At 41.7% G+C, this 72,089-nt stretch overlaps 1 protein-coding gene across 1 annotated transcript; it reads left to right on the forward strand.

The window, feature by feature from the left end:
- Positions 1-543: 543 nt before the first annotated feature.
- LOC114043614 (interleukin-9 receptor-like) lies at positions 544-32,871 on the forward strand. Its single transcript, XM_027862688.1, has 9 exons — positions 544-610; positions 11,102-11,197; positions 11,602-11,713; positions 12,812-12,990; positions 14,520-14,659; positions 15,101-15,317; positions 28,546-28,651; positions 29,475-29,559; positions 31,836-32,871. Exons 1-9 carry the CDS (start codon positions 583-585, stop codon positions 32,346-32,348), a joined length of 1,476 nt encoding a protein of 491 aa, XP_027718489.1. The 5' UTR covers positions 544-582; the 3' UTR covers positions 32,349-32,871.
- The last annotated feature ends 39,218 nt before the right edge of the window (positions 32,872-72,089 follow it).

Raw genomic sequence — 72,089 nt, forward strand, 5'->3', positions numbered from 1 at the left:
GGGTCACACAGCTAGTGTGAGGCCAGAATAGAATTCAACATGAGTCCTTCTGATTCCCAGACCAGGGCTCTATCTACTGCGCCACCTAGCTGCCCTCTAAACCTTCATAAACCTATGATCCCTAACACCCTTCCAGACTAAAAAACAAGAGCAAAAACAAAAACAAAGTCCTTTGTATAATTCCTCCTTTCTAAAGGATTATATTTACTCTGAGAGAGGACTTTGCCTTGTAAGCACCCCACAGTCAACCTTTCTGCAGATTTGCCTCATTTTCCACCATTGCCATGAGTACAGCTCACTTGTTTCTTGAAGAAGAATTAAAAGCCCTAGTCAACCAGTTTGCAATTAGGTTTGTTAACCCCTTGGTTCAAGCTCTGAGCCACACACACACATTTTCTTGTGGTTGCAGATGTGGGCGGCTCTCTTGCAGCCTACTCTGCTCGGCACCATGTCATTGGCCCCCAGGATTATCTTTGAAATTAGACAGGGGAAATCTACTGCTTTAATAAAAGTTTAATTATAAGTCCACCCCTGATCAGGAGGAACAATTCTCATCTGCTCCAAGAGCTGGGAGTCGAGGAGATGTGGCCAGGCAGTTGCCTTTGGATAGGTGAGTCTCCTTTCTATGAACTATTCTTTGAGTATCACTGCTAAACCTCAGGAGAAATCAGTTAGAGCTAACAAATGATTCATACCAAACCCCAGGGGTCTGCCCCACTCTTGAGTTCCAGAGGAAGTTTGGTTGTTTTGATGGCTAAGAAGGGTACACTGGTTTAAAAAAAAAAATGGCCCTAATACAGCCTCAGACCTTCCTCAAGCTCCCCAAAGGGCTACAACTTTTCCCCATCTCCAACCCCACCTTGAGCTTGAGGAGAGACAAATAGCTCTTCCCCATTTTGAGCATCTCACAGGGGGAGTGGGCAGAGATTCCTTATTATCATCATCCATAAGCATTTATTGAGCACCTACTATTTGCCAGGCACTGTGCTACACAACTATGTATATACATGATATGTTCTGTATCAATGGGAGGTGATCTCAGAGGAAGGCACTAACAGTAGATATGTGGGAGAGGGGACCCTGATTAATGACTGACTATGAGATTTCCAGTATTGCTAAGAAAAAATTTCCACTCAGAAAGCTTGGGGCACTAAGTCATCACCACACTAGCTACTCGAAAGCAAGCTGGCAGCAGGAAGAGGAGAAATTCAAGAGTGGGCCAGACTGTTAATAATCGGGTAGACGTTCTTTCCTTTATGACTCAGATCATTTTTCAGGGCTGTGGGGGCAGGGGGGCCTCTGAAGGCAGGATTTCACAGGCAGCCCCTACTGGGTGTAGGGTGAAGCCATTTCCATGGGTAAAGTCCTTTGGGACCTCTGATTCCTTTTGGGCAGTTTAGGATGGGCATGGCTGCTGGTCCAAAGCAACAAGAAGGAGAGTGGGCATGGGGAAAAGGAAAAGGTTCCGTCCAGGCTGCACTGGGAGCTGTTCCCCAGTTTCTGAGCACGCCTTAATGGACAACTAGTAATATTTTGGAATGTAAATATCTCATTTTCCTTCTCTTTCCTTTCCCCTTTTCACTCTCACTTTGATTCCTCTTCTTTTTTCTCCCATTTTCCTTTTCTACAGCCTAAGACTGGGACCCTCCAGTGGTGCTTAGACCCTTAGGGCCAAAGGTTACTGACTTCTATGAAGGAAAACATGGAGGAATATCAGTCGCCCACCCTCATCCTCAGTAGTTGAAAAGGCTGATTTGCTTCCCAAAGGCTACCAGGGCCATCTCAGGCACGTCACTTCCTTAACTAATATATTTGAAAAAGTTTTCATAATACTTTTTATTTATTTATTTTTTTTACATCACGGTCATTTCCAGATAGTCCCTTTATCTCTCCTCTCTCTCCCATGAGCCTTCCCTTGTAACTAAGAAAAAAAAGTTAAGCAAAATCAATTGATGTGTAGAGACAATGATTGTATACATACATTCTGCAATGGAGCAGCTAGGTGGTGCAGTGGCTAGAACACAGGGCCTAGAGTCAGGAAGACCTGAGTTCAAATCTAGCCTCAGTGACCCTGGGCATGTCACTTAACCAGGTTTGCCTCAGCCTCCTTATCTATAGAATGAGCTGGAGAAGGAAATGGCAAACCACTCCAGCACCTTTGCCAAGAAAACCCCAAAAGGGGTTATGAAGCGTAGGACAAAGCTGAACAACAACATTATTTTATACACATAGTCTTCCTCCTCGCCAGTAAAAGGACAGAGAAAATTTCCTCATCTATTTTCTGGAGCCATGTTTGAGGGGACCAATGTTATTCATCACAAAATGATGTTTTAAAATTTTGGGTCCCCAAACAAAATTTTGTAAAACGCTTTACAACTAAATGAAATGCTGTGGAAGTATAATAACCAAGCTTGACCCCCTCCCCCAAAGAAGAAATACGAGAAGGCACTTCCCCCTGCTTCTTCGTAGAGGTAGGGGGGCCACGGGTAGGGAACACTGGGCAGAATGTCAACTTTTTCAATATGTTGGTTTTGCTGAAGTGTCTTCTTCCTCTTTTTAATTTTTGATTAAAAGGGATGGCTCTGGGGGCCAGAGAAGAGACATGTTAGGAAAGGCAGGCAATGTAAAATGGGATCACAAAGTGGACATAACTGAAATGACTCAACAAGGACAATAATTTATTTCGAAAGAAACCACTCCCATGAAATATTCTCTTGGAGGGAGTCTTTGATGATAATGTCAATTACTAGCTAGCTACCCAGCCTGCCTATCTACCTTACCGGTTATTTGAGGATCAAATGATTGCAAAGTACTTTAGAACCACAAAGCATCTTTTATATACATAAGAAGTTATAATGGTGATTGGTCTTCATCACAAAAATAGCAGAGCTAAAAAAAGCAGTGCTCAAGACTGCTGGGTCCCTAAGCAGCAGTGACAACATAACCCTCACCCACAGTCACGGAGAAGTCAGCCCTGCATCTAAGGTCCCCAGCATGCTCCAGGCACCAAAGCAGATCAGTGAGCTGCGTGGCCTGAGGGGCTTTCTGCTTCTATTCTGGGCTGCTATATCAGGCTTGCCCTTCAGTTTGGCTGACTGAGGAACTCTCAGCAGAGCCCACATTTTAGCCTTGCAGTCAAAGATGGCCACCTGAAATTCTGGGCTGGGAACTGAGAGCCTTTGCCCCTTCCTTTCCCATGCAGCCACCTAGTGGAGGAAAACCTGTTTTGAGTGGGTGCACAGCTTGATGGTGCTATTCCTATCCCTGTAAGAAAAGCCACTTAGCTGTTCCTGAGCCTAGGCAGCCCCAATCTCCAGCAGGGTCCATGTAGCACTAAATTGTCCCTAGTTCCTGTAGCTCCTGGCTCCCTTGGATTGCAGTGACATTGGTAGGGAGACACCAACAAGGTATTTATTTCCTGGCAAAGGAAGCTGAAGCTCTGGCTTGATTTCAAGGACTAATTAGTGGTCAACAGGACAATTACCAAGGCTTATTAAATCTGGTATTGAAACTGAGTAAACATATAGGGACCAAGGGATGTGTCCCATAGGACTAAGGAAGTCAAGTTCTGGCACATCCTATCAGCCAATCAGTATCCAGGTACAGAGCAGCTCCAGTTCACCAAAGCGGAACCAGACTGGGGGAAGAAGAGAAACTGGAATCAGCTCTGGTCAATATTCCCTTTTTTCTTTTCTTTTCTTTCTTTTTTTTTTTTAATTAACTAGCACTTATTTTCTCTCCCTTCCACCCGTCCTCTCATTGGAAAGAAAAGAAAAGAAAAGCTCTTAGAACAAATATGCATAGTCAATACAGATTCCCATGTTGCCATGTCTAAAAAATATGCATGCCATTCTGCATCTTGAGTCCATCACCTCTCTGTCAAATGGGTAGCATACTTAGTCCCACGGAATTATGATTGACCATTGTGCTAATTGAAGTTCTTAAGTCTTTCAAAGTTGTTTGTCTTGTAAAGTTATTGTATATAAATAACTCTCCTGGTTTTATTTAATTCACTCAGCTTTAGCTCATAAAATTCTTCCAGTATTTCTCTGAATCCATCCCTTTTGCTATATCTGATGGCATACTGGTATTCCATTCTATCCTTATACCATAGTTTGTCCAACCATTCCTAAATTGATGGGTACCCTTTTATTTCCAGTTCTTTGTTGCTACAGAAAGAGCAACTATGAGTACTTTTGTACATATAGGATCTTTTCCTCTTTCTTGGATCTCTTTGGGGAATAGGCCCAAAAGTGATATCACTGGGTTAAAGCGTATGCAAGTTTAGTTACTTTTAGGCAGAGTTCTGAAGGAATTGAGTGAACTACGCTGACTCCATCTTGTGACTCAGTTCTGGATCTAGCTCAGTTCTCTTTCTGTTCAGTTATGGGTCCAGTCTAACTTCTGTCTTGTGAGAAAACTTTATTGCATCGTTTGAACCTAGCCATGCATGGCTGGGAAACTGGACCACCTTTCCCTGCTGCTGAGAGACCCTTAGGCAAAGACCTGGGTTATGCTGACCAGAAACTCAGTCAGATCCAAAGACTGATGCAAGAAGTTTTCTCACAATTTTACGTCTCGAGCAACCCATGTCTTATCCGAAAACTGGCCCTGTACTGACTAATCGCTGCAGTTAGGTGGCGTAGTGGATAAAGTGCCAGGCCTGGAGTCAGCAGAAACAAAGTTCAAATCTGACCTCAGACTCTTACTAGCTGTGTGACCCTGGGCAAGTCACTTAACCCTGTTTGCCTTAGTTCCTCATCCATAAAATGAACTGGAGAAGGATAATGGCAAACCACTCCAGCATCTTTGCCAAGAAAACCCCAAATGGGGTCATGGAGAGCTGGACATGATTGAAACAACTCAACAACAGCAACCACACTGATAAGTTACTGTTTTCTTGTTCCTTTCACTCAATACAGACACTTGGGGGATTGGGACACCCCTTTTTCTGATTTCAGGGAACTATACTTCATCCCTCTACCAATTGGGAAAGTCATTACTCTTTCCTCCAATTAGAAATCAGATTACCTAATTTTATATCCTGGTTAATTTTTTTTTGAGAGGCAATTGGGGTTATATGACTTGCCCAGGGTCACACAGCTTGTAAGTGTCAAGGTCAGATTTGAACTCAGTTCCTCCTGACTCCAGGGTTGGTGCTATATCCACTACACCACCTAGCTGTCCTAATTGTTTCTTTTTTTTTTTAATTAATTGGTCTTATTTGATTGTTTTTATGGCATAAAAATCTGTTTTCCCCTGTAATTGGAGTCCAGTGCCAAAGCTGAGGAGGCAGGGTCCCAATTTGTTATGCAATTGGCATACATTGCATAATAAATCACTATACTTGGAAGTTTGAACCTATGTTTCCTCAGTTATTTCATCTTTTGCCTACCACAGGGAATTTCTTTGAAAAGCAGAAGGTGTGATAGAAATGTGACCTCTTATTATTATTCTTGGTGTTTTTGGAGTCCCTTTTGGCCTTCTCACCACTGTCATCTCTAGGCCACCCTGGATGCCCTTCCCTAACCCCTCTTGTCAAGGTTGTGATCTACGCAGACCTGAGCACAGGAGCCTGAAAGGACCATGACCAAGCTTCTCTTCCCCCTGTCCACTTCCAGGCAGGACCATAGTGAAATTGAGTCAGACACTCTGAACCTAGCCCAGACTTACAGAACTGTAGGGAAAGGACTTTACTGGGGTCTCCTGGTCACTCTCGCCTATGTTTAACACCGCCCATGAGGGGAACGGTTTGCCTGATGTTTTTTAAAAAAATACTTTATGGCTTACAAAGCACTTTATTTTTTAAACAAATAAAATTTTACTGAAACCATGAAACTCTGTTAGACTTTGACTGTTTCTTTTTAAAGTATATATTAAATCTAACCTCATGGTAACAACGCTGTTCTGCTCATCTGAACTTCCTTCTGAATCCTCTTTTTTTTTTTGTTCTACTTTGTCAATGGAAATGTCCACGTTTGTTGATGTTTGTCAAGTTCATGATTTAAGGAAAAAAAAAAAAAACCTGGAAAGATGCTAAGCAGGATCCAACTCCTGTCTCCGCCCCCTCCTCATTTAATTGAATTGATGCCTTTTGTTATTATCATTTTTTAAATTGTATTTTTATTTTGAGCTTAATGAAGCTTTTTTGTTTGTATTCCACAGTCATTTCTAGATTCTCCTTCTCCCCCTGCCCCACCCTCCAAAAAAAACCCAACTCAGAACAAAACAACAAATAATACCTCTCTTGTAACAAAGGAAAATAGTTCTGCAAAACTACCTGACCTAGTGACCTCATCTGACAGTGCAGCAATCTTCTACACCCATAATGCCTCCAATTTTCTACTGAGAGGAAGGAGGTCCTTTGTCATCTCTCTTCTGGAGCCAGGATTGTTCGTTACAATTAGTTAGCATCTCTGTCTTAGGTCTAATGCAGTTTTACTGAGAGATTTTCAGAAGCTGCCAATCTTCCCTAATTTTTTTGTTGGTCCCCACTCAGTTACTATAATAATTTCTTTCCCTTTTTTCCTCTCCCCATTCCACTAGCTATTCATGCTGAGTGACACATGGACCTAAGTGGCCCTCACTTCTATTCTTCCTCCCTTTACTCAACAGCATAGCGGTTTACTTTCCCTTCCCACCCTGTCTTGCTCACCCACCTTCAGTCACCCAGCCCTCATACCAACTCAGAAATCAACCTTTCCCACCTGCCACATAGCCAAACCCTCAAACCCAGCTCTCATCACCTCTCACTTGGACTCTTACAATAGCCTTTTTTTTTTTTGGAGGCAATTGGGGTTAAGTGACTTGCCCAGGGTCACACAGGTAGCAATTGCCTGAGGTCAGAGTGGAACCCAGGTCCAACTGACTCCAGGGCCAGTGCTCTATCTACTGTACCACTTAGGTGCCCCACAATATCTTCTTAATGGATATCCCTGCACCTTCTCCAATCCGTCCTTCACACAGCTGCCAAGTTATGATTCCTAAAGCACAGGCAGGTCGAATCATGGCACTCTCCTGCTCAAAATGCTTCAGGGGCCTTCTATTGCTTCCAAGGTCAAATATAAACTCATCTGTTTGACATTTAATGCCTTTTCACAATCTGCCTGGCCCATATTAGGTGTTTAATGAATGCTGATTGACTCCTTCCATCTTTCCAGTAATGTGATTTCACAATATTCTCTCCAGTTACTCTGTGTTTCATCCAAATGGTATTCTTATTGTTCCTCACACTGGACATTACACCTTTCATCTCTACACCTTTGTATAGGCTGTCCCTCAAGCCTAGGCTGAGCTCCTTACCTCTGCCTCTTGGAATCCCTAGCTGCCTTTAAGGCTCAGCTCCAGTGCTACCCTGTACAATAGGCTTTTCTTGGTTTTCCTAGTTGTTAGTTCACCCCCTGAAACAGTTATGTTTTATTTGCTTATCAGGGGATGTCTTGTTTTTTTCCAGTGGAGTGTAAGGTCCTTGAAGGCTAGGACTAATTCATTTTTGCCTTTGCATCTTCAATGTTTAGCACATCTTGCCCATGCTAAGAATTTAATAAAAGCTTATTGGATTGATTGATTGATGAGTATGCTATCTTTAGACTAAGTCTATTAATTAGTCACAGTGTCAGAGTTGGGATGAAATGCAGAGCATTGAATGTTAGAGCTAGAAGGAATGTTAGAGATCATCTCTTCTGACCCCTTTGTTTTACAAAGAAAGAAACTGAGAAAGAGGCAAATTGACTTCTCTGCTTGTAAGGACAGAAACAAACTGTATAGGTGCCTGGGACTGTGTCATAGGTCCTGCATCTCGGGGCTTGGTGAATCTGCCTCTTGGTGTTTGTTTTTCTGTCACCCACACGCCCCTTATCACTGAGCAGCATCAAACTTATATAACAGGCAAATAAGTACAGTAGCACCCTAGGGCTATCATAGTAACATCTTGAACTGACTGATGAGCTGATAGCAGCTGTCGAATCCTCTCCCCCGCTAACCCTATCCCCTTGAGTACTTCCTGAACCAGTCCCCCACCCCAGCCACCCTTTCTGAGGAGCACCTCCTGGGTTCCCCTAACCTGGATGTATGTTGAGAGATTAGCCAGGATTCCTAGCACTCCAGAAGTCCTCTGAGTTTACGTTGAAGCATAGGGTAGCTCAATGATACTGACTAGAAGCCTTTCCTTCATGACTTCCTCTACCTTTTCTTCTAAAAACCAGACAGAAATGAGATCTCCCCCGTGCAAGAATGAACAGTGAAATATGACCTGAAGACCTTAGTTTGTCTTGGTTTTGCCAGGCAATTACAGTGCAACACCTTGGATGAGACAAGAGGAAGCTAAACCTCAATTTCTTTTTCTATAGAGTAAGAGAATTAGATTAGATGGTCTCTAACATCCCTTTCTGCTCTTTGGAACATTAAATATTTCAATGCTTCTATACTCAATAGTCTGTGCCCTATGTACTAAGATCTCTTCCAGGTCTGATAAACCATGTGCTATAATTCCAGCCCCTCTACACACACAAAATCACTAATCACGGTTGATGTGTGTGTGTGTGTGTGTGTGTGTGTGTGTGTGTTGGTGGTGGGGTGTTTCTGCAACAGCTACTGCTTCAGAAATGGGGATGTCCCCCATTGTGGGAATGAATAGGGGAGAAGTACAATACAGTAGGAAGTGCCATAGCTTGAGAATCAGTAGATTTGGGTTCTGGTCCTGGTTCTGTTGTAAACTTGGCAAGTTGAGTCCTTTCCTGGGGCCTCAGTTTCCCCTATATACAAAATAAAGGGGTTGGATTAGATCAGACCTATACAACTTGGAAGTAGGTAGGGGCCAAAATTAAATAGGCTAAACTTCTTCAGGCTGAAGATAGGTTAGACTAGAAACAGACTGATGATGGTGGGTTGCTGCGGGTCACGTGACAAACAGGAGAGAGTACACAGTGGTAACTCTACACTTTTCAGAGTCGCCTGAAATCCTTTAGCGGGCCTCAAGTAGACTGCAGGTTGTATGTTGTGCAGGCCTGGATTAGATGATCCCTAAGGTCCCTTCCTGCATGATGTAAGCTCTGTGACACTAGGGACTGTTGCTCTTTTGCCTAGCACTCAGCACAGTCCGTGTTTGATCAGTTTTGTTGCTTACACATTGAGGAGGGGAGGGGTGTGGTGCCTTCAATCTGGAAAATCCAACTGAATTGTTTTTGGCCCTCCCTTCATACCAGAGAAGTCTGAATTTTTTATTTTTCTTTTATGGGATGTTCACAGTACCTTATTGTAAAATTTGGGTTGAGTATTTGGTCATAAGCTCTGTGTCATCTGCCAGCCTTTGGGTGTTGTCTGCCACTTCCACAAAACTCCCCCCAAATTCCCATTTAATTTCTTATGCCAACCTGCTACATATTGAAACCTTGATGGGAAAGTTGTCATGTGGAAGGAAGACCTGTAATTGAATTGGAGAATTAGACTGGGAGGGAAAGCAGCTATCTTCTCCATCACTGGGAAGGAGATGGAAGAAGAGAACTTGCTGATGAATTTCAGTGGGTGCAGGATGGCTAACAATCCGTCCTTCAGAAATCTAATCATGGTAATGATGGTAGCTCACATTTATGTAGTGTTGTGCTGCCTACAATGCATTTTTACATATATTATCTCATCTAATTCATATAATACATCCTGTGAGGTAGACAGAGTAGAGATTATCATCCCTATTTTGTAGATGGGGAAATTGAGGTTTAGAAAGATGGAGAAATGGTACCTCCCAGGCTCGACAGCAGTCAAGCAGCAAAGTTGGAATTCTACCCTACAACTGCTGATTCTTTTTCTGGTGTGTGTCCTACTGCACCATTCTGCCTCTCTGCTGTTCCCTGACATGAGGTGGGGTACCATGTGGGAAAACTTGGGGGTTGGTTGCCTAGGAGTCCATTTTGACTAGAACATGAAGGGCATGAAAGGGAGTGGTGTGAGGAGAGGCTGGAATGGAAAGTTGGGGCCAGATTGTAAAGGGACTTGAATGCCAAGATGAGTGAAGAGTTTTCATTGACCCTAGAGGTGTAAGGAGCCAAGGAAGTTTTTTGACGGGGGGCCTGAAACATGATTAGAGCTGTACTTTAGGAAGACTATTTTGGCAGCTGTGTGAAAGATGGACTGGCAGCTTCCTCCTACTTTCCTCTATGTGTTGATAGCACTTCCATCCTTCCAGTCACCTAGGGTCAAAACCTCAGGCACATTTGATACTCCTATTCCCGTCCTCCCTCTCTACAATCTAATTGCATGCATACAAGGGGCTCAAAGAAGATGATCTCTAATGTTCCTCTCTGCTCTACCCATTTTACCTCCTTGTATATGTCTGCTCCTCTCAGGGCCATCACCAGCCGTCCTGACCTATGTCTTGTCACTGGACCTCGATGACTCTGGAGGAGAGAGTGAGGTTGATGACTTTGCACTGTTCTGCCTCACTTAAATCCAATTCACTTGCAAGTCAAGACATCCTCCCCCTGATGTCATTGGTCCTCTTCAAGATGGAAGGACAAACAACAACAGCAACAACAACAGTCTGCTCCTCTCCCCTCACGTTGCCACTACACTAATCCCAGTCTTCATCATCTCTCCCCTGGATTACTATAACCATCTCCCAGATGATCTCCCTGCCATCAATGTCTCCCTTCTCCAATCTCTTCTTTACCTCCTCTTCCTCCCTTGCCTACCTCTAGTCGAGCTGGACTACTAGCTGTTTCTTAGTCACGTGCTACTATAGGCTGACCCTCAGACATACCACATTCTCCTCATTTCTGCCAATTTTAATCCTTCTCTTCCTCCAAGACTCAGCTCAGGAGCCAACTCCTCCACGAAGCCTTCCTTCATCCTCCCAGCTCAACATATCTCTTCTCTACTTAAATTTTCCCAGGGCAGTTTGTTCAGCTATATCCTTTGTCCCATCACCTTCTATCTTTCATTACCTTTTCCCGTGTACATTTATTCCTCCTATTGGATTGTAAGCTTCTGAGGGCAATGGTTGTTTCCTTTTTCATCTTAATAGCCTTCAGAACCCAGGACAGTTCCTTGCACTAAAGGAAACACCTAATAAATGTTCTTTGAGTTGAAATAGTTGTTTCTGTTTCAGGGCCATGTTCCATGGGCATTTCTGGGAAGAGAGCCTGCAGTGTACAGCTTTTCACCTGGTTCTGTGTGGTGTCCCTCAGTGGAGGAGAAAGAGGAGGTGAGGAGCGGGGGTGGGGGTGGGAGGGTGAGGGTGAGAAGATCCAATTTGCACTCAGATGCTGCTGCCTCTGGAAGCTAAAGATCACCCCTTAGAGCCCTTCCTCCCATCTTCCTTTTATCTCATCCCCCATTCCATAGGAAACTGTGACATCTTCCAGAATCCTTCCTTCATGGTCTGGCTCTAACTGGATAGAGCCCTTGGTTGCCTGGGTACTCTTCAGGCTTTGAGGGTGGAGGGAGGAATTTCTTCCCCACCATATAGCTCCCTAGGGCTCCAATCTCCGAACTGAATCTCAAGCAAATAGGGCCCTCTCCTACCCCTGGAAGCCAATGTAGGAGTGTCAGGGAGAATAAGACACCAGGTAAAGACCAAGCACCCTCCCTTCTCCTTCTCTACTGCAGCTCAGCAACCTGGAGCCTTGACCTGCCTCAATAATTACATAACTACAATCCATTGTAGTTGGACTACCACCCTGCCAAGACGAGACAGAGTCCACCAGCTCCTCTTCACCAGGTAAGGCCTAGCCAGGCCCATAGAAGGGGCAGAATTCTAGCCTGGATTTTGGGGAATATTGACTTATTGGCCTGGGCACAAGTTTTAGGGAGAGTTTGGAAGGGGAGGATACTCTCTCCCTCCTAGGATCCTAATACGGATCCAGGGCCATTAAGGACAGCTCCTAACTTGGCCAGTGAGGGTGGTTAGTGAATGTTATCAGTCAGGCAGTCAGCAAGTCTTTACTGAGCACCTACTATATGCTTAGCGCTAGGTCATGATTTCTGGGAAAGACAAATGTGTCTATTTGTGTCAGACGTGTCAGGGGGGTGGCGAGGTCCAAGGAAGATGGGCTTGTATCCACTGCCTATGCTCCTTGCAGGAGCCACATACAGCCTCTTAGCCTTGATGTTTTATGTTCACATCCTCTGAGTTTAGGGAGACGCCATGGGGCTTTCTTATCCCCCAGGGCCTCTACCTGTCCTGCTTCATATATATATATATATGTATATGTATGTATGTATGTATGTATGTATGCATGTAAAACCCAACTCTAACGCTACGTTCTGCAGGCAGTGGAGTGGAATCAAATGTTCTACTTCCTCCTGCATGACCTTGGACAGGTCACTTCTTCTAGGCTTCAATTTTCTCATTTGCAAGATGGAATTGTACTGGATTGCATCTAAGCACCCTTCTGAATCAAATTCATTGATCTCTCCATCTCCTGCATTCTCACAGCACCTTTTCTTGTCTCTCTTTTATGACCCTTATTGTATGGTAACTTGTATCATGGTTCTTCAAGTCTATGTCACATTCCCTTCTTCTTTAAGACTTTAAACTTCTTGAGGGCAGGGACCATGTCTCATTTGTTTTTTATATCCCTTTTAATTAAAGGTCAGAGTTGGAGATCAGCATAGGCTGGAGTATCAGGGAACCTTTTCTGGAAGAAGTAGACCTTGAGGATTCATAGGTTTGGTGGAGGTGGAGAGGAGGGGGTTATAAGGGAAAGGCCTACATCCTAGAATCAAGGATGAAGAATCCAGGGGCATCTGTATTCTGTTAAGGGAGTATCCCTCTTACATCTAACTAGCCCACTCCCTCCATGCTTGTGCTTTGTAGCAACTTGGAACCACATGAAAACTACAGCTGCATCCTCCAGATGGACACCTGCACGCTAGAACTCCCACCAAACAAAATACTGACAGTATTTGATGAGTTCACCATAAATTTCCACAGCAGCATATCTGGAGTGGACCTGGTGTATCTGTTGGACCCCAACTATTTGCCCAGGCAGAACAGTGAGTGCTATCTTATCCCAGGATCAGAGGGATAGGAGTAGGAGTATTGGGTATTACAGGCAAGGAAATTTTCTAGCCTTCAGGAACAGTGACGTATTAGTTGCTGAGTGTGGTAGCACATGCCTATAATCTCCATTACTGGGGGAGGCTGAGAATGTGGATTGCCCGAGTTTGGGAGTTCTGAGGGTAGGGCTAAAGCTGATTGGGTGTTGACACCAAGTCTAACATTAAAAAGGTAAATCCCAGGGACAGCTAGATGGCACAGTGCATAGAGCACTGGCCCTGGAATCAGGAGGACCTGAGTTCAAAATAGGCCTCAGACACATAACACTTTTATCTGTGTGACCCTGGGCAAGTCACTTAACCCCATTGCCTAGCCAAAAAAAAAAAATAAAGGTAAATCCTTAGAAGTGGATGGCCAGGTTGTATGAGGAAATATGAACCAGCCCAAGATGGAAAAATGGAGCAGGTTAAAGCTTCCATAATTATCAGCTCTGGGATCAGGCCATAAGTAGCAACTGTGTTTACAACTTGGCTGAGATAAGAAGACCTGTTCTCAAACAAACAAAAAACCAAATCCAGTCCCAAAGAAACATAAAGCACTGATATGTCAGACGTGTCAGGGGGGTGGCGAGGTCCAAGGAAGATGGGCTTGTATCCACTACCTATGCTCCTTGCAGGAGCCACATACAGCCTCTTAGCCTTGATGTTTTATGTTCACATCCTCTGAGTTTAGGGAGACACCATGGGGCTTTCTTATCCCCCAAGGCCTCTACCTGTCCTGCTTCATTTTTCAAAGAAAGACTTAGAGTTAGGATCAAGTCTGGGGTATCTGTTCAGAATCAGACTGGAGGTCGAGTTTTGGAGGAAAGCCCTGGAGCCTAGAGCACACACAGTTATACGTACCTTGGGAATGGTGGGGAGTGATTAGCAACTTGTCAGTGGAATGAGGGAGCATGACCCTCTTCTAGGACCCTTCCATTATGGAAGTGACCTGGCTGGATGACCAGGAGCCACTATTCTCGGTGTCCACGGAAGATCAGACAAGAGAGAATCAGTATGATTGGCAACAGGAAGCACTTCAGTTAGACACAGGAAAATCAAAAACTTCCTACAATGAAGGGATCACATCACCAATGGAAGCCTTAGAGCCTCCTTTGTGCAGATTCTTAAGGAAAGGGGGAAGCAAGTTCTCTAGCCTTACCTGAAGGTAGATAGATGGAAGAGACGACCTCTCTTGGGTCCTCCCAGCCCCAGGACTCTAGGATTCTCTCAGGGAACCTGCCCTGACTAGCACTTTCTTGCTCAGTTCCTTCTCTACTCGCCTTCTCTTTGAACCCGTTCTCCTACTTGGCACCCTCTGTCACTGCAGGGCTTTTGGAAGGTGGGTCTGGGCAGAAGAGTACTCCTGATCTGAAAAGGGCCTACCTACCCCTGCTCAGTTTCCCCATCCCAACCAACCAGTCAGAAGCAGCACGGGCAGCCTTCAGATCCCAGGCCCAGATTCAGCTGGGTTCTTTCTGTTCCAGTCAAGCTCGATCCTCCCTCCAACCTGCAGAGCAGTGTCAGCTCTAGAGGCTGCTTCATTTCCTGGAACCCTCCAATCGAAGAGCTGTACAGGTCCCTCAGCTACGAACTGGCCTTGAGGCAGCCCGGGGAAGCCTGGGAGGTAAGGATGCTGACCTAGACGTGTCAGCATCCCCCAATTTCCCCAGCTTGGGAAGCCTTTTGGGTGGGGGTGTCTCTGACATAAGTCTTTCTTAGCCTCTCTAGCCTGCTAGACCAAGCCTAATATCAGCATCCCCATTCCCCCTTTCCCTTTCCCCTAAGTCTTTCTTTAGCACCCAAATTGCATGGTACCCGACCCAGAGAAGTGGGCATAGACCCCCCCGCTACTGTCTAAAGGCTGCTGACCTAAGACAGACATCCTGATACAAAGGTGCAGGAGGCCAAGACTATGATTGCTATAAGGCAGGAATGGTCTGAGAGATACTCACATCCATACAGAGTGGGCCTATGGGGGTTATGGGGCCCTGTGGAGGCCCAAGATCCAGGCTCTCTGCCTTGGGCTTCAGGCCTGCCCACTGACATGTGTATGAATTCCCCACAGCGGGCAAAACATAAAGATCACATTGTGGGGGTGACCTCAGCCACCATCGAAGCCTTCGAGTTTGGCCCTGGCTTGACCTATGAGGCCCGGCTGCGCTGTCGCCTGGGCTCCCAGGAAGTAGGTGAACCCCTGGGCGATGAGGAAGACATTTTCAGCTACAGGAGCCAATGGAGTGAGTGGAGTCCAGTCCTGCAGTTCCAGTCTCCCAGCTCTCTAGGTAAGGTGAGCTGCTATTGCTCCCCTGGGAGCTTTCCAGGTTTCCAGCTCTCTGGGGGAGCTGCCGAGTCTCCCTTCTAACCAGTGGGAACAGGGAGAGCTTCTGTTTTCTCATAACCTTCCTGGGGCAGGCCCTGCATTCCCTGGCACAACTGATGTCCAGAAAAGAATAGAACTCCTTTCACCCACTCAGAGGGGTACAGAGTCCTTGTGTCCAAGCTTCCCATCTTTTCCTAGCTGTAGAGGTAGGGGCACAGTCATGTTGAGGAAAGAGACTGAGAGTCAGGATCCAAAGTGACCCAAGAAGCACTTATTTTTTAAAGAATGTTTTTATTTGGGGAGTAGCTAGGTGGCACAGTGGTTAGAGCACCAGCCCTGAAGTCAGGAGGAGTCCAGGACTTGTGGTCTATCCACTGAGCCACCTAGCTGCTCTCTTAACATTTTTTTAAAAAATAATTTTTGAGTTCCAAATTCCCTCCTTCCTTCTCCTCCCTTCCCCCTCCTTGAGAAGGCAAGCACTTTGATATAGATAATACATGTATAATTACACAACACATATTTCCATATTAACCATTTTGCAAAAGAGAATATAGAACCCCCCTAAAAAAACCCAACCCAAAACCCAGAAAAAAAGTAAAAAAAAAGTATGCTTCCTTCAATTTGTATTCAGATTCTTTCTCTGGAGGTGGATAGCATTTTTCATCATAAGTCCTTTGGAACTGTCTTTTAACATCCACTTATTAAGTACCTACTATATGGAAGGTATTGTGCTAGGTGCTGCGCATAGAAAGACAAAATGGAAAAACAGTCCCTTCCTTCAAGGAGCTTACATTTTAATGGAGGGAGAAGGATACAACATGTAAACGGGTAAGTGTATACATGATAACTTGCTGAAGATTAATGAGAACAGGAAAGGCTTCTTGTCTAAGATGGCGCATGACCTTTGCCTTGATGGACACTAGGAAGAGCTGGATTACTTTCCAAGCCTTGCCACTGACTTTACCTTGGGCAAGTCACTTCCCTCAGAGCACCAATTTTCCAATCTGTAAAATGGGGTGATCTCAACTATAAGGTTGTGTGGTTTCTCCTCCCTCGTACTGATGCCTTGGAGTTTCAAGTTAGGAAACTTCCAGCAGCTCAAGTAGGACAGATCTTGGTATTCTGTTCAGAGACAGTTATAACAGGGTACCCAAAGCCATTCACTTCATTTTGTTTTACCAATTTTCAGCATCTTGAACGTGGCAAATTAGTGTCCAGCATACATGTAAGTCCTCAGCAAAAGCTTGCTGATTATGGAGGTCAGCTTTGTGTTCATGGAGGACAAATCAACAAAGCCCCCTCCCTCCCCACACACCTTACCTGTCCGTCTTTCTTGGGAAGGCCACAGACTGGGCCTCCTTACTGGAAGATGGTCTCATCTAAGGGTACACAGGGTGATCAGGGGAACCCCCTGCTCTATCAGCCTGGGGCTCTTTGCATGGTGGGCATGTGCACTCTGGGTCCATGGGGATAATAGACTCGGGCTCTGATTCAGCCGATTGGGGAAGAGGGTTTCCCCCTGCTACAATAAAGTCATAGGACTTAGAATTAGAAGGGACCATAAAGGTCATTCATAGTTTGACTTTCTCATTTTACAGAGTGAGATCCACAGATGTTAAGTGACTTGTCCAAGGTCACACAGCTAGCATTTTTATAATGCTTTTACATTGCAAAGTGCTTTACAAATATCATCTCATCCTCACAGCAACCCGGGAGGCAGGTGCTATTATCATCCTCGTTTTACAGATGAGGAGAATGACTCGGGCAGAGATTAAGAGACTTGCCTAGAGTCTCACAGCTGGTCCTTATTAGAGGCTGGTTGTGGACTCCAAGGTCCAACGCTCTTATCTTGATTTGTGCCAAACCAAGTCTCAGGGCTGAGATCTTGACTGAGAATAATGTTCTTTCCACTATACCTAGCTGCTTCTTACTGTTTGTGGTCTGGCCTTAGGGCACTGCCAGGCTTGCTCTTTCATCAAAACCAAGGCATGCACGGGCATCATTCCTTACAGCAGGCTGCACTAAAATAGACAGAACCACAAGGCTCATCCCTAGCACAATAATAACAACATCAGCACTTCTTAATGGTTTACAAAATATTTTGTCAGTCAGTCAACAAACATTTATTAAGTGCCTGTGCTAAGCACTGGGGTGTACAATGGAGGGCCACAACAGTCTCTGCCTTCAAGAAGCTCATATTCTAATGGAGGAGACAACACGTAAACCTACTAGGTGCAGATCAGCTAAATAGATGGATGGGGGAATCATCTGAGAGGTCATTAGCTAGGAGCTGGGGGAACCTCACCATAATCCTATGGGGTTGATGATAAAAGCACCATCCCCATTTTTCAGAGAAAGGAACTGAAACTAGGAAAGTAGAAGTGACAGGGTTAGAACTAGAAGGTAGCCTGGACATCACTTAATCCACCTCCTCTCCCCCTTACCCATTTTAGAGATGAAGAAACTGGGGCTCATGAAAGTGAAAGGACTTGCCTAAGGTGATCCAATTAATCAGTCAACCTGTCGATAGGATCAGAGCCAGAACTTATACTCAGATCTTTTTTAAAATTCAATTTTTTTTCTAATTAACAAGCATGTATTTTCTCTCCCTTCCACGTCCCCTCCCTGCCTTGAAAAAATTAATAAACTTTCGTAACAAGGGCAGCTAGATGGCACAGTAGATAGAGCGCCGGGCCTGGAGTCAGGGAAGATCTGAGTGCAAATCTGGCCTCAGACACTTACAAGCTGTGTGACCCTGGATAAGTCACTTAACTCCAATTGCCTCACCAAAAAAAAAAAAAAAAAAAAGAGGTGGGTAGCCTGCTTTATCATCAGTCCTTTGGAATCATGGGTAAACCCACCCAGGTCTCCTTTAGATCGCTCTTCCCTACACTCTCTAGATCCTGTTTCTACATGGAGTTGGGATTTTAAAATTTGGTGCTGGGATCATTTAGTTCAATCCTCTCATTTTACAGGGAGAGGAACTGAGGCACAGAGAGTAGAGTGGCTTGCTCAAGTCCCCATAGTTAACAGGGGAGCACAGCCACAATTCAAACCTGTGGTCTCTGACTCCAAATCTGGTGCTCTTTCCCCTAGACCGCAAGCCACAGGATTCAGATTATCAGTTTACGCTGCGGTATGTAACATCCACTGGACCCTCACCCGGCCAAGTTCTTTGGTTCTCCATGTGGGCTGCTAGTTGCTAGGCTCCCAGCCAGTACCTATGAGAAACTGTAGCTGTTCTCACTGCACCTTTTCTCTTTTCTTGTCCTTTTTTCTCCTTGTCCCTTTTCTTTTCTTTCTTTTTTGGCAATTGGAGTTAAGTGACTTGCCCAGGGTCACACAGCTAGTAAGTGCCAAGTGTTTGATCTGAGGTCAGATTTGAACTCAGGTCCTCCTGAATCCAGGGCCGGTGCTCTATCCACTGTACCACCCAGCCATCCCTGAAACTGTAGCTGTTGGTCCTGCCCACAAGTTGTAGAAGGGAGCATTCTTGTTATGATTCACTCTCATCTCTTCATGTTTCCCAACCTGAATTCTAAGAGGGCTTGGCTTTGGCTGGGCCTCAACTCTGCTGAGGGTGCTAGCTCCCCAGATATTCTGGGTGGGTCAGAGCTTAGGAATGGGTTTGTGCGCATTTCTGGCTGCAGGTGGTAGTAGAAGCAGCTGGAGCTCACTCTGCAGAGAGCCCTGAGAAGTGCCCGGTTCAGGGCTGACTCTGGGTCCAGGCTGCACCAGGCTGACAGTTGACTTGAGCACAGCAGCTGGCATTGACTGATAAGGACCGCTCTGGGCCCCTACACCCACCAGGTGTATGAGCCGGGGCATAAGCATGAGCCCTTGGCCAGGTGGTTGGTCACCCGTGGGGGAGGGCCTCTCTGTGGGGCATGTAGAGACAAAGAGTTGCTGTCTCTCATGAAATTCTTAGAGTTCAATCCTTAATAAAAGGATTTGTCCTGTGAAGTTTTGATTCAGTCAAAGGGCCGCAGTTGAGAACCTAGAGGGCCTCAAGGCTGCAGGTTCCGCACTCCTGCTTTAGACTGACGGAATGAATCTATGGCTCCATTTGACTGCCTCCACATATGGTTACTGAGAGCACCTTTACAGGCAATGGGAGACCGTGAGGAGCCCATGCCCATGATGTATTTTTGAGCTGATGTTTAAGTAACACAACTGCTTGATGCTAAAAGATCATGAGTGCTTTATTGTGTCAAAATGGAGCTTATTCAAGTCTTGGCCCAAGACAAAATCTTGCCAGAAGTTCATTAGCTCAGTTTGAAAAATTGAGAACCTTATGTGATATTTTACAACGTCATTTTACAGATGAGGAAACTGAGGCACAGAGCTGTTAAATAACTTGTCTAGTGTCTCACACCTAATAAGTATCTGAGGTGAGATTTGAACCCATGTCTTCTCAATTCCAAATCCAGTGCCCTAACACCCCATGTTGCCTCTCCTAGACTAGTTGTCAGAGACCTTGGTTAGATTCCCAAATCCAACACTTAGTAGTTCTATGACCTCGGACAAGTCCTTTAAGTTTTCTGAGTCTCAGTTTCCCCATCTGAAATATACAAACAATAATATTTGCATTACTTACCGAGCAGGTTGTTGTGAGGAAAATGCTTTGTAAAGTCCTATGTATGTGTGAGCTATTGTTATTATTATTATTATTCTCCTGTTTAAGAAAAGGGCAATTTAAGGAGACAGGGGAATTGGGTAAAGGGAGGAGGGAGATGCCAAGAATAGAAGATAATTGGAGGGAGGAGGATTTGCTCAGAAGCCCCTGAGAACTGCTCGTTATGCCATGGCATACAGCCAGGAGTAGGTGTCAGGGACTGACTTCAAGTTGGGGAGGTGGGGCCTTGGAACTCTCCAGGATACGAAGGCAAACGAAGCCTAAATGACTGGACAGACTGACAGATGAGGCCCATAGAGTAAAAGCCACAGAGCATCTCCATCAGCAGCCCTAACTCTAGGGGTGTTGGTCTCTCTCTCTAGGTACAGCTGAAGGCTAAAGCCTTGGCTTCTCACTTTTGCCTTCTGGGTGGGGAGAGCCTTCCAGGGGCAGGTGGAGGGGAGCAGGTTTTCTGAGGCCTGACGTGGAGAAAGCCTGGGCTGTGGCTGCATCATTCATAGTGGGTATTTGGGAAGGGAAGATCCAGTCATTCAGTCAGTCAATAAGCATTTATCAAGCACCTACTGTGTACCAGGCACTGCGCTAAAGGATACGGGGTATAAAGAAAGGTAAAAGACAGTCCCTGCCCTCAAGGAGCTCACTATCCAATGGAGGAGACAACAAAAAACCACTATGTACAAACAAGCTATAGATAGCACAAATTTGAAATAATCCAAAGAAGGAAGGCACTAAGAATTTCAATTAATAGGATCATGGACGACATTCCAATGGACCTTTAAGATCATTTAGTTCAGCCCTTTTATTTTATTAGAGAGGAGTAAACCAAGGCCCAGAAAGAATTAAGTGACTTGCTAAAGTCACACAGATAAATGGGGCAGCTAGGTGGCTCAGTGGATAGAGCACTGGACTGGGAATCAGGAAGACTCATCTTCCTGGGTTCAAATCCAGCCTCAGATACTTACTAGCTGTGTGACCCTGGGCAAATCACTCAACCCTGTCTGCCTCAGTTTCCTCATCTGTAAAACGATCTAGAAAAGGAAATGACAAACCACTCCAGTGTCTTTGCTGAGAAAACCCCAAATGGGGTCGTGAAGAGTTGGAAATGACTGAGCAACAACACAGCCAATAGCAGAGTTGGGATTTGAACCCGATTCCCCGGTTCCAAATCCAAAACCCTTTCAGGTCTCTGCATTCACTTGCTCTCCCATTCAGTTCAATTAAAATTATTTCCATTCAACTTGAGAAGTCTTTCCTGAGCACCAACAATGTCCAGCAATATGCTAGAGTGTGCTGGGGAGACAAGAATCAGAAGACATGTTCTATGTGTCCATGTAGCACCTCAAAGCCAAACCTCCCCATCTAAGGCTGGGGATCCATATGGTATAGTGGAAAGGTCATAGGACTTGGAGCCAGAGGTTCTGGGTTCGAGTCCTACTTTACTTTTTAGTCATATGGTTCTTCTTGTTACTATTGTTCAATTTTTTTCAGTCATGACCCCATTTGAGCTTTTCTTGGAAGAAATACTGGATTAGTTTGCCATTTCCTTCTCCAGCTTATTTTACAGGTGAAGAAACTAAGGCAAACAGGGTTAAGTGACTTGCCCAGGGTCACACAGTTAGTAAATGTCTGAGGCTGGATTTGAACTCATGAAGACCTATCTTCCTAATTCCAAGCCCAGTGCTCTATCCACTGCTCCATATGGTCCTTAGCAAGTCATTTAACTTCTCTGAATATCAGTTTCTTCATCTGTAAAATGGGGATCACAACCTCTGCCCAACTTTCCTCAAAGAGCTGTTGTGAGCATTGAATGAGATTATGAAATGAACGTGCTTTGGAAAATCACACAAATGCCTAGCATTAGCACTTTCTGATTTGTGAGACAAGGCAATCCATGAGGGATATCAGTCAAACATTCACAAAGTACTTTGTGATTCACATACATACATTCACATACATGATCTCATTTTATAACCACGGCAATCCTGAAACCCACACAGATCACTCCAATATTAAGTCATCTCCCTTTTACAGATGAAGAAACTGAGGCCCAGAGAAAGAGAGAGACAAAATGACTTACACAAGATCACAAATCGAATTAAGACGATGACATAAGACAGTAATTGGTTTGTGTTTAACTGTGTGGTACAGACATTGTGTTCTCCTCCCTCTGACAAGCTGACATAATGAGGGGAAAATCTTCAGCTCCTGAACTTCTATTCTCTCATCTCCATGGAGGTATGTCTTCCTCTCCCTTCCAAAAAAAAAAAGTCCGTTCTCACAGAGAACTCTAGAGATGAGCACAGACTCATGAGATTTTTACTGTCTTAATGCCTGTTCTTTACTAGATACTCTGATAATACTAATACTAATAATAATGACATTAACAGCTGGCATTTGTATAACACTTCAAGGTTTGCACTTTAAATGTGTGACCTCTTTTTATCGTCACAACTGTAGGAGGTAGGTGCTATTATTATCCCCATTTCAGAGATGAGGAAGCAGAGGCAGACAGAGGGAAAGAAGCTTATCCAGACACAGCTAAGAAGTATCTGAGGTCATATATGAACTCAGGTCTTCCTGACCCCAGGTTCAGTGTCATACCCAGTGAGCTGCCCAGCTGCCTGGGATAACACAGGCAAGCCTTGATCGTCAAACACCAGATTGCTTTTTCTCAATCCTCACCCACCTTGACTTTTCTTTCTGCAGTATTTAATGCCACTGACGACACCCTACTTCCGGGGAATCTTTCCTCTCTTGACTTCTCTGACCACAGGTGATCTCTTTTGCTGTTCCCCATCCTTCTCCTGCCTCTCTGCCCTCAGCCCTCTTCTCTCTCTACTCTTTTTTAACATAGTGACCTCAACCACTTCCATGGCTTCAATTACCACCTCCATGCAAATTCTCCCCAGAGCTCTAAATCCGATCTCTAATTGTCTGCTAGACATGTCCACCTAGATACCCCACTAACACCTCAAACTTATTATGTATATAATAACAAAACACAAGAAACAATAATAGAAAGGGAAATCTCATTCCAAATAACTACAAAATGCATAAAATATCTGGGGATCAAATTTTTTATGTCTCAAACGGATCTCAACATCTCCCCTTCCTCCTGACTCACCCATTTCTATTGGTGGTACCACCATCCCTCTAGTCACCTGGGTTTGAAACCTGAGTCATCTTTGACACTTCCTTCTCCCTCCCCGTCTCTTAGCAACTCCTTTCAAGCCTGTTTCCGTAACATCTCTTGCATTTGCATCCTCTCCACATACCCTTCCACCATCCCAGTTTAAGCCTGCATCACTTCTTGTCTTACTGTTACTATTGTAATGGCGCCCATCCCCTTCCCATTTTCTCCCCCCTCCAACCTATCCTCCACATAGCTGCCAAAATGATCTTCTTCCTGTAGAGGTATGACCGTATCGCTAGCCTGTTCAAAAATCTTCAGGAGTTCTCTATTTCCTAAAGCATAAAATATAAATTCCACAGCCTGGCACTTAAGGATTCCCACTGTCTTGTTACTTCTTGAATCTCATTTCACATCGGTACCTTTCAGGTGTTTTATGATACAGCTAAAGTAGACTTCTTATTTCTTACTAGCTGTTCTTCATCTCATCTCATCCTTTCCCACCTTCATTGCATTCCTGCAGATGGTCTCACATGCCTGATATACTCTCCCTTTTTGTCTCTGTCTGTTCAGATCCTTCCTTTCCTCCAGGTAGGCATTTTAGAAATATTTAGTGGGTTGAATTCACTGGAAGTCTCCAATTTATCAAGGGACTGTTCTCCAAAAGTTCACAGGTGAGTTGGTTCTTTAGCACTCAGAATACCTTTTGTCTTTTAAAAAGAGGTTTGCTTTTTTCGTCCTAGTCTTTCTCCCTCTCTTTCACTTTCATTTTACCCTCTCCAAATCTCCCTGTTTCCTCACGTACCTTTCCCCATAGAAAGAGTATTATCAATTCAATTCAACAATAACTACTTACTAAATGCTGGGGATACTTTGAGAGGCAGGACCCAGACTTTGCATTGAAGACATTAAAAATGTAATGGGAGAGACGAGAGGTACATAAATCATTATATATTAGATACACAGAATAAGTACATGATAACTTTAGTGGGGAAGGCACTAGTGGCTGTAGGCACCAGGAAAGGCCTCCTACAGAAGGTGGCATTTGAACTGAATCTTAATGCTAAGTGGTAGGTAGGAGAAGACAGAGCATTCCAGACACAGGGGATGGCCAGTGCAAAGGCCCCTTACCACCCACTGCCTATTGGACGTTCCTAACCAGATGTTCCAGATGCATCTCAAACTCAGTATGTCCAAAACAAAACTCATTATCTTTCCTTCCAAACCTGTCCCTCTTCCAACCATCTTTCCAATCTTCCAAGTTTGTAACCTGGGTATCGTCACTGTCCTCACTCTCCTTGACCCCACTTACATAATTGGTTGCCAAGTATTGCTGTTTCTACCTCCACAACACTTCTCCTAATCGACCCCTTCTCATTACTCACACAAGTTTCACCTTGGTTCATGTGTCCATCACCTCCTGCCTAGAAAATTGCAACAGCCTCCTCTTTCGTCTCTCTGCCATGTCTCTCCCCACTCTAGTCCAGTCTACAAGCTGCTGAAAAAGTAATTTTCCTTAAGCATACATCTGAACGTAATAATTTCCCTATTCTATCAACTCCAGAGATTTCTCATTACCTCTAGGTTAAAATACAAACTCTTCTATTCAGCTCCTGAAACCTATAGCAAATGGTCCCAACCTATCTTTTCAACCTCATTGGACTTTACTTTTTCCACACCCTACGATCGAGCCAGACCGGCCTTCTTTGTCCCTCACACATGACCCTCCATCTCCCATTTGTACTGCCTGTGCTACATGACTGGAGTATACTAGCTCCTTTCCTCTGTCTCATAGAGATCCTCTCTTTCTTTAAGACGCAACTCAAGCATCGTCTTTTCTATGAAGCCTTTCCTGATGCCCTCCATCTGTTAGTGTTCCCCTGCAAGGTTTATATTTATGCTATATATTTTTATATATACAACATACTACTGTCTCCCCCATGAGAATGTAATCTCTTTGCAAGTAGGAATTATTTCATTTATGTAATTGTAGCATCTAGTAGAGTACCCGTTACATAAAAGGTGCTTCAATAAACACTTGCTGATTGTTTGAAGTAGACCAGTAGCGTGAAAAGGGCTAGAAAGGTAGTTGTAACCAGATCATGGAGGGCTTTGATTAGGAGCGCTAGGTTAGGGGCGGCTAGGTGGAGAGTAGATAGAGTACCAGCCCCGGAGTCAGGAGGACATAAGTTCAAATCTGGTCTCAGACCAGAGACTTAACAGGTCTCAGACCAGAGACTTGACACTTACTAGCTGTGTGACCCTGGGCAAGTCACTTAACCTCAACTGCCTTGCAAAAAAACAAAAAACAAGTGAGAAGTGCTAGGATTGGGAATTTACCTTTTATTTGGTAGGGGTGGGAATGGGGGAATTAAAGGTTTTTCAGTTGAGTGACATGATTATAGCGACATATTAGCTTTGAAGATGTATGACAGATGGGTTTGATCAGGAAATAGACCAGAGGGCAGAGAAGCCACTTAGGAGATTAGTATGATAGTCTAGGGAAAAGGGAAGGAGGGACTGAACTGGGACAGTTGTGGTGGGAGTAGAAAGAAAGAGACTGATTCCAAAATGGGTTCATGATTTAGATATAAAGGCTGATACTAAAAGCAAATTGGGAGAGCAAGGAATAGTTCACGTCAGATTTATGGAGAACAGAAGAATTAATGCCAAACAGGAGACAGAGAACACTATGAAATGCAAAATGGATAACTTTGATTATATCAAATTGAAAAGTTTTTGCACAATGAAAGCCAATACAACCAAGATTAGGAAGGAAGCAGAAAACTGGGGAAAAATTTTTTACAACCAGTATCTCTGATAAGGGCCTCATTTCTGAGTCAAATCTATAAGAATATAAGTCATTCCCCAATTGATAAATGGTCAAAGGATATGAACAGGCAGTTTTCAGATGAAAAAATTAAAGCCATCTATAATCATATAAAAAAATGCTCTAAATCACTATTTAAAAAAATTTTTTTTTTTATTTTTTAGTGAGGCAATCGGGGCTAAGTGACTTGCCCAAGGTCACACAGCTAGTACATGTCAAGTGTTTGGTCTGAGATCAGATTTGAACTCAGGTCCTCCTGACTTCAGGGCCGGTGCTATATCCACTGTGCCACTTAACTGCCCCTCTAAATCACTATTGATTAGAGAAATACAAATCAAAATAACTCTGAGGTACCACATCACACCTATTAGATTGGCCAACATGACAAAACAGGAAAATGATAAATGTTGGAGAAGATGTGGGAAAATTGGAACACTAATGCATTGTTGGTGGAGTTGTGAAATGATCTAACCATTTTGGAGAGCAATTTGGAACTATACCCAAAGGGCTATAAAAATGTGCATACCTTTTGATCCAGCAATAGAACTTCTAGGTCTGTATCCCAAAGAGATCATAAAAATGGGAAAAGGACCCACATGTACAAAGATAATTATAGCAGCTCCTTCTGTGGTGGCAAAGAATTGGAAATTGAAGGGATGCCCATCAATTGGGGAATGGCTGAACAATTTGTGGTATCTGAATATAATGGAATACTATTGTGCTATAAGAAATGATGAGCAGGTGAACTTCAGAAAAACCTGGAAAGACTTGTATGGATTGATGCTGAGTGAAGTGAGCAGAACCAGGAGAACATTGTACACAGTAACAGTCAGATTATGTAATGACTAACATTGATAGACTTAGCCCTTCTCAGCAATGCAAGGATCTAAGACATCTCTAAAAGTCTCACGATGGAAAATGCTATCCACATCCAGAGGAAGAACTATGGAGTTTGAATGCAGATCAAAGCATACTATTTGCTCTTTTTTTCTCTTCTGTTTTATTTTGTTTCCTCTTTCTGGTGGTTCCTCCTATTGGTTCTAATTCTTCCTTACAACATGACTAATGTGAAAATATGTTTCATAGGAATGTATATGTAGAGCCTATATCAGATTGCATGCTGTCTTGGGAAGGGAGGCGAGGAAGGAGGGGGAGAAAAATGTAAAACTCAAAAGCGTATGGAAGTGATTATTGAAAACTAAAAATAAACTAATTAAAAAAAAAAGAAAGAGACTGATTCAAGAGTTACTGTGGGAGTAGAATAGACAGCTTTTGGCTGAGGATCGGCTATAGGGGTTAAGACAGAAGAGTCCAAGATAGATCTCTAATTTTAAGCCTGAGGGACTGTGAGCATGATGGTATCCTCGACACAAATAGAGACATTAAGGGATGGGTGATACTTTTGGGAAAAGGCAATAAGTTCATTTTTTGAGCACATTATTCATGGTGGGTGGGCTACCCTACAAAGACCTATTTAACCCTTAATAAAACTGAAACATTCTATATCCATTTGCAATGAAAAGTACAGTAATTGAAAATAATGCTGTTTCAAAGGAGGTAAGATATTCCTTCCCCAATCCCTCTACCAATCTAAGAGATGACAGCAAGTCAAATATTCATACATCAGGGATTTTCCTGTGCCAGTGCTAATTCTCTATGTGATACTTTCCAAAGCATTTTCCAAATATGCTATTTCACTTAATTCTGTAAGATAGATAGCAAAGGTAGACTAAAAACTTCTTGGGGCAGGGGGGAAAGACAAACTATATTATGTTTCATTGTTACCCAAAGTGCCTAGTATAAGATTGGAACTCCAAGAGGCTTAAAAGTTTAGTTGATTTGCCCAAAGTTGCAAAAATAACTCTACAATAATGATAGCTCGCATTTTATATATTACTTTACCATTACAAATCTCTTTGCATGTTATTTCATTGGATTTTCACAATACCCCTGTGAGGTTGGTATTGTAAGTATTATTATCCCCATTTTATAGATGAGAAAACTGAATCTAAAGGAAAATATAAGACACATGGCTAGTAAGTGGCAGACTCAGGGCTAGGTGGTGCACCAGTGCTGGGCCTGGAGTCAGAAAGACTCAAATTCAGCCTCAGACACTTGTTAGCTGTGTGACCCTGGGCATGTCATTTCACCTCCGTGTCTTCATCTGTAAAATGGGGATAATAACAACACCTACCTCCCAGGGTTGTTGTGAGAGTGAAATGAAGTAATATTTGTAAAGTGATTAGCATGGTATAATAAGTGCTATACAAATGTTAGCTGTTATTATTCATAAACTGCTGAAAATACTGTCAATGCTCTGAGGGAAAGCCTCAGTTCTCCTGCCCTACTTATACCTCTGCTTGAACCCAGGTCCCCAGATTTCAAGTCCAAGACCCTTTTCACAACATTCAATGCTGGTTGCTAAGGTGACTTTATTTATAATAAGACATCTGGCCATTGCCATCTGAGGCTTCAGTTCTTGTGAACAGCAGCATTTGGATTCATCTGTTCATTTTACTGGCAATGGGGGAAGGATCGTTTTCCCAGAAGATTACCTGACAGTGCTAATGGATTGGTGGTTTGCTGTCTTCCAGGTGTCTCCTCCCCACCCCAACAAGGCCCCATCAACACGATCATCATTTTCGCCATCTTCCTTTTCCTGATCAGCCTGCCTTACATCCTTTTCAAGTTATTTCCCAGGTAGAGGACTGCAGAGAAGACTGGGTCTAGCTTTCCCAATCATAGTCTATAAGAACGTCCAGGCCCCTCACTTGGGAGCCCATTGGGAGCAGAATGTCTACCTATCCCTCCCCAGACCTCCAGCCACAGACCTTTTTGGGGGAGGAGAATCTTGACATTCCATCAATTAGGAGATTGGAGTTCTGAGATGGAAGAAGCCCTTCGGACAGAGCCATAGCTGGGAATTCAGACAGTGAGGAGGAGTCTACGTTCTCCTCCCCACCAAACGAATCCCAGTTCTGTGCAATTGAGTAGGGACAATCTGTGGAAAGAGGCAGAGGAGGGGGAGTAAGTCTGCCACAGAGAGGAAGCATATCTCCCTGTTGTTGGAGACCCGCTGGCAAAGTCTCAAGAATTCTCCCCTAGTTAGGGCTCTGCTGTGCAGTGTAATAGAAATAATGCTGGTTTGGGAGACAAAGAACCTGGGTTCGAATCCTGCCTGTGATCCTTACTATCTATGTGACCCTGGTATCCCACACATATAAGTCCAAAAGTTCAATGGGTTGCCTGCCTTGAGAGGTAGTGAGTTTCCCATCACTAGAAGACTTCAAACAGAGGTTGGGTAATGATTTGTCAGGCTTGTGGTGGTGGGGATTCTTTGGATTAGATAACCTCTGAGCTCCTTTCTAACTCTCAGATTCTTCAAGGATTCCTTGCCTCTCCTTGTCCCTTTGGCCCCTCCCCCCACTTTGGTTTTTGCCTCATCCCACCCCGGCTCCCACTAGTACTCCCAGTACCCCTTGCCCTAGCTGATCTTTCTTGCCATTTCTCTGCCGCCCTCCAGAGTGAAGAATACCTTCTACCAGAATGTGCCCTCGCCTGCAGCTTTCTTCAGGCCCCTCTACACTGTACATAATGGAAACTTTCAGGTAATCTGGGAAACTCATGCCTTCTCCCATGCCCCAGGGTCTAGATAGACACTGTTCCTAGGGTTCTTGATGGGCCTCTAATGCTTCTCTTCCTTATTGGTGGCATTAGATAATGAAAAGATCATTGGGAGACCCAATGGACCCTTAAGACCATGAACTGGTCACTTCTCTGATCCTCAGTTTTCTCACCCATAAATGGGGATAATAATGCCAATAGTAATAATAGTTAGAATTCATATAGCACTTTAAAGTTTGCAAAGTACTTTATAAATATCTAATTTGATCCTCATAACAACCCTGGAAGAGTTATCATCCCCATTTTACAGACGAGGGAACTGCCAGAGGTTAAGTAACTTGCCCAGGGTCACACAGTTAGAAGGTGTCTGAAGCTGGATTTGAACTTGGGTCGTTCTGACTCCAGAATCGGTGCTCTATCCACTGCTCCACATAGCTGCCCCCTGGAAGGGACCTCTGAAAGTCATCTGGTCCAACTGGTACCTGAGCAGAAATACCCCGTATAATATCCCCAAGAGTGGTCATCCATCCTCTAATTGACAACTTCTGATGATGGGAAACTCACCACCTCATGATGTAGCCTATTACTTTTGGAAAGCCCTGTTAGCAGGGTTTTCCTTGTATTGACTTAAACTCTGCATCTGCAACTTAGTACCTCTAGATCTGCCCTCTGGGGCCAAACAGAGCAAGTCTGATTGTTTTTCCCACATGACAGCCCCCCAAATACTTGAAGACAGCCACCTGGATGCCCTGCAGAAGCTGAGAGTTGGAAAGGATCTCAGAGGTTATTTAGTTAGTCCAACCCAAGAATCACCTCCTCCTAACAACATTCCTAACAAGGCGTTATCCAGCCTCCGTTTGAAGACTTCTAGTGACAGGGAACTCACTACCTCTTAAGGCATCCCATTAGACTTGTGGGCTGAGACATGTGGGACCCAACATTTTTTCCACAGGAGAGCCCCATTTTAACTGTCAGGGCATCTTGCCCTTTCAGTGCCTTCATGAACCACTTCCTTCTACCTCCTATTACACTGCTTATTCATATTGCTCTTGTCTTTCTCTTTCCCAGAGGCCCCAGACCTTTTTTTTTTTTCCCACATAAACTGTCTTCCTACTAGGCTTCTTTCTCAGAGCTAAATATTCTCAGTCCTTCAACCAATCCCCATATGATATAGTTTCAGATCTCACTATTCTGATGGCCTTCCTTCAGGTTGTCGAGAGAGAAACTGAACACCAATACTCTGGACATGGCCTGATCAGGACAGGAGACAGGACTACTATCACCTTTCCATTCTAGCTAGACACTATACTTCTTTTAATGCAGGCTAAGATCCTATTAGCTTCTTTTTTTTCCCTACTAGCTTCTTGGAAGCCACATCACACTTCTTTCACATTAAGCCTATCCTCCTCTTCCACTGAGGCCCCCAGATCTTTTTCTTATCCACAAAAATTGCCTTCTAACTATATCTTCCTCATCTTTAATAAGTCTCTTGTGTGCGTGTGTGTGCACATATGTGTGCGTGTATGCGTGTGTGTGTGTGTGTGTGTGCCAGAGAAGAATAAGACATTGTTGTTACCATTAACGATCTACCACAGTCTAGTGATTGTGCTATGTGTATGGTGACTCATAACCAGCAACATTAGACATTGTATAATCAGTGCCAGATAAGAAATCTTTATTTCCTTCAAGACTCAACTCAAGAAGCACCTTCTACATGAAATCTTTCTTGATTTTCCCCACTAATGCTCCCTCCCCAACTACCTTGTATCTATATTGCATTTCCTTTCCCATGTACACATTGTCTCCGCTTGTAGGATGTAAGCTTCCTTAAAGCAGGAACTGTTTCATTTTGTCTTTGTATCCCCAGTCCTTAGCATGGTGTCAAGCAGAGAGTAGTTCCTTAATAAATGCATGTTGATTGATTAAAAGAAATGCTCAAAGTCCAAGAGAGAGGACACCTCTTGGCTGGTGGGGATGGAGGGGTGGACAAGGAAGAAAAGGTAAGATTGGGGCCAGTGCTTGAAGGATTTCACTAATCAGGAGTAGAGAGCAAAGGAAGGACATTAGCAAAGGCATGAAATCAGGAAGTACGCATGGACAGTGTGTGTTAAAATGAATGAGTGAATACCAGCTGAGTGAAAGTCAGCTGGGTGGGAGCTTTAGAACATGGTTTGGCATTTGTGTGACTAATTGGTACATGATCCAGTTTGGCCGAGGGGAACCTCATGCCTCCATTCAGATGTTTCTGCTTGTGTTTCAGACGTGGGCCAGATCTGACCTCCTTGGTCCCCAGCTCAGAAGGCAGGGGGCCACAGAGAGGAGGGTCTTGACCAGAGATGAGCTCTTGGGCTTCATATTCCAGGAGTCGATTTCTCAGCTCACCTGCTTCCCAATGAGGCCCAAGAAGGTAGATGTCATGGAAGAGAAGGATGCCTACAAGCCCAGAGGACCTCCTCAGGAGGCAACCCAGCAGGACCCAGAGTCTAAGTACCTCAGTGTTGAAGAACTGGAGACTTGGCGGCTGCCTGGGGTGGTGATAGACGGGCACAGTGATAGTGGTGATGCTGAGGGCCAACCAGACTTCCCTGGAGTCAATCAGGCTAGTTCATTAGCTATCAGATGCCCTCCCATTTCCCTGAAGCAAACGGACCAGACCCTGGAGAGCTGCTCCACCAGCAATAGTGATTATTGTACCCTGAGTGGCAGTGAGATGCCCCAGGCCTTGGCACCTGCTGGAGAGCTACAGGGCCCAATGCCCAGCATGGGTCAGTGACTCCCTAGTCTTTCCAGAGCAGGCTCCATCCTGGGGCCCACCAACATTCAGGTATCCTTGCCTAGCCAGCGCAGAGGACTCCTGGGTAAAAATGTCAATTTTTAAGTGGCAATGGGGTCAGACACCAGGAGGCCAACAAAGCTTGTTCAGCTCTCCAGGAGCCATAAGTTTCTGTACCTATGAACATTCCCTCACCTCCCTACTCTCTCCTAGAGTGGAGTATGAGAGCCCCTCTCCATCCCCGAAATCCATCCAGATGGCATCCTAGGCCCAACTCCTTTCCACTCTTCCTTCTGTACCCAAAGTGCCAGAACTTTTCAAAACTAATTCAAATGAGTTCAGCTTGACAGATCTTTATTATGCCTATGTGCATAGCATTAAATTCTTAGCAAAATGGACAAAAGTTTCAGCAAGTCCCTGCACCCCAACTTGGGGTCGAGGGTCTTGCTCCCAACTCTAGGCCCTGAGTCGTCCTTCCTCAGCTAATTGTTCAATCCAACCCAACTTTCATGAAACACCTACTGGGGTCAAGGCACTGGCATTGGGGATATAAAGACAAACAAATGGATGGTTTATGCCTTTTTTTTTAAGGTCTTGTCTCTTTCACCATTCCTGGTGTGTCAGAGCAGGGGGTGAGAAAGGAACTGTGCTGGTTTAATCCCTGACCTTGACCACATCCCCAACCCACAAGCCTTTATACACATGGGGAAGGGGTTAGAGGAAGTAGAGTTGGCAGATGTCTTGTAGAGGTTTATATCCCTTCAAAGTTGGTGGAGTAGAAAGGTACTGCTGCTGCTCCCTGAGCTCCTTCTCATAGAACCTTCTCTCTTTCTCCTTCTCTTTCTCTTTCTCTTTCTTGTCCTCTTCTGCTCTCTTATTCTCTTTGTTTCACTGATCCTTTTGTCTTAGGTCTACCAGTTGCCCCCTCTGGTCTCTGGGTTGTACATGTTGCTAAACTCTATTTTGACTTGTCACTCAAGGCCCCTGACCCCATTCTTGCTCTGAGCCCCCACTATCCCCCGTCCAGCCCATTCTTCCGCATAGTTCCCTCCAGGACCAATATGAAAGAGTGCAGGGGTTCTTAACTGGGGCTCATGAACTTATCAGTTATACCATTATTAGTATTTCTACATAATTTGTTTCCTTTATAATCCTATGTATTTTTTTTAATGCACTTAAGGATGTTATTCCAAGAAGGGGTCCACAGGCTTTGCTGGACAGCCAAAGGCATCCATGAGACAAAAAAGGTTAAGAACCTCTGGTATAATGTCTTCAGAAGACCTAGGCCTCATTTACTAGCTGCATGACCTTGGACAATTCACTTAACCTCTTAGGGCCTCAGTTTCTTCCCCTGTAAAATAAGGCCATTGGATTCTAAGACATGTGAGATCTAGTCCCTTTCTGGGGGATAAATTTAAATGACCCCATTTGAAGGAATTACAATTTGATCTCTTTCTTTGGACAAATCCAGCCCAACTTGGAGGCCCAGGTTTGTATATAATGGGATCTGGCAGCCCATTATAATCAAAAGACAACCCCACGTTCATTCTCTATGACCTCTGTCAGTCATAGGATGCTCCCATCTGGCTCCATCATCCTTTACAGGAGGGGTGATATCGTGGAGTACCAGTCACCGACAGGCTGCTATGGTTCACTTTCAATGATCTGCGCTAGTGAAAGGGAGCTATGATCTGAATTATCCAAACCAGAAGAGTTTTAATATGTTCTACTTGGCTTGGAATTCACTGCATATGTAGATACATCAAGAGGTTAACCTTCCTGTTGTTTTTAAGGCTAATATTAACATGAATTCCCATTGACTGTCACCTGGGCATGGGGAGGGACACAAAAGGTTTGGGGTATGGGAGAAGTGAATCAAAGTCAGTTCTCCCAAATGAACATTCAGAAAGGAGTCGCCTCTTAGCTCTTCAGCCTGGAGCTTTAATGAACATTATTTTATCAGTCTTTAGGAGGCAAAGGATGTCAGAAGAGCATCGAGCTAGAAACGACCCATGAGCCATCAAGTTCAACCTTCTCATTTTATATATGGAGTAAACTGATGCCCAGGGAAGTAAAGTGACGTGCCCAAGGTCACACAGGTAGTAAGCATCAGACCTGGAACCCAGGTCCTCTCATCCTCAGATTACGTTGTCCTGGTCAGCTGTGACAAAGGCAGATAAAGTTAGACCATGTCCATGCAGAATTCATCCAGAGGATGATGTGGACATGGGAAATCTGAAAGGAAGAACCCCAAGGTTTGGGAAAGAGCAATAATAGAAGAAAAGAATAAGCCAGCTCCTGCACCCCCCCCCCCCAATGCCATTTGGTGTTAGAATAATCTGATAGCAAGGTGATGCTCCCTTTCTTCAGTCCAACTTTCTTTGGTTCCATCTCTGATGGGATGGAGATATAGATGGATGCATACAGCTGATCTCAAGTCTTGGGAAGTTAGGGGCCATAACAGTTACCAAAAGCACCCTGCATTTCCCACATTCATTATGTACAGTCTGCATTTATCAGTACAGTCTAAGTGATGACAGCTCTTCATGAGGGAATTGTCTTTGTTCGGTTCCCCTCTGGATACCACGGAGAACTGACTTTCCAAGCTTTTGCCCTTTCTGCTCCTTGGGAGGTTGGGGACTAGGGGCTAAAGGTTAGTGATGGTCTGAGATATGTGAGGTGGGTGTCTCGATAGGATGACTTTATTTATGATTTTTTCTTACCTCTCTGATTAAATGTGTAGCATAGGCTCTGGGGCTGCTATCCCAAACCCCCATTCTCATTGGCAAGCTAAATCCCCAGAGGGTAGCTACCTCTTTTGCCTCTCAGTGTTTTAGGGGTAACTCAGGGAGGTTGAGGGGGGTTCTTTAATACTACATAGCTCATGAGCCATCACCAGGGTGCTTCCTCCACTGATTCTCAATTAATATCAATTAGCCAGTCAGACTTAGCTTTTCAAAATGGGTATTAATAAGAACAGTTGGTAAGAAAATCACTCCCCAAATTGGGGCACATTCTCTCCCCAGTGTATATGGAGTCTAGGGGAAAGTGGGTTCAAGCTTAAGGCATATGTAGGAAAGGGGAACTCGTAGTTCCTGGAAATCTATTTCTCCTTTTTGTGGGGCCCTCATGAAGTCATCCTGACCTTGTAGAGTCCTGAACCCGCTTTTCTTCAGTGCATCTAGTTTCTCCTCATTGTTCCAATGTTCTCCTTGTTCTGATGTTGCTATTAATTATTCTGAAGACATGGCCACTATACATTTTGAAGTCCAAACCTCTAACCTTTCAAAGTCTACAAGGTCAAAGGGGAGGAAAGAAGCTCTTTGGTTTCCCTCAGTAATTCCTTCTTAAGGTCTTGGCTGGAACTGCTCTCCATCTGGGCTGTCCAGCACTTGAAAGTGCCCAATAATTCCAAAGTAGCTTACATTATTATACAGGCCCACAGAACGTGACCAAGTGTTCACAGCCAATCCTAATATACTTTTTGAGCAGCATCCCACTTCACCCGATGACTTTTAATCTTTGTCCACTTGTTTAACTAGGTTGTTTGTATTTAGTTCATTGTCATTCGACAGAGGTGTCTAGGCCTTGTTCGTATCTCTGCTTGATGGATTCAATCTGAGCCCTCTGTAATTATTGAGGTAGGGTATGGTAACACTTCTTTTATAAATGCTTTCTAAAAGGGCTATGATGATCTTGAAGCATGAGAAGATGCATCCCTCTCCCTTCCTTGGAGAAGTGGTGAACTATGAGTATGGAACACACAATTATATATACTGTCAGACTGTCAGAATATATACTGTATTAGTTAGTTTTATGGAATTGCTTTTTTCCCCCTCTTTTTATTCTTTGTTGCAAGGGATGACTCATTGAGTATGGGAGGGGGAAGGATATATCTGGAAATTAAGGAGATGTAAAGACAAAAGATCTCAATAAAAATTTTAAAAACAATGATCTTGGCAAAGGTGATTCAGAGAGGTAAATAAAAAGGTGGAAATGGAATGACTGGGTAGGGTCCAGAAACAATTGATTGGTTTGGTGGACAGACACACCTTTGGACATAGACATTTGAACCTAGGCAGAGCCTAGAGTGAGAGCCAAGATAACAGGTGAAGGGCAAGCCATTGCCCTGGTAGGAACGGGCCGCGTGGGCTGATATTCTCAGCGCCCTCTGGTGGCAAATTTTCATTAACACAGGTATGTAAATCCCATGACGCAGAGAATATTGTTGTCCCCATTTTACAGAGAAAGAAACTGAGGTTCAGAAAGATTATTGCCCAAGATAATAAAATTATCTCTAATAAAATAATAATAATTAATAATAAAATAAAATAAAATTATTATCTTGCCCAAAATAATAAAAATAATAATAGCTAGTCTTTATACAGCATGTTAAGGTTTTCAAAATGCATTTACAAGTTGTCTCTTTTGATCCTCACCACAACCCTGTTAAGTAGGCACTAGATAATTATCCCTATTTTACAGATGAGGAAATTCAGAGAAAGGTCAAGTGATTTACTACATATGGATAGCAGGTGTTTGAGTTCGAACTCAGGTCTTCCTGAAAACTACTACACTACCTAGCTCACCCTTCATTAACTCTCATTAGTGACCATTTCTGATGCATCTGCCTTTTTCATGCTCCATAATCCTAGTGATAAGCACTATTTCTCACATTCACTCACCATATACTCTGGGATGTGCTGTCCATAAAGCCAATTGGAAATTATCTCAGTCCCGGCTTTCCTGCAGAAACACTATCCACAATGCATGTATTCCCTGCATGATCATCGTGGGAGATCAGAAAAGAGAGTGATTGTTGAGGCCTGGTAGGATCGGTTGGGCCCTGAAGGATTTTGAGGACTTGGAGAAGCAGAAAGGATCCAGGTGGGTGTCAAGAAGGCAACAGAGGGGTCTTCAGACTTGCTTGGGTAGAGTAAGTGGTTCATGTTGGAGATAAGGTTGGAGAAATAGGGATAAGAATCACAGACAGCTTTGAATACCAAGCTAAGGAGTCTGGAAGGGCTCCCTGGAGGAAGAAGCTGGATTTTGAAGGAAGTACGGTCAGAAGCGGAATTCAAGTTTGGCAGAGGAGGAGAGGATAACAAATGACCTGAAGTTATGATGGGAGTGGAGGGACAGAGGGTAAGAACTCCTCTAAGACAGGAAGATTGGCCTAGTTGAATTGGAGGGGCCCTGAAGCTATGTACATTCAAGGTGTGCATAATTGAAGGAAGGGGCTGAGACCACTAGACTGAGCCAGCCAGACTTAACAGACAAGAGGGAACCAACGGAAAATTATGGGATAGTCAGTCAATAATCATTTATTTATTAAAAAAGTTTTTTTAAACTTTTCCCCAGTTTCATGTTTAATAGTCATTTATTAAGCAAGGCTTTAGAGCTATGCTGGATGGATGAGGGGAGGGGGAAAGACTGTCGCAGGGAGGAAGTAACTCTAGCCCCTTTGGTGGGGGGGAGGGAAGAAAGGGAGAGACACATGAAAAGACATCAGGACAAGTCAGCTAAGGGTAAATCTAATGACCACCGTGTAAGATTGAGGGAGAAAGGGAGAAAACCAACAAAAATTTCCAAGTAAAAAATAAATAAGCCAGTCTTTTTTCTATATGTATTGTCCTCACAGGTTCATAGAGTGTCAGAATCAGAAAGGCCCTGGTAGATTGTCAGAGCTAGGAGATGCTTTAGTATCTATAATGTCTGAAAGAGAGCTTATGACATAAAATGTGGAAGGTCAGTTAGAAAGGACCTTAGAAATCACCTAGACCAACCTCTTCCTTATACGGATGAGGAAACAGATGGAAAAGGAAAATTACTTTTGTCATCTAGCCATAGAGCCTGGACCTGAACCCAGGTTTCATGTTTGCCCGTCCAGGGCTTCTAGGTAAGTTCTTTTCTTCAACAGGTAAGCCTCTCCCTGGCACAACAAGTCTGCTGATGTCTGGGCCACCAAGACCTGGGGACTCAGGAAATGGGAGAGTTTGGGCCTTGTTGTAGAGACCCCTGTAGTAGTGAAGTTAAGAGCATGCCTTTCAATTTCAGAGAATTGTGGAGATAGGTTCATCGAAAACTAACCACTTGGTGTGTAACAGTACCAGCCAGAATCCACTTCCTGGGCCTCCTGCTTATCTAGGCTGACCAGACCACAGAGCTCCAGGGACCCGCTATCATAACAATATTACGTTACTGGCCAGTTACTGAGCTGTCCTCGGGGAAGGAAGATAGAAACTGAATTATGTTGATGCATAAACTCAGCTGCAGTCAAAGTACTCTCCAGAGGCGGGCAAATGATATAACCTTGAGTTGACTGGATCTGGGAACATAATTGGACGTCACAAGCTGTTCTTTTGCGTCTGCATTGCTCATGGCTCCAAACTGGGATCAAGGCCTTTGTGAGACCTAAACAAATTTTGAAAACTATACCCTTATGTGTTACTGTCCACTGGAGGTTTTGAGCCTCTATGCAAAAGTACTTACCGCAAAATACCAAATTAGATTGCATATAAGCTGCACCCTAAAGCAATATTTTTTTTGGTGGCGGGGAAACGAGATGTATAAACATATGTATGTTTATATATACCAAACAAATGACATTGATTATTTATTACACTGAACTTTTATAAAAGTCAGATTTAGGGGGAAAATGTAGCCTATATTCAGATCAATATGGTAAATACTTATGGACCAGAAAAGGAAGAATTAGGGGAGGGGGAATTGAAAATATGTGGACTGAGAAAGTTATATTAAAAAAACTGTCTCAAAAAAAAACCTGTCTCTCTTTGCACCCCACTCTGTGGATCCCTAAGTGGCTGGCTACCACAATATCCTACCTAGGCCAGAACTGGCAAGTATTGGTGAGTAGGCAAATGTGAGTATAGGGGAAGAGTAATCCTGTGCAGTCCAAATTAGAGCCTAAGTTCACATGAATCAAAAGGCCAGACTGTGCAACCAAGGTTGCTTCTGGGCTCTGAGATCCCAAGGGGCTGAGGTAGAAGCAAAACCTGTTGCTGTAGTTAGGGATTTGATCATAGGCAAGGTCAGTATAATTAAATGCATGATGACAAAAGTATTTCTTAAACACTTATGGCTTGCCAGGCACTGTGCTTGGGTTATAAATATAAAAGTAAGACTTTTTTATAAAAGTGCCTATCCTCAAGGACCTTAAATTCTAACAGGGGAGATAGGAGAATGGTGACCAGGGATGAGTGTTTTGGTTTGGAAAGTCACAATTGATGGTGAGCACAGCCATGGAGGGCTTTATTGACATGCTCTTTCTAATAGGAATGGCAGTACTGATGTGATTATGATGGGTAGGGGAGAGGGAAGGAAAGTATGTTCCCACATTAATGGGGTCTATGGCAAGGTCTAGTTGTCAGCATGGTGAAACAATGGAAAAGTTGAATGTCAAAGAAATGGCGGGAGGAACTACTTCCTATGTGTCAGGTGGTATGTTAGGGACTTTACAAATATCTCATTTTATCCTCATGACACCCTATGAGCTAGGATTATCTCCATTCTGTAGTTGAAGAAACAGTCAAACAGAAGTTAAGTGACTTGCCCAGGGTCACAGAGTTAGTAAGTGTTTGAGGCTGGATTTGAACTCAGGTCTTCCTGTCTCCAAGCCCAGTCCTCTATCCACAGTGTCACCTAGCTGCCTCTAAGGTGGAATGTGAAGTATGTCTGGGACTAGAAAGATATGGTGGAGTGTATGATATACGCACTCATCAGGACAGCACAGACCTTAGGGTGGGAGTCCCAAAGCTGAGAGAGTTAAATCCCCGCCCCTGCCCAGAGGGAATAACTATAGTAGAATGGCACAGTCCAATGGTCAGAATGATACAGGACAGATAGTTAAATAGAAAAAAGGTACAGAAACTCTAGGACATTACGAATGAATTGATCATTTGTTTGATTCAATTCAACACAAAATCTAAGCACCTACTGTGTACAAGATATTGTGCTAGGTGCTGGAAATACAAAGATAAATACCACTTTGGTCTTATTCTCTGTCATGTATACATGACAACCAAATGTGACACGCATACAGATAATCAAGTAAAAAGTAGGAGGATTCAGACTACCAGCGTCTCTCTCCTAGTTCTTCTTTCTTCTCCTGCCATCTGACTGCTCCTTCTCAGCCTCCCTTGCTGGATTGTCCAGGCTGTGCCTGTTAATCATGCAGGACCCCCAAGATTCTTTCCTAGTCCTTCTTCTCTTCTCCCTCTGTTATATTGTATTTGGTGACCTCATCAGTTCATATAGATTCAGTTATCATCTCTATGCAGATGATTCACAGATGCCCTTTTATGCTGTCTCCCAACCTCCTGTCTTATATTCCAAATGCCTATTGTACAACTCAAACTGGATGTCTCATAGATGTCTTAAAATCAACATGTTCAAAACTGAATTCATGGCGGGTAGAGCCAAGATGGAAAAGCATAGGCAGCAATTCAGCTGAGTTCTTCTAACATTCCCCTCCAAACAATTTTAAAATAACACTTCAAATCTAATTCTGGAGTGGCAGAGCCAACAAAAGATTTGGGTGAGACATTTTTCCAGCCCAAGACAACTTAGGAGGTTGGCAGGAAAGGTCTGGGATGGTGGTCTGACCAGAGTGCAGGGCAGGCTGTGGCAATACCACCACTGCAATACCATCACAATACCAGCAGCAGGCTTTGGAGATGGTCGTGAAAGTGGCAGTAGCAGCAGCTTTGGGGGCTCTCATCCCATAGATAGTAAGGGGGTCAGACAGCTGGTCAGAAAGAGATTACCTTTTGCTGGCAGTGGGTGCAAAACCTTGTTGCATTACTCATATGCAATTCCAGGTTGCAGTTCCAGGATGAAGAAGAACACTAGCGCTTGTAGCCACAAGGGTGCCCATGGGTGTTTATGGTCACAATTCCAGGACAGAGAAAAGTGCTTGTGGTCACTCACAAGGGAGCAGGGGCCCTGGTCTCAGTTCCCAGGCAGAAAGGAGCACCAGTGTTTGTGGCTCCAGGACAGCAGGGAATCTAGTCACAGTTTCAGGGCCAAGAGGAACACTAGTACTTGTGGCTATAGGAGAACAAGGTTCCATCTTGAGTAAAGACCAGAGCACAGACCAGGAGAGCAGTGACCATACTTTTCCTTAGATCATATCACCTTAGAAGCACAGAAAACTTACAGAGACCTAGAACTAACTCTGAAAACAGCAGCACAAAAAACCTGAAGCTTGGAAAAGTGTCCCCTCCACCCAGGGAGCAGAGCCCAACTTTAATATAAAGTTAAAAATTAAGAAATAGACTGGAAAATGAGCAAACAACAAAAAACAAGCTGATCATAAGGTGCTACTATAGTGACAAGGAAAATCAAGAACAAACTCAGAAGACAACAATGCCAAAACATCTACAGGCAAAGCCTTAAAGAAAAATGTGAATTAGTTTTAGATCCAAAAAAGAATTCCTGGAAAACCTCAACCAAGGATTTTCAAAATCAAGCAAGAGAGGTAGAGGAAAAATTAAGAAAAGAAATGAGAGTGATGCAAGAAAATTATGAAAAGAGAGTTAACAACTTGGTAAAAGAGGCACAAAAATCCTGAAGAAAATAACACCTTATCATGATGGAAAATGCTAACCACATCCAGAGAAAGAACTATGGAGTCTGAATGCAGATGGAAGCATACTATTTTCACCTTTTTTCTGTTTTTTTTTCTCATGTTTTTTCCCTTTTGTTCTGATTCTCCTTTCACAACATGACAAATGTTTGAAATGATTGTACATGTATGGCCTATGTCAGATGGCTTAAAGTCTTGGGCATGGGAGAGGGAGAAAAATTTGGAACTTAAAATTTTACAAAAATGAACGTTGAAAGTTATCTTTACATGTAATTAGGAAAAAATAGTATCAAATTAAAAAAAAAAGAAAATAACACCTTAAAAACTAGAATTGGCCAAATGGTAAAAGAGACGCAAAAATCCACTGAAGAGAAGAACTCCTTAAAAAGCAGAACTGCCCAAATGGAAAAAGAGGTGCAAAAATTTGCTGCAGAAAAGAACTCCTTAAAAAGCAAAATTGTCCAAATGGAAAAAAGAGGTACAAAAGCTCAATGAAGAAAATAGTTCATTAAAAATTAGAGTTGAGCAAGTGGGAGCTAATGACTGCCTGAGACACCAAACATCAATAAAACAAAGTCAAAAGAATGAAAAAATAGAAGAAAATATGAAATATCTTATTGGAAAAACAATTGACTTGGAAAATAGATCAAGAAAAGATAATTAAAGAATTATTGGACTACCTGAAAGCCATGATCAAAAAAAGAGCCTAGACATCATATTTTAAGAAATTACTAAGAAAAATTTCCCTGATATCCTAGAACCAGAGGGTAAAATAGAAACTGAAAGAATCTACCAATTACCTTCTGAAAGAGATCTCAAAATGAAAATTCCTAGGAATATTGTAACCAAATTCCAGAACTCCCAGGTCAAGGAGAAAATATTGCAAGCAGCCAGAAATAAATAATTCAAATATCATGATCCTGACCATAGTCAGGATCAAGCAAGATTTAGTAGCTTCCACATTAAAGAACTGGAAGGCTTGGAATATGATATTCTGGAAGGCAAAGGAGCTAGGATTACAACCAAGAACACCTACCCAGCAAAATTAAGTATAGTCCTTCAGAAAAAAAAAATTGGGATATTTCATGAAATAGAGGACTTTCAAGAATTCTTGATCAAAAGACCCAGAATTGAATAGAAAATTTGACTTTCAGATAAAAGACTCAAGAGAAGCATAAAAAGGTAAACATGTAAGAGCAATCATAAGGGACTCAATAAGATTAAACTAGTTATTTTCCTATATAGGAAGAAGATACTTGTAACTCCTAAGAATTTTCTCATTATAATGGCAGTTAGAAGCAGTATACATAGACAGAGGGCATGGATATGAGTTGAATACAGTGGGATGATATAAAAAAATTAAAGGGTGACAAAGAGGTATGCACTGGGAAAAAGGGGAAAGGAGAGAAAGAACAGGGGAAATTATTTCACATAAAAAGCCCAAGAGAGAATGGAGGGTGGGTGGCAGGCAACCCTTGAACCTTACTCTCATCAGAATTGGCTCAAAGGGGGAATAACCTGCACACTCAGCTGGACATAGAAATCTATCTCACCCAACAGGGAAGTAGGAGGGGAAAGGGAATAAGAGAAGGAGGTAGGGCTGATAGGAGGGAGGGAGGGGGAGAGAAGGAAAGAGAGAGAGAGAGAGAGAGAGAGGATAAATGGGAAAAACAGGATGCAGGTAGATACACAGTTAGTAATAATAACTGTGAATGTCAATAGGATGAATTTACCCATAAAATGGAAGCAGATAGCACAATGGATTAGAAACCAGAATTCAACAATATGTTGACTGCAAGAAACACACTTGAAACAAAAAGACATACATAGAGTAAAAATAAGGGGCTGGAGCAGAAATCTATTATGCTTCAGCCGGGTTAAAAAAAAAAAGCAGGGGTAGTAATCGTGATCTTAGACAAAGCAAAAGCAAAAAATAGACCTAATTAAAAGAGCCAGGGGCAGGGAAACTATGTTTTGCTAAAAGGTACCATAGACAATGAAGTAATACCAATAGTAAACATATGCACCAAATAACACAGCATCCAAATTCTTTTTCTTTCTCTCTCTCTCTTTTTTTTTTTTTTGTTTAGGCAATGCAGTTAAGTGACTTGCCCAGGATCACACAGCTAGTAAGTGTTATGTATCTGAGGCTGGATTTGAACTCAGGTCCTCCTGAATCCAGGGCCAGTGCTCTATTCACTGGGCCACCTAGCTGCCTCCTCATCCAAATTCTTAAAGGAAAAGTTAATTGAGTCATAGGAGGAAATAGTTAGTAAAACTATATTAACGAGATAAATCTAACCATAAAATAAATAACAAAGAAGTTAAGGAGATGAATAGAATTTTAGAAAAGCTGGATATGATAGACCTCTGAGAGTAAACTGAATGGTAATAGAAAATAGTATACTTTTTCCCAGTTGCACATGGCACCTTCATAAAAATTGGCCCTGTATTAGGGCATAAAAACCTCACAACCAAATGCAGAAATATTAAATGCATCCTTTTCAAACCATAATGCAATAAAATTTACATTCAATAAAGAACCATAGAAACACAGATCAAAAATTATATGGAAACTAAATAACCTAATCCTTAAGAATGAATGGATCAAAGAACAAATCATAGAAACAATAAATAATTTTTTTTTAAAAGCAATTGGGGTTAAATGACTTGCCCAGAGTTACACAGCTAGTAAGTGTCAAGTGTTTGGTCTGAGGCCAGATTTGAACTCAGGTCCTCCTGATTTCAGGACCAGTGCTCTATCCTCTGTGCCACCTAGCTGCCCCAACAATAAATAATTTCATTAAAGAGAATGGCAAAGGGGACAATGTGTCAAAATTTATGGGATGCAGCCAAAGCAGTACTTAAGGAAAATTTATATTTCTAAATATTTATATCAATAAAATAGAAGAATAGCAGATCAATGAATTGGGCATAAAATTAAAAAAAAACACAAGAAAAATAAAAAATTAAAAATCCCCAATTAAACACCAAATTAGAAATCCTGAAAATCAAAGGAGACGTTAATAAAATTGAAAGTAAGAAAACCATTGAACTAATAATTAAAAATAGGAGCTGGTTATAGGGAAAAAAATAAAATAGATAAACTGTTGGTTAATTTGATTTTAGAAAAAGAAAGAAGAAAATCAAATTACCAGTATCATAATGAAAAGGGTGAATGCACCATCAATGAATATGAAATTAAAGCAATTATTAGGAGCTATTTTGCCCACTTACATGCCGATAAATCTGACAATTTAAATGAAATGGATGAATATTTACAAAAAATAAATTATCCAGGTTAAAAGAAAAGGGAATAGAATACTCTATCTTAGAAAAATAAATTGAACAAGTCACAAATGAACTCCCTAAGAATGGGTGAGAATATATTCTGTTTATGTGCTAGGATGAGAGTGGGAAATAAGTTGCAGAGGTGTTCAGAATGCAAGTGGTTGCAAAAGTTGTGGGCTTGGGATTGACTAGAAAGTGAGAGTCGGGGCAGGAGAATGAGTTTTGGCAGTCCCTTTGGTATTGTTATGAGACCAGAGGCTGTGCTAAACATTGAGCTGGAGTACCAGATTAGGGCCGCTGTGAGCTGAGCTAAGCCTACAACATAATCCAGCATGGACAGAAATGGAATTAAAAAAAGCTATAAAACATATTCAGCCCAGTGTAGCAGACCTGAATCAGGGACTTCTGAGCTTCCTCTTAGTTCCTGTTTCAGACAGGGTTTATATAATGGGAGTGGGGGTGTGAATGGGGATGGGGAGAGAGGAAAGGAGGGGAACAGATCAGCCTAGGGTAGGATGCGTCATGACAATAGAAACAATTTTCCTCTCGCCTATAGTGGGTGATAGGGAAGAAACTGTCACGACGCACCCCCTATACTAGCTACCACAGAGCATTACGGGGGAGGGTGAGAGGGGGAAGTCTCCCATCACTGTTACATCATGACTCCTTGGCAGGCTTGTGTTGTGTTTTCTGAACGCTGGTTCTACTTCCTCCTTCTGTCCAGGTGGCCTATGGTATATTCCTTTGACAAAAGGACTTGTGTTTCTCCCTCCACTGACCTTTACACCAATGCTCTCCACCACACTTCCTCTTCCTGGTTCCTATATTTCTTTATATGTGTCTACCTTAATAGAGAATGCTACCTGTTCCCTTTTTTAATACTCCATGCCTTCTAGAGACAATTTTCAGTTGTGGGTATCATTCTACCGAGTCTACTGAGACTGAGACACTTAAGAAGTCAAATTTGCTGCTCTAGAATTAGGGTCTCTGGTTCACCTCTTGTTGTCTATACTTTGCTTATCTGTCTTTAGAACTAACAGTGACTGGGATGGGAATCATGAAGCTAGTGTCTCCCCCTCCTTTCCCCCTCCTTCTCTCCACCTCCTTTCTCCTCCTCCTCTCCTCCCCTCTTTCTTTCCCTTCCCCTCCCTTCTTCCCCTCCTCCCCTTCCCCTCCCCTCCCCATTTTCCCTCTCCCTTCTTTTCCCACTCTCTCCCCTCTCTCTCCTCCCTCCCTCCCCTCTCCTCCTTCTCCCCCCTCTTCCCCTCCCTCCTCTCTACTCCTCTTCTCCCTCTCTCTCATCTCTTTTCCCTCCTCCCCCTTTCTTTCCCTCTCCTCTCCTCTCTCGCCCTCTCTGATATTACCCTCAGGTCTCAGTGTCATCCATAACTGTACTACTTATAATACTGAATTCTGAAATTTTTTTTCCATAGACTTCTGTCCACTTAGCACAGTGCCTAGTGCATAGTAGCTACTTAATAAATGCTTGTTAATTAAATAATTAATCTCCATCAATGAGGAGTCTTTTACAAATGGACTCAAACACCTCCTTACATAATGAATAAACTGGGGGTTGTGACTGCTTCTCTCCCTTCCCTTTCTCCTCTCTCTCCCCTCCCCCTGTCATTCCCCCCTCTTTCCCTCCTTCTATCTCTCTTTTCCCATCCCTCTCTTCCCTGCTCCCCCTTCCTTTTTTCCCCTCCCTTTCTCCTTTTCCCCTTCCCTCTCTTCCTTCCCCCTTCCCTCTGTCATCCTCTCCTTCCCTCCCATGAGTGGGGCCATTCTTTCCCAATTCCTTCTTTTTTCCTTAGTCATAGACCTCCACTCTACCTCTTGGGGTTGGGGAGGGGGGTAGGATAGAGCCCTTAACCTGCCTTAGAAGAGAATTGGGGAAAGAAGACTTTTCTTGCCAGCCCATTTGCCCAGAGAAGTGAAAGTAAAAAAGCAATTATTTATGAAGTGCCTACTATGTGACAGGTACTGTTCTAAGTGCTTTACAAATATTATCTCATTTGACCCTAGAACACTATACATTTGTGCTCAAGGTAATCCAGGAGTGCACAGATACCTTTTATCTTTTTCCTGCTTTTGGAGAACTTTAAAAATAGACATCAATAAAATCTTTTTAGTTTGTCTTAAGCCTCGGTGGTCAATCCCAGTCAATTTGAAAGAGAATCTCCACTCTTTGTGTGCAGAACTAATCATAGCCTCCCTCTTAGCTGCCTTTGAATTGATGAAATACTTACAGTTATGCATTGGATTAACCACAGTTTTATCTTAATATCAGCTTTTAGAGGCCAGGTGGACAGAAATGCAAAATACACTTCAAAGAGATCAATTTTAGAATGGCTGCATGCTCTCCCCAGAGGGAGAGGTGAGAAGAAGAATGTCTCTATTGTCCTTCTTGGCAGATAAAGACAACTACAGTCTTTTGGCTGTGGCTCTTGATGGAACCACATCATTCAGCTACAGTGTTTCCTAACATCTTACTCCTGCACCCTGTTTGGTTAAAGTCACCTGGGTACAAAAGCTGTGTAAGGGACTGAGGGGAACAGCAGTAACAGCAACAGCAGTGGTGGCAGGCAAGGAGGGCAGCCTGGCCTCTCTGCACCAGAAACTCCTCTATCTCTATCCTATTCTAGGGGCAGCCTACGCTGCCCAAAGGCAGCACAAAGGTGGTCGTGGGTGCTGACAGCAGCTTATGCTTCCACACTCTATCAAGGCTTCAATCTATCTCCTGAATTGTGTTTGCTGCACCCTCTGAAGCCCTTGATACATTTCTTTAATCTTTGAGGATTTCTGCTCTCCCTTTCTCCTTCAGAGTGAGGGGTGTTGAGGAGAGAGCTGTCTTTTCCTGGGGCAGTCACAGCCCCCACTTTATTCATTCTATAAGGAGAGTTTCAAGTCTATCCGTAGAAGACTCTCCTCATTGGTGGAGATTGATCATTCTATAAACAAGCATTTATTAAGTAGTTACTATGTACTAGGTGCTGTGCTAAGTGGACAGAAGGCTATAATCGGGAAAGAAAACTTCAGACGTCAGCATTATAAGTAATACAGTTATGGATGACACTGAGATCTGAGGTATTATTATCTTGATGGGTGACTAAAAAGGAGTGAAAATGTAGAGAATGAGAGTTGAGGAAGTTGGTGAACTGGGAGACCAGAATGTCAATATGTGTATTGAAGTCCCCAAATCTAGAAGCAGAGGTTGTGGTGGAAAGAGAGAGTATGAATCTGTTATGGAATGCTTTGAGAAAAAGGAAGAAGGGTCTAGAGGTCACTATATTATAACACAAAGGCTCTAGACTGAATGATAATACAGTAGTATGCGAATTGCTTGTGACAAACAACAATATTGATATGGTTTTATTTTGTGACGCTAATGGTTGGTCATTCATATGTGTTTCTATTGACACTAGACTGACTCAGAACATTTGATCTTGACAGATGAAACTGGTCTGAGAAAGTTTCTCCACCTTTAGTTAGTTCTGTTAGTTGAGTGTTTGATATTATGTCATCCACATGTGTTTCATTATTCTCTATTGTTGTGCTTTAAAATCCATAACTTTAAAAAATGGATATGTCTCCACAGAAATGTGCAAAAGTTGTAGCTCCTAAAGAGCATGCTGCAATGACTATTACAGATATTGTATGAGCTGTTGGTAAGTAAGTCAGACCTTTCTGGGATCATTTGGTATGCAATGAAACAGTATCAGTTGCAATGAAATGCAAAGGAAAACTGGTTGAGAAAAAAATTTGACACCAAGAAATGACAAACTACTACTACTTTGAAGTAGCCTAATTAATCCCCAGATAATAAGCAAAGACTTTCAGAGAGGCCTTGGCAGAGAAAGAAGTTGCTCTTTATCCCTCTACATTAGCTATTTGCTATTAATTCATTAAGAAGATCCCTGAATTTGGAAGGCCTTTGAGAAGAACAATTAACAGCTGCTAACTATTATTATAAGGAAAAAAAAAAATGCTTGTTATGGGCAAGATAGTACAAAGACTAGAATCCTGAAGATTGGAAAGAGTTCATTTTTATTGATGAAACTCATTTTTTCATTCAAGGCACTACTTAAAACCATTGTCAGAAGAAATCAATTCTACCTTATTTTGGGGGATGGTGTTAAATGTTACAATGTTATAATCTGGGCATCTTCATCAGATTGCAAAACATCTACCCCTAAATGTTTGGGGTATTTTTTAGTTGCAAAAGGTCTGGAAGTCTTATCCCCATTGATGAAATAATGAATTCTGATAAATATTTTGATATACTGAGAAGCAGAAATGTCTTGCAATTACAGAAATTTGCTAATGAGAATAGAATGCTGCTACATGGCTTTCCACCAAGCCACACATGTCATCAATGGTTAAGAAATTTATCCAAGAAGCATAGACAAACATACTTTAATAATTTGGAAACATCTGAAAACCAACGGACTGTAATCAAGGGTAGAAAAAATTGTTCCTCTACATTACCCTTAACATATGTTTGAAAACAAGTATGGTTTCATGGAGAATTAAAAAATCTGTGTCAAAATTTTTTTAATTCAATGCCAAATTGTGTAAAGTAAATAACTGGAGTAAAAGGAGTATAATGCCTATTATAAGTTTTTTTTTAAGATCCAAAAAATCCTAAGGTTTATCATGTAAGTCAATAAATGTAATTATTTTGTTTCCTCCTAGCTAATTTGGTAAGACTGTACATGTCTGCAGTGAACCTCAAAGAAGCAACTTGAGTAGTGGTTTAAAAGAAGGATAAAAGTAACAATAGGGATCAAGGAGTATGCTGGATCCTGACTGCTCCTGGCCCAATATGTCAAGGACATGAGGGAAGCAATGCCCAGTCCTAGAGAAGGCTGCCAGGGATACAGTGTCTTCAAAAAGGAACCAGATTTTTGTCAGCATAAAAAGATGGAAAGAGTGTGTGAAAAGAAGTCTAGAACAAAAGGAGTTGATTAATGATGGAATACAATTCCAGAGTGCCCAGAGGAAGAAGGAAATCGGACAAGGGTAGGGCTGAACTGGATGGAGATATGAGAGCAGAAAATGGTAGCGGTATGCGCTTTTAATCAAAGGAACCTTTGAGGCATGTTATTTCTGTCTTTACCTGTTTAAGAATTTTGCAGTTCAAATTCAATTTTATTGTGTTTTGTCACTGCAACTCCAGACTGAAATAAGTTAACTGTAGCACTTCGGTCTATGCTTTCAGTTTGAGACCATATACATATTTTGGCATTAGATAGGTTTCCTATAGTCTATATGGTTGGATTCTGTTTCATCCTCTAACCATTTTTTTTTTAGCATAATGGAGTTTAATCTGCTTACATTACAATGGTTACATTTCATTTGCCTTCCACCAGTGAAGAAAAGATGGGCTACATCAGTCGGGAAATGGCTGAACAAATTGTGGTATATGATTCTGATGGAATACTATCGTGCTTTAAGAGATGATGAGTGGGATGCATCTAGGTTTTTCTGATGCAGACTGAAATGAGTAGAACCAGAAGAACATTGTACACAGTAACAGAGAGAGAACTGAGGAATTCTGAGTATAGACGGAAGTATAATTTTTCACTTATTTTTCTTGCTTTTTTTTTCAACATGGCTAATATGGAAATATGTTCTGCATGATTTTACATGTCTAATTGATATCATATTGCTTGCCTTCTCAATGGATGGAAGAGAGACTGGAGGGAGGAAAAAAACATAGAACTCAAAAATTTTAAAACATGTTAAAAATAAGTATTTAATTTTTTTAAAAAAGAAAAGATAGTCTAGTGACCTGACAAAAATGAAAGATGACGGAGGACAACCAACAAGTTCTACCGGTACCCTCTTGGTGTCAGAAGAGAGCAAAGAGAGCCCATGTTGGGTGGATGCCCTACTTTGGGGAAGACATGAACAAGAGATGTAACACAGAATAGGTCAGGCAGGAAGAGTTCATGATATACTTTGCTGGAGGGAATTCCTCAGTCAGGGAAAAATCACAGATTCATTTGAGTAATACCGTCTTATCCCCAGTGCCTAGCAAAGTACCTGACATAATAAATGTTTATTGATTAATTGCTCTATTTAGCATGAATTTTGTTGTTTCCTCCTCAACATGATTTTCATGATTAAAATCCTTCATCCTTTAGTGCGCTCCCAAGATACTGACACTGCCCCATCTTCACTTTCATCCTTTCTTCGTTCTGATCCCATAATTAACCTAACTACTGTTAGTAGTTACTAACTACTAGTAGTGCTAACTACTACTGTCCTCTATACTCTATACCCATGTCCCATTGTCCTGTTGCCATTCATGCCTTGTCTTGGATTACCCCCACTCTCCAATGCATTTTAGGCAGCTAGGTGGCACAGTGGATAGATCACCGTGCCTGAAATCAGGAAGACTCATCTTCTTGAGTTCAAATCCATCCTCACACACTTGATCTCGGCCAAGACACTTAACCCTATTTGCCTCAGTTCCTCATCTAAAATATGAGCTAGAGAAGGAAATGACAAACCACTCCAGTATCTTTGTCAAGAAAACCTCAAATGGGGTCGGGAAGAGCAGGACATGACTAGACAACAACCACCATTGAATCTTCTCAGCATTTACTCACGTGCTACAGAATAGTGCCGACTGACTAGGTTCACTATACATTTATGTAATCTAATCTCAATTGGGCCTTTGCTGTCGCAAGTTAATTCTTTTGCTCTTTCCTAATTGACTCTCTATTATATTCCCCACAGTATCTATTGCAACTCTTTTCTTTCTTCTCAAGCCTCCCTCCCTATCCCTTTTCCTCCTCCTCAGCAGAGGACTTTGATTCATATATTCCTGAGAAAAGAGGCCATTTGCTGTAAGCCTCCCCCTACTACCTGCCATAGTAGCGCCTAAGCCCTTGCTGTGGTGCTTCCCATTCATACAAATCCATTACAAGGACACCATTGACTGTTAATTATGTAGCATTTGCTAAATGTGAAAGCAAAAGCAGGAATAATCAAAACATAATGGTCCATCAGTAAATCTGTGTTACACTCTCACTGTGTCCATGGGAGGATGGGGCACTATGGGCTCAAACTTACAGAAACTTAGCACTGAGGCATAGGAGCAGGGAAGCTCATGTTCTTAGGACAATTCATGACTCTGGACTGCAAACCTGGATGTTAGTGGTCTCTTTTATAGAACATTCTGCACCAAGTGTCATCTGCACCTCTTAAAAGCTTCTCTACTCTCCTGCTCAGTAAAGCCACTTCTCTGCTACTGTTAGATCACTGACACAGTGTTATACATTTTCATTATGCATTTTCAGCAAAATAGCAGCTCTTAGCTTGGAATATGAAGTTTTTGGATCTGCTCCCTTGTCTGGGCCCTGAAGCAGTGTTAAACTAGTTCAAGAACAAGCAGTTCCCTTAAGCTGAAGAACTGCAAAACTCCTCAAATCTGCTCTCTGGTCTCTGAGGAGTTCCTTTCTCTCTCTCAAAAAAAGCAACACAGACACACCAAGTAATGTCTTCACTCACCAGGACTCCACTTTCTTCCATGAGCTCCCAGAAGCTACAGAACTCTCTTCCAATTAAATGAGCTCCTATTGCAACTACAGAACCTGCCTGGCTTTAATTTGAAGCAAGTGCTCTTACCCTCTAATTTTTTTTTTTTTCCTTTCCTCTGCTTCTTTCAAGTAGCAGAGGGAAGTCTCTGATATGCTTCTGTTTCCATTATCAGCTTTTCTCTTCAGGCTGTAGCTATGTCTCTTCATTCTTCTGATTTCTGGCTTCTCATCTTTTCTTCTAGCTTCTAATACCCCAAATCAGGGCCTCCTCACAAGTAATGAACAATTTTTAACTTGGGTTGTGAAATCCCAAATCCATAGTTCTATCAGATACAACCCAAACAATATACAATGTTCCCATAGTCCCCACAGTTCTTTGATTTATAGTTTCTCAGCTATAACTTTCAAAATTCTGAAAACAGATAAATGTACATAAACTAATGAACTGCAAATCTCCCCACCTTCAATATCTTTTTGTGGGAAAATGTGGACCAGGTTTATAGGGGAAATATTTTATTACTATTGTTCATGCTATGATGTGTCAGCAAGTGCTTTTGTTTTGATCCAATTGCATCAACTGTCTGACGATAAAAAGTGAATGCATCACTGGGGGCTCAAAAGCTAGAGTTTTAGGAGTGCAGATCCAAAGAATACCTTGAATCCAAGATGTCATCCTTCAGGTGCCTCAATCTGAGAGTTTGGGTTGGGGGCATAGCCCCCGATGGGTGCTGTATGAATCACATTTATGTACATATGTGTGTGTATGTATATATGTATGTATGTATGTATGTATGTATGTATGTATGTATACAGTCATGTATTCTACTTGCTGCAAGTCAGCATAATATAATTAATAGACTTGACTCAGAATCAAGAAGATATGGTGGGAGATGAATGTTGTTATTAAGACTTACTGGCCAGGTAACTTTGGTCAATTTAGTTAACCTCTGATTGTCTCAGCCATTGAGCAGAGTTAAGTTCATTGGTATAGGGGGCTTCTTCATCAGGAATTCTCCATATCAAATGAAGTCACAGGTTGAATTCAAAAAACAAATTCTACTTGCCAGTATTTTTATGAATTTTTGAAAAAGTTAATGTAGAATAGGACTTAACTATTTAATAAATTTTACTTATCAGTCTAGATCTTTTTTTTTTTTTCAACATGGCAGCTCACCGATGGTCCATTTACTATCTCTCTGAAATCAGCTTACTTGGCTTATTTATTTCTGGTTTTCTCAATCGGAGAGTTTAATATTTTTAATGTTAAATGTTTAGTTTTTTAAAATATATTCATTCATTTTATTAAAATTTTAATTTTCAGACAGATTTCTATTTTATATAATTATTGTATGTTTCCAATTATTTTCTTTATTATTTCTCCCTTAACTGTGATTTCCCTCTCCTTATTTTTAATTCTGGTAATTTGGTTTTCTTTTAAAAATCAATTTAGGTAATAGTTTATCAATTTCATTAAGCTTTTACAAAAATAACTATATAATACACTGGATTTTTCTTTTAGATTCTATATATTTCACTTTCAATTTTTATCATTTCTTTTTTTTAGTTATTGTTTGGGAATATAGATGGTTGATTTTCTATTTTTTTTTTTCAGAGATTCTATTCAACCTATAAATCTTATCTTTTGTTAATTTAGGCAATTAGGTTATAAATGTTCTTTCAAGGGCTATGTTTCTGCATCTCATTACATTTTACACTTCATGTCAATGTTATCATTATATCAATAAAATTTGTAACCCATATTTAGTTAACAGATCCTTTTAAAACCTCTCTTTCAGTCATCTTTTACTCAGATTTTCCATATTGATTACTTTTTTGCATGTACTATGATTTCCAGAGGAAGTATTAAGTATCTGCCTTTCTGCATTTATTTATATTATTTATGCCCAGTATGATTAATGAAAACTACCATGTGTGTTTGAATAAGTACATTCCCTAATACCTCCATTTTTTTCCTCTATCAAATTCATTATTTTTACAGTATCCTTTTAAAGTCTATAACTTTTTTATTGCTTATCCTTTCTGTTTGATTTGTCAAATTCCCTTGGCAGAGCATTGAGTTTTTTGCCATTACTACCTTTCAAAGTCTAAATCTTTTTGCATTTCATCTAACTTTTAAGTATTTAATTACTTTGCTGCTTTCAGTACATGTCTAATATATATATTACTTCATTGCCCACGGAGTGTTTAAGTACATTATTGTTTCTCACTTTATCTCTCTTAATCTTTCAATTCATTTCAATTCGACAAACATTTATTAAATCGGAGAATATCTGCTTATTCTCTGAATCAGAGAGGGACCCCCCTCCCCTCCACATCATGCATTTCTGCAAACAGGTTCATCAAGTGTCCTCATGGATCAGAAGCAAGAAGAGAATATTGTGGATGCTCTAAAGGCTGGGCCCTCATTGGGCCACTCCCATTTATATATATGATTACATATGAAATAAATACAAGGTAGAGAGAGAGTGAACTAGTTGGGTGGATCAGGAAAGACTTTCTAGAAGGTGATGCTTGAGCTGTGCCTTGAAGGGAGTAAGAGATTCTATGAAGCAGATGTGAAGAAGGAATGCATTGCAGGTTTGGGGAATAGCCAGTTTGAAGGCATGGAGATGAGAGACGTGGTATGTTTTCATTCAGTCGTTTTCAGTCATGTCTGACTCTTCATGATCTCATTAGGGGGTTTTCTTGGTAAAGATACTGGAGTAGTTTGCCATTTCCTTCTCCGACTTATTTTATAGATGAGGCAAACAGGGTTAAGTGACTTGCCCAGGGTCACACAGCTAGTAAGTATCTGAGGCTGGATTTGAGCTCAGATCCTCCTGACTCCAGGGCCAGTGCTCTAGCCACTGTGGCACCTCACTGCCCTTCAGCCTAATAACTATTATTTTAATCACTCACTCAGAATCTACATGTCTTTTTTTTTTTTTAGGCAATTGGGGTTAAGTGACTTGCTCAGGGTCACACAGCTAGTAAGTGTTAAGTGTTTGGTCTGAGGTTGGATTTGAACTCAGGTCCTCCTGACTTCAGGGCTGGTGCTCTATCCACTGCCCCTAAATGTCTTCTTTTGTATTAGCTGTTTCCTCCAGGCAAAGTTATTGTTGGGTGTTGTTGGTTAAAACATTTTGAACACCTCCTCTTAATATGAGGCTGAATATTTAGTTATGCTTTGCTTCTATCTCCCTAAATGATGAAGCACAATCCCTGTGTCTGGAATGGCTCTGACCATAAAACTCCAAAGATAAGAATGTCCCCAAGCTTATGATAGAAAAAACAATAACAAACAAACCCAAAGAGCAGGGTGGGGGAAAAGATGTTACCTGGGATGCAGTCAGCACACAGATCTAAGGAGGAGAAACAATAGAAAAAGGTGTTGCACTCTGGGGGTGCTAGGAACCCTGCAATGTGAGGGTACAGGGCCAGGGTCTGCCTTGAAAGAATTCAACCACTCAAGTCTTCCAGTCCAAGTAGTGAGTTTATTTATGACGCCAAAACAAGTAGGCCATACTCCTAGAGAGTCTATGCATTTGATAGGAACAAGATTGTTACTTTTGTAGGGAAAAAGATTGTGGGAAGATTTGGATGGGATCTAGGAGTGGGAAATAGCTGGGGGTGGTCTGGAGGTAACAGAGAAAGGAGGTCTGAATGGGATTAAGGAGTGTAAGTAAATAAGTAAGCTAAGTAATCAAGGTGGGCTCAGGTGGGCCAGATGCCTTGGGCAGAAGCACCAGTGACTGAAACATATGGGAAAGTTCAGAGACTGGGTCTGAGGTAACAGAGAATGAAGGACTGGGCTGGGTCCAGGCCACCATGAAAGGACAGTTGAAAAGATTATACTGGGATGAGTATGCCTTAGGTGAACACCAAGGGCCTGGGTTCCTGAAATTTGTGGGCAAGTCCGAGGTGGGGAATCCAGATCCCATACCCTTTCAAATGGACACAGAGTTAATGGTGTTGGAGCATTTGTGTTTGTTTCTCTGCCAGTCTTTGAATAGGACTGAGAGACTCATGATGGTCCTGACTGAGGAGACCCACAATCCCGGCTCTTGCCAATGCAAAAGAGTGGCAAGTGGAAATGTAGCAGTAACGAGCCAATGTAGACACACCTAGATCAGCCAGAAGTTGGGTTGAGGAAGAGCAAAGGAGAGAGCTCTTGAAAACCTAGAATTGCCCAGCTAGCTATTTTCTCCTTGAAACTGTGGGAGGGAGAGGTTTGATTCTAAATACTCAGACCCTGCCTCAAACACTTACTAGCTGTGTGACCCTGGGCAAGTCACTTAATCCTGTTTGCCTCAATTTCCTCATCTGTTAAGTGAGCTGGAGAAGGAAATGGAAAACCACTCCAGTATCTTTGCAAGAAAACCACAAAAGGGTTCATGAAGAGTTGGACACAACCAAAAAACCGATTAAACAACAACAAATGTGAACTCCATTCCTGAACACCTGGGTTGGGTTACTTGTAGTCTGATATGAGTAATGTGTGCCTGACCACATGTTGATTTCTTTTTTAAAAAATTAATTTAATATTTGATTTTGATTCCTTTTGCTTCCAGGTTATGAGTAAAGAACTATATGAAGTTAAATCATGAGGATATTAGCCTTGTAGAACAGTGGAATTTCCTGGTGGGTGGGGGCAGCATTGGCCAAAAAAGCATTATTGGATAGCTCTATCATGCATATACCACACCCTTAAACTAACAAGAGGAATGCTGTAACCACACAAATATTAAGATCAAAAAGGACAAAGGTAAAGGCATTGATATCGTCATCTCTAGAAAACCAAAGAGAGCTGGGTGTTTCCCTTTCTAGGATTGGGTGGAGATAACCCCTGGGGGCTTGGGGAACCTTTGACTTTCATCAATGAATAAGGTCGAGAAATAGAGACACCTTCAGATGGCTAAGTAGAAGGGCAGTTCAGTACATTTATAGTCAGTATTATAATGATTGAAAGCTGTATATTATAATATAAAGGCAATTGTGAGAAATGAAAGAGTTAAGTTTCTACATAAGTAGATAAGAAATCAGCACAGACAGGCTAACTTCTCTGTGGGGGGGGACTGATAACACAATTCTAGGCACTTAATGTATGTTGGGGGTAGGGCGTGTGAGGAAGATTGTAATTCAGAAGGATTATGACCAATCCTGATCCAGAAGGGAGGAGTTAGACAATTATTAACTACAAAGCTTGCCCTAGCTTCTTTTATCGCAAGCATTTTCTCACCTTCCAAGGAGGTGCGCCAGCTTCTCCTGAGAATCGAAATGACCCACTTCAACCTCTTTAATAAAAAGTCATTGAGACACCAGTCTTCGGAACTGAGTCTGGGGTCATCTTTATAACAGCAATATATTATAATATAGTGAGGGCTCAGAAGTTGCCTGCTAACTCTTCATTTTCCTTGGGCTATTCTGCTTGGTTTCCAAGAACATAATGGCCCCAAGCAGCTTCATTTGATTTATTGTCTTCCCCCTTTAGGTTGTAATTTCCTTTTCTTATTTGAATCTCCAGTGCTCAGCACAGTGCAGGGTGGCACAGTGGAGAGAGTGCCCACCCTGGAGTCAGGAAGACATCTTAAGTTCAAATCTGGCCTCAGACACTTTCTAGCTGTGTGACCCTGGGCAAGTCACTTAACCCTGTTGGCCTCAATTCCTCATCTGTAAAATGAGCTGGAGAAGGAGATGGCAACCCACCCTAGTATCTTTATTAAGAAAACCCCAATTGGGGTCACAAAGAGTCAGATACAACTGAACAGCAGCATTATAATGGTTAAGTTTGATTATCCTCAACCATACCTTTATATTGTTTTCTCAGAATAAATTACAATTTGCCTTATTTCACTAGCATCAATCCAATGCCAACGTTTTATAAATTTGTGTGAAATTGTACACATGCATATACACAGGAACCCTTTCCCAATCTAACACTAAACACACTTCCCAAATTCCTAGTAGCACTGATAAACATTTTTTCAAAGCTTGCTTAGTCTCAAATAGGAGTGACATTTTGGGTTTGTCTGCTCCACCCTTTCCCTCCCACCTCTTTGCTTGCTCTTCATCTGTGACTCCCACACTCGAAAGCATTCCTCTTCCCCTTGCAATTGATCCAGTTTTATTTCTGAAGTCTTTGTTGATGTTATTTCTTTTTTAAAAAATTTTTTTGTCTTTTCAACAGTTTATTTTACCCCATAATTTTTTTTCATTGTTTTAGAGACTTTTGGGGCCTTGTTTCTTTAATTAATTTCCCCCCTTTGTTTAGGAGAAATTTTTCTTATAAGGATTTTTGGTCATTCTTTTATTTTTTAAGCTTTTTTTTCTTTCTATTTTTGAGACATTGATAGAGAGTTGGGCTTTCTTGTGACCTCTCTCGCTCTGCCATCTTGCTGGAGGTCCTTTTGTATTTTCTTTTCAAGGCTTCCTTAAGACTGTCTTGTTTATTTTTGTTCTTTCTCCAAGTCAAGGGTTTTTCTGAAGCTGGACCTTTTCTTTAGAAACTGTTTAAAACCTTTTGACTTTTAAAAATTACTAATCTTTGCCTTTAAAAGTAATGCCTTTTGGGCAAACATTCTTTAAATAAGTATTTTTAATTTTGTGTGTGTGTGTCACTGTGTTAGCCTGATGCACTGGCTAATCAATGCCTAGACTTGAATCATTGGATACAGGAAATGACTACATCAAACCTCCTGCCTCTTGGCTGAGAGGTAGTGGATTAAAGGTACAGAATGAGACGTGCATATTCAGTTATGACTAATATGTTGATGTGTTTGGCTTGACTACACTCATTTGTTATTAGGGATCCTGGGGGTGGGGTTGAGTTGGTGGATAATGAAAGAGATTAAAAGAAAAAATAAGCATTAATAAAACATTTAAGGAATATATATGGAAGAAAATAAAAAAAACTCAGAAGAGATCCAAACAACCAGGGCAATTTTGATGTTGTGTTGTTAAATTTAATATACACTTTTAAGAATAAATGGTGCATAACAAAAGTACACAGATTCATCTTTTTGTTCTTTGTGTTTGTTTTGTTGATAAGTTCATAAGACAAAAAGACTTTTTTTCCCCTAAAGAAATGATTACATGAGAGAGACAGGATTATGGAGTGAAATGGGGTTTACTTGAAGGAGACACAGGACCAGTTGTCAACCAGCAGCCCCATCAGCAGTGAATGCAGTTTATTCATCACAGTACCTGTAGTCTTTTTTAAATAGTATTTCCCCCCCCCATTACATTTAAGAGCAATTTTTAACATTTGTTTAGAAAAATTTTTGAGTTGCAATTTTTCCCCCTCACTCCCTCACCTCCCACCTCCCTAAGAAGGTAAGCAATTTGATATAGAATACCTGTAGTCTGAACAACCAAGCATCACTCTGGACCTTAGGGTCCACATTACTGAGGACATGGCAGAATATGTAATAATTAACTGGGAATGAATAGTGGCAATCTTGATAACTGCCCAAAGTACTATGTGACCCAAAGACATTCTTCAAAGGGTTAAGTGGAAAAACACTGACAAGAATGGATTTGTTTTTCCCCCAGGGACTCTAGTTTCTATAGCATAGAGAAATATAGACAAGACTGTGATCCTAAGTATAGCAGCCCTCCCCCCTCCCTTACTATCCTAACTTCCATTCCCATATGCAAGTTGGTTCCCTAATAGTGGTTAACTACATCCCTCTTCACGGTTTTAAGGGTAACCCTGAAGGGCTACAGGAGGGGGAGAAGTAGTTTTAATACTGTTGCTCATGAGCCCCCACTGGTGTGTTTCCTATTGATTATCCTGTTATTAATTAGCCAGTCAGCCTTTAGTTAGGGGTATTTACCAAGGTGGCATAATGAGAAAAGTTGGTACAAAACATTCCCCCACAACTACATAGCATGTCTAGGAGAAAGTAGACTCAAGCTTAGGGAGCACATGTGGCAAAGGGGTAACTTACAGGCTTTAGTTGGATAGAAATTCTTTTCTCCCTTCCTGGGGAGATATAAAATTGATCATATAAATTTATAAAATTCATAAACTCATAAAATTCTTCTGGGGTCTATATAGCTTTCTCAGGGCCCTTGTAAAGTCCCAAAGCTATACTTTTCTCTGTCCCCAAAAGATCATGATCCCTTAAACCTCCTGTCCTCATCAAGTCTAGTTTTATTTCAGCTAATGACTAGATTTATAGTTTGTTACTGGTCAAGTCTCCAGAGACCTGGTCAATGGGAGGTGAGGGGTAGAAGAGGATTATGACACTCCTTCTCCATACCTCACCCCAATGCTACTCTCTGATTACAGGCACAAAAGATTTGGCTCCTAAAAGTATTCCCAAAGCTTAACTCTCAAAGCAGTTTCTAGTGTTTCTGCAGGAATTTCCTTCTCTGACATATGTAGGTTCAGAGGTGTGTCTAATTGTGTCTACCAATCCTTATACAATTCATTATATGATTCCATCAAGTGACTTGAAACACTTTACCTCTTTCCAACTTGATTGATTATGTTACACTTAGCTTTTGATTGATGGGTGGTTTCAATATCTAAAACTTGTTCACAACTTTATAACTTTGATTCTGTCACTCAAACAGCAAGCCAGATAAAGGAGTAAAGTATCTTGTTACAGTCATTCCTCAACATTCTAGGTGCATTCAACTTTCAGGACTTCAAGCATTGAGTGATTTTATTAGTAAACTCATTTTCACTTTTGCGTTGGCAACTGCATACATTTATGGCTATGCTCAGTAGAGAAAAAAGTAGAGGCATGATGTGTGAGCTCACTAGGTGCTTCACTGTTCTTGTTTATTCTATCATTGTAAAGAACTCCTATGCATTTGTTGCACATTTTCATTGTTTGCCTTAAAACTTAAGTTTTGCATTGCAATTATGCCCCCAAATCATAGTGCAAGTCCTTGGGGCTCTACACCCAAATGTGAAAAGTCAATGATGTGACTTAGTGAGAAAACAAAGGTGTAAGATAAACTTTGTGCCAGACTATCTGTAGCTGCTCCTGTCAGTGAAGGATTACAGTTTTTGGTGGTTGTGGGAACCTAACCCCCTATTTCCTATAGGTTCAATGTATTAGCATTTGCATTTTTTATTTTTGTGCTGTTTTCTAGGAACATTACCCCCACAAAAGTTGAGTATTAATTGTATATTAATTGGGGATGGGATGTGGGACCCCCCCCCTTTACACTGGGCTTTGGGCTTTAGCACTATTTCAAGATGAGAGCCTTCCAAGCTATCCCTTTATAAGGCATCTATAAAAAAGGGAGAATTGAGAATATTATTATGAATTTGACAAAGAAAAAAAGATCATTTCCATACATAATGAATAGGATTACATATGAACTTCAAATTTCTATTATATACATCTTGATGGGGGGGTTTTCTCCCAGAATATGATAAATTTGTTATGTTAGTCTCCAAATTGTCCAGTTAATGTGTCTGTCTCTGAATTTCCATCTTCTTTCTTCAGTGCATTTCTTAAATGTTTCCCTGATGTTCTTTTATTTTTAGGGGGGCATCATTTTAATCCTTTTATATAACAAAAAGTGCTGCCATATGTAGTTTATTTTTTTACATAGGAGTTCTTTTCCTTTTTCTTTGAGCTTGTTGGCATATAAACCTTCTAGTGGTATTGTCGGGTCAAAGGATATATCAATAGTTGAGTGGCTTTTGGGAGATAGTTCCAAATTGCTTTCCAGAATGGTCAGACCATTGCGTAGCTCTTCTAGTAGTGCATTGTTGTTCCTGTCCTACCACATTCTTCCCAATAATTGTCCTTTTTCATTTTTATCATCTTTGTTAGTCTGATGGTATGAGATGGAACTCTAGAGTTGTTTTAATTTGTATTTCTCTTATCATTAATGATTTGGAACATTTTTCATGTTTTTATTCAGTTTTATTTTATTTTCATTTCCAAATTCTCTCCCTCCTCCCCAACTCCCTTCCATTGAGAAGGCAAGAGAAAAAAAACAAAACAAAACAAAATACAAAAATACATATAATCATGAAAAACAAATTCCCACATTAACCATATCCAAGAGAAAGAAGGAAGGAAGGAAAGAGAGGAGGAAAGAAAGAAAGGAAGGAAGGAAAAAGAAAATGCTTTGATTTGCACTCTGAGTCTGTCAGCTCTCTTTCTGGAGGTAGATAGCTTGGTTCATCATGAATCCTTCAGAATTGTGGTTTGGTCATCATGTTGATCATAGTTCCTAAGTCTTTCAAAGTTGATTATCTTCATTATGTTGATCGTTCTCCTAGTTCTGCTCACTTTGTAGGTTTTTCGGAAACTGTTCTCTTCATTATTTCTTACAGCACACCTACAAACAGTATAACTTGTTCAGTAGTACCTCAGTTGACAGGTACCTCTTGTTTCCAATTCCTTGCTACCACAAAAAGAATTACTTTAAATATTTTGGAGCACATAAGATCTTTTCTTCTTTCTTTGATCTCTGGGAGCTGCCCATCTAGTTGCATGCCGTAGTCTGTGGCTACGAATGAATGAACAAAACAGCCATTTATTAAGGGTATACTGTCTATATAGCACTCTATTAAGTGATGAGGATGAAAATAAAAAAGAAAGGCAGTCTTTCTCAAGGAACTCATATTCCAAAGGGGGAGATAGAGCAGGTTTCAGCTGTAAGTCAGAAAGAAAAGTCCCATGGTCCTTAGGGTGCAGCAGCAAAGTAGATGGTGATACATTTTCTTTAACATTATTGCCATTGCTAAAGACTTAATAACTTTGATCAACACAATGATTAACCACATTTCCAAGGACTTAAGTTATCCACCTACAGATAGAGAGCTGATGGATTCAGAATACAGACTGAAGTATATTTTCTTCTATTCCTTTCTTTTTCTTGTTTTTGTATTTGAACATGGCTAATTTTTGCTTTGCTTTTGTTTTTTGCCTTCTCTACAGGTGAGGATAAGGTAGAGAATTTGGAACTAAAAATAAAATAAAATAAACTAGTTGGGAGAGGAAGAAGAAGATGATGATGATGATGATGCTAACCCAGTTATACATGCATCTCCTCAATGGTTGCTTCCCTGGGTGATGGCTGCCTGGATTGGGCTAGAAGCAGGGTGGATGGTCTTGGAGGGTGGGTGTTGCTGCTATTTCTGGGACTTTTGGTTTCAGGGTTCTGGTCTCCCTCATAAGATCTGAAGGAAGGTGGTGGTTGAGTTGGTAGTGGTAGTTTGACTTCACTGGCACATGCCATTTCATTTATCTCCCTAAGGGTATTTTGCTCCTTCATCTAGGCTGGTTTGCCTACCTTATGGGTGGCAGTTGGGAGGGATGGCTGGCCCCTTTAGATAAGGAAGATAGGCATTATTTACTCATTTGGTACTTCCTTTGTAGATTGCTATGTTTATCTCTTTTGAGGGACCACACATTTCATTGAGGAGACCTATGGTATTCTGGGACTTGATATCAACATAATATCATCTGTAAATAAGAGCGCCTGGAGTTCTTCACCATCAATATGAAATCCCTCTTCCATTTGGATTCTGTGCAGTCCACACTCCATGAGAGAAATGAATACCTTCCTGGAGTATATATTTCCCTGCTTTGTTCTCTAACTGATCAGGATAATTAGAGAATAATTGAAAAAAATTTATCTTTATGGTTGTACTTATCAAAGAATCAGTTAGTTGTATAACTATCAAGATGTGGTCTGCTATAGAAAAAATATATTTTTTTGAAAGCCTGTTTGTTCTCTTCTCATTTTTTTTTTTAACTATTAGGTGGTGTCGATAGTCACTAACCTGATCCTACTCAACAGAAAGAACTAGACCCTGGAACATGCTACTGGTTTTACTTCTGTTGAGGCAGTACTAGGAAAATGCCAAGCTCTCAGAGGTTCTCAGATTTTTTTTGCATTCCTTGTTCTTCCATTTCATATCAGTCCTCTTGGAATGGGATAGTTTGCTAGGACTCATGCTAAACTTCTTGGTTACTCATTTTTCCTTCACTCCTTTATTGTCACCCATGCTTATAATCTTTCTCCATGATGTGTTACAAATGATCTTATATTCTAAACTGGTATCTTCCTTGACTGCCATGTTGCAAGAAAACCAATTGTTTGTTTTTTAAAGGAGATGGTTTCAATGTCCTTTTGGCACTAATTATTTTGACAGGTTTATACTAATTATGCTCCTGTATTTTCCATTTTGGAAAATAAACTTGTGTAGAAAATTAGAGTCAATATTTTTTCCTTTGTCCATTTTTGACAGTCGGTCAGCAAGCATTATTGTTTTAGGTGACTCAGTAGATAGAGTGCTGGCTGGAATCAGGAAGACCTTGAGTTCAAATCTAGCCTCAGACATTTACTAGTTGTGTGGCCCTGGGCAAATCGCTTAACCCTGATTGCTTCAATTTCCTCATCTGTAAAATGAACTAGAGAAGGAAATGGCAAACCACTACAGTGTATTTGCCAAGAAAACCTCAGATGGAGTCATAAACTGTCAGGCGTGCTTGAAATGACTGAAATGTGAAGTTTTGAAAAAAGTGGTCCCTGACTTCAAGAGGGTCATATCCTAATTTTATTTTTCCCATTGTCTATTGCTTGTTTATATAGGGCAGATTAGAACTATTTTAATTGTACCCAGTGTTGTCTTTTCTTGTCTTTTTTTCCAATTTGGTGTTGATTTTTACCTTTGCTGCAACTAGTTATTGGTGTGACAGACAGCTGACCTGGAAATGACTTCTCCATTATTATACACTCATTTCCTGTATTGCAATTCTCTCCCCCCCCACTTCCCCCCCCCCCCCCCCTTTTCCCCCCCCCCCCCCCCCCCCCCCCCCCGCCCAAATCCACTAATACTCTCATCCTAAACTCTGGATCCAACTGCATTCTCCCCACCTCCTACCCCTCACACTGTGACTACTTTGTAAGGTTAACATGTTTGAAGGAGCATAAGAATGTTTGTTGGTATTCCTTAGTGTGAGGGCAGGAGTTGGAGAGGAGAGAAAGACTGTGAGCCGGGTACAGAACTCATTGAGAAAGCTGTTAAACATTAATATACTGTTGGGCTTTGTTAGTAATACAAATGCCGATGATTTATGTGGGTTTATTTTATAGCCTGCAACTTTGCTAAAGTTGTTTATTATTTCAAGTAGTTTTTTACTTGATTCTCTAGGATTCTCTCAATATATTATCATATCATCTGCAAAGCTTATAGCTTTGTTTCTTCTTTGCCTATTCTAATACTTTCAATTGCTTTTTCTTCTCTTCTTGCTAAAGCTAACATTTCTAGTACTATGTTGAATAACAGTGGTGAGTGATAATGGATATCCTTGTTGGGGTGGGTAGTTTTAGAGAAAGACATTGGGTGGGGGTTGGATTGATTAAAAGAAATGAGAATAAAGGGATAGGCAGTGGTGGATGGAGAAGAGAGTTTGAATGATGATTGGGGTGAGAAGGGGAGGGGAATTTGGAATCACTGGAATGAGAAAGGTTTGAACAGGTGGGAATTTGTTAAGCAGTGAGGTATAAGTTCTGGTAAGCTATCTACATAGCTAGGGGTTTGACCTCAGGGTGGAACCCTTTCTGGGCTTTAGGTAGCTCAAAATGAGAGGACTAGTGGAGGCAAGTGAAGGAATAATGTTACTCCCCATCCCCTAAGGCAGGAGGCCTGATGGAATGGCATTTTCTTTCCTTGCCCCAAAAACAAGAGACTGGAGCCTGATGGAATGGTGTTTTAACTCTTGCAGTAGAAGGCTTGAGACCAGACAGGAGACCTACAGCAATGGAATGGTAATTTAAAGTAATTTAAAGAGAAAAATTGCTAGTATATTAGGAGACTGAGAATGAGAGTATAGTCCTGAGATCATACTTAGGAAACCTGGATTTTCCCGTGACCAGGCTCTTATTGTCCGGTCCTTCCACATACTAACACCTGGGGAGGATCAGGGAAGGCTTGTGCATGGTGTGACACTTGAGTTGAACCTCAAAGGTTGCTAAGGAAGGATTTGAAGAGACAAAGGTAAAGAAGTGGTGCTTTCCAGGAAGATAGCTTACAGGGGTGGGCAACCTATGGCCCTGAGGCCACGTGTGGCCCTCTAGGTCCTCAAGTTCAGCCCTTTGAATGAATCCAAACTTGACAGAACAAATCCCCTTAATAAAAGGATTTGTTCTGTAAAACTTGGACTCAGTCAAAAGGACATACTCAAGGACCTAGAGGGCTACATGTGACCTCAAGGCTGTAGGTTTTCCACCCCTATAAACAGGAGATATAAATTGAACATAATTTAGAATTTTATTTTATTTTTTATTTTGTTTGAGAGTTCATTCTATTGGGAATATTGTTTACAATAAAAAGTGTATATTTTTAAAAATAAAGAGAATGGAGGTGGTTATCTGCCATGACTTTGGTTTTAGGAACAATATAGTATTAGAAAAACTTTGAGAGGATCAGATAATAGATCCAGAGTCATAAAAATGTGTGAATTTAAAGGGACCTTAGAACATAGAAGTTAGAATGTCAGAGTGGAGCTGTAGTCCAAGCTCCTCATTTTAGATAGTGAAATTGAGCCCCAGAGGAGAGATGGCTTTTGGGCAGATGTGTCCTGCTAGGAGCTTTCTCTTATCTGGCTCAGCTTTCAGGGTTATATTTATCTGACCTTTTCATGGAAGCTGGGGAGCCCAGCCCCTCCCTGACCTTTCAGCTAGAGTAAAGTGTTCATCTCTTCATTTTTTTTTTTCCCAGCTCAAAATGCTGCTTTTATCTTGATCTGGGAAAAATACTCAGAAAATATATAGCCACCCACAGCTTTGCTCAATCAGAGGTGAGATTAGTATCTACTGGTACATGTACCAAAACATGTGCCAATATATACTCACTAGACTATAAGGACCATGATCCAGGGAAGAGGTTATTGCTAACATCCCAATGACAGAGGCTCATTTTCCTTGGGTTCAGCATTAGAGAGGGGAGTTGCTGTACATAGCACTAAAAAGCCCAGTGCTTTTTGGGATAGGGTATTTCAGGAGGTATGCCTTGTCATATAAAGGTGAATTTCTAACTTGCAACAAAGTAGAGAAGGAGAGTGATCAATTTTTGTGTAACCATGACCCTGAGGGAAGGAGGACCCAGGTCTTTAACTCACTTTAAAGGGGAAAGGCAAATTTGATTCATGTTTATGAGTGAAATGCCTACTGATCTTGTCTGGTCCAGATCTACGTAAGTAGGGCTGAGTGAGGTCCTCCAACTCCATCACTACCATCACCAACTACCTCCATTAGTATCATCACTTTCATCCTCACCATAGATTCCAGTCACTATTGTGATGACTGTTATCACCATGGGTACCAAATCAATCATTACCACTGCTACTGGTATCACTGCCATCACTACTACCACCGCTGTAGTAATGATCCATAGCAACCATTACTATCACCACAACCACCATCTCTACCACTACTACCACCATCATTCAAAAACTTTATTGTTCCTACACTTTCATACAATGCTAGGCTAGGCCCAATGCAAAGTGAATCTAAGCTCGAGTTATTTTTTGGGGATATTTTCTATCTTGGGAAGGAAGTACTGGAGCCACTTTTGGTGAACCCCAACATTAGTTAGAATAATTAGTCAAGCAGTCTCTTGATGCTTGGGTGTAAAGTACCATAGATAGAGAGAGTATTTCTGGGAGCTGTTGGCTGGATAGGGAAGGAGACCTTCACATGATTTGGCTGTGGGGCATAGAATTAATTTTTTTTTAAAATAAAGGAATCTATTACAACTTTATAAGGAAATTCTTCCTGTATTTGACCTATGTATTTGTTGCTACTGTCAGGCCCTATTATTCTCTCTTTAGTGTAGATAGTGAATGAGATATAACCTCTGTGAAGACTTCTCAGGGTGGTGATGAAGAGACTGTCTCGAAACTAGAGATAGGCTCTGAGAGAACGAACAGGCCATAAGTTTAATTCAGCCCTAAACCCTCTCCTGATTGCCACTGCCACATTAGCATTAGGTATGCTAAATAAGGACATGTATGTTTGGATTGGCTATACCCTGTTTCCTTGTTCTTTGGGAATGGGAAGCCCGCCTCCCAGACAACGGGAGTAAGGGATAGCGGCGGGGTGGGAGTTTCTTGTTAGCGTTAAGATATATAACTTTGCTTTGTCCTTTGTGCCTTGCCTCTCTCCTGCTGGTAGTGTACTGGAGGAGTAGACGCCCCTTCTCTCGAGATTACAAAGAGTAACTTTTGCTTCCTTGAGAAATCTGAGTTTAATTGTGTTAGAGTCGCTGTACCATACAATAGTAATAATAATAGTAGCACTTTTGTATCATAGATAGGTAATTAGGATTGATCAGTGAAGTTTCTGATTTGATAAGTATCTCTAACGAATTGGATGAAGGCACAAGGCATGCACATTTGTTAGAAAGGAGTGCCTCTCATAGAGATAGCCATATCCTCTAGCCTCTTGGTGAAAGAGATGGATCCTAGTTCCTTGCTGAGAAGATGCGTGCAATACCTCCAATTGGTCCATAGTGACTAGGACTACTTGCAGATGATTGGTTACCTGAATCCCAGGAGGATGTAAACAGAGGAGCAGAAATGATTTTGTCATTGGAATATACTATAGTTTGCCTGGGCAGAAAGAGGAAATAGATGAGTTCTGGAAAAAAAAATTACCAACCTGGCACAGAGGCATGATATAGTAGTGATGGAAAACTTTAATTATCCAGACATCTGGAGCTTTATTAATTTATTTATAATTTCATTATCACTAATTATCACATAAAGGTGAAGGAACCAAAAAAGGGGAAATTCTATTCTGGATCTGATTCTCACTAACAGATAGGAACTGGTTGGTGCAGTAGAAATGATGGGAACTCTTGGGAGAAGTGATCACTCCCTCTGTAGAGTTTGTGACAGAGGAGAGGAAATCTAGATATAGTCTAACATGAACCCTTGATTTGGGGAAAGCAAGTTTCAAAGGGTTAAGAGGAAAGATAGGATCCTATGAACTAAAATTCTATAGAAAGCCAGCCCAGAAGGGATGAGAGATGCTCAAGAAGGAAGTTCTGAAAACACAAAGGAAAACAATTCCAATGAGGAGGAAAAATAGGATGTGTTTAATGAGACTGAAGCACAGGGACCCCCCCTTCTTACCCCCAACATGTATGTATGCATGTGTGTGTACTTATACACACACATGTACACACATAAACACACATACAAACACACATATACATATATACACATATACACACATGATACATACATATATGATGTATATATATACATATGCATAAATACATACATACATATGCACATTTTTTTTTAATGGAGCAGAATATGGAATAAGGGCCAGGTAATAAAGGACGAATATTAGGGAAGAGCACAGTCCAGTAAAAATAGTGTTAAAGCTCAGAACAAGCTGAGAAGGTAAAGATCAACTAAAAGAATTTTTAAGCTTTTTTCTTTAAAGCAAAGCTATGATTTCATCCATATAGGAAGCCCAGGTGAAGAACTTTCTCTGCCTACACAGATCAGCACCTTCTCTGCAATTATAACACTTAATCAACCCATCTTCCTTTTGCTTTATGACCTAATCTTTATCCTTATTGGGACCTCTATTCCTCCATTCCTTTCTTCTGTCCCGGGCTATCAATCCTGTATTGACTATATTGTCTCCTTCCTTCCCTATCTCAAATCCCTACTGAACCAACTCAACTCTATCCCATCTTTCCTTGATTCCTTTGACCCTTTGTCCTATTTCTGATCATGTCTTGTCAAGCTCCAACCTTGGATTATCTCCTCCATATTCCTCTCGCTTCATGTGTGGCTGAATCGAGCTAGAAGAAATCATGTAGCTGCTGCCTGAACCCACTACAAATTTAAGTTTTCTAATATTATCTGGGCCCTTACTGCTGCAAAGCACACACCTTATTCCTCCCTAAATAATTCATTGTCTTACCCTTTTTAGCAGCTATTCCATATATTTCCTCATGTCTCCCATGGCAACCTCTTCCCTCCATCTTCTTGTTTGAGGACCTCACCTCAAATTTTACTGAAAAAAAAATTGAGACCATTTATTCACTGAGATCTCCCTCTTTCCTTCTCATCTCCTATCATTCTATCATCTATCATCTGGGCTATCTTTTCTACTATTTCCTTCTCCACTTTGGTCTCAAATAAAAAGATGGCCTTTCTCCTTGCTGAAGCAAACCTCTTTACATGTATCCTTAATCCCATTCCTTTCTAACTTCTCTAACAGATTGCCCCCACTATCATCCCCACACTCTTTTTTTCAATCTCTTCCTATCTACTAGCTCCTTCACTGCTGCCTACAAACATGCTCATGTCTTCTCTATCCTTAAGAAGCCTTCATTTAATCCCACCATCCCTGCTGAATGTTGTCCTGTATCTTTCCTCTCCTTTGTGGCTAAACTCAAGAAAGCCCTCTGCAACTGATGTTGCCACTTCCTCTCCTCTCACTCTCTTCTGAACCCTGTGCAAGCTGACTTCCAACCTCGCTCAACTGAAATGGCCAACTCTCTCTTCATTGCTAAATCTAATGGCCTTTTATAGATCCTTACGATTATCCCTTCTTCCTAGATACCCTCTCCTCTCAAGGTTTTTGTGACCCTGCTCTTTCCAGATTCTCTTTGTATCTATCCAACTGTTCTTTCTCAGTTTTCTTTGCTGGTTCTTTATCCATGTCACATCCAATCCATATCACCTAACTAAGGGTATCCCTACGGGTGCGCTGGAGCCAGCTCAAAACAACTCCGGAGGGCCAATGGTTAATTTTTTAGTGTGTATTTTTATCTCAGAAATCAGCAAACATTATATACCAATGCTTGATTTGTTGTTCTGTTGATTTCTTAAGAAAGTGGTAATAAAGCAGATTAAACTTCAAAGTGTTTAATGAGTCCTTCTTTGGGGGACAGCCAGTTGTTAAACACTTACCAGCACACTGCTAGGTGTCTCCCAAGACTCTCTCATGGCCTCCCTTCTCTTGTCTTCTTATACTGTCTCACTTGGTGATCACATCAGCTCTCACAGGTTCAATGATCATCTCTGTGTAGACGATTCCTAAATCCACATATGCAGCCCTATTCTCTCTCCTGATTTCCAATCACATCTCCAACTGCCTCTTAGCCATCTTGAACTGAATATCCAATAGGCATCTCAAACTCAACATGTCTAAAACAGTTTTCATTATTTCTCTCTCAAACCTTCCCTCCTTACTAACTTCCTTATTACTATTGAGGCCACCCCCATCCTCCCAGTCACCCAGGCTAGAAACCAAAGTGTTATCCTCCACTCTTCATTTTCG

Source organism: Vombatus ursinus, unplaced genomic scaffold, assembly GCF_900497805.2.
Source record: "Vombatus ursinus unplaced genomic scaffold, bare-nosed wombat genome assembly UNPS02014770.1, whole genome shotgun sequence".
Taxonomy (NCBI): domain Eukaryota; kingdom Metazoa; phylum Chordata; class Mammalia; order Diprotodontia; family Vombatidae; genus Vombatus; species Vombatus ursinus.

Bases quoted from the DNA above. Each gene is read 5' to 3' on its own strand.
- LOC114043614 (XM_027862688.1), top strand. From the start codon at position 583: ATGTGGCCAGGCAGTTGCCTTTGGATAG. The intron at 11,198-11,601 runs GTGAGGAGCGGG...TCTCTACTGCAG, and splicing joins CAGTGGAGGAGAAAGAGGAG to CTCAGCAACCTGGAGCCTTG. The intron at 29,560-31,835 runs GTAATCTGGGAA...CTTGTGTTTCAG, and splicing joins TACATAATGGAAACTTTCAG to ACGTGGGCCAGATCTGACCT.